Source organism: Coregonus lavaretus (assembly GCF_964263955.1).
Source record: "Coregonus lavaretus genome assembly, chromosome: 16".
Taxonomy (NCBI): Eukaryota; Metazoa; Chordata; class Actinopteri; order Salmoniformes; family Salmonidae; genus Coregonus; species Coregonus lavaretus.
In genome coordinates, this window is record NC_140003.1 from 16,197,439 (window position 1) to 16,266,812 (window position 69,374).

At 42.4% G+C, this 69,374-nt stretch overlaps 1 protein-coding gene across 2 annotated transcripts; it reads right to left on the bottom strand.

The window, feature by feature from the left end:
- Positions 1 to 33,501: 33,501 nt before the first annotated feature.
- On the bottom strand, positions 33,502 to 53,570 carry LOC311143497 (endoplasmic reticulum junction formation protein lunapark-A-like). 2 transcript variants are annotated; one of them, XM_084179322.1, is made up of 13 exons: positions 53,328 to 53,570; positions 52,243 to 52,346; positions 47,369 to 47,410; positions 46,572 to 46,759; positions 46,409 to 46,467; positions 46,279 to 46,319; positions 40,882 to 40,962; positions 40,706 to 40,757; positions 40,404 to 40,613; positions 37,846 to 37,951; positions 37,571 to 37,641; positions 37,061 to 37,234; positions 33,502 to 34,584 (listed from the first exon to the last, which is right to left on the bottom strand). In XM_084179322.1, exons 2-13 carry the CDS (start codon positions 52,267 to 52,269, stop codon positions 34,415 to 34,417), a joined length of 1,221 nt encoding a protein of 406 aa, XP_084035448.1. In that variant the 5' UTR covers positions 52,270 to 52,346; positions 53,328 to 53,570; the 3' UTR covers positions 33,502 to 34,414. The 2 variants fall into 2 exon arrangements, with proteins under 2 accessions (XP_084035448.1, XP_084035449.1); XM_084179323.1 differs by having other exon boundaries at positions 52,243 to 52,343; positions 53,328 to 53,413.
- Positions 53,571 to 69,374: the final 15,804 nt, after the last annotated feature.

A 69,374-nucleotide genomic window follows, 5' to 3' on the forward strand; every position in this document is an offset into this window, starting at 1 on the left:
AGACTTGCAGCTGTAATTGCTGCAAAAGGTGGCTCTACAAAGTAGTGACTTTGGGGGGGGTGAATAGTTATGCACGCTCAAGTTTTCTGTTTTTTTTGTCTTATTTCTTGTTTGTTTCACAAGAAAAAATATTTTGCATCTTCAAAGTGGTAGGCATGTGGTGTAAATCAAATGATACAAACCTCCAAAAAATCCATTTTAATTCCAGGTTGTAAGGCAACAAAATAGGAAGAATGCCAAGAGGGGTGAATACTCTCGCAAGCCACTGTATATACACTGATCATCAGTCCAGAGGATATTGTTGTGGCTGTACTGTAGGCCTTACAGGAGATAGGCTATGCATAGCCTATCACAAGAGCTCCAATAATTCCTGTTTCAGTGAGGTATTTAATATACTTTCAAGTGAAGGCTCTCCCCAGAGTATTACTCTCACAGCCCAATTAGAAGTTCCATCATCTATCATCAGCATTATTTATTCAGTAAAAGTAATTTCTAATTAATAACTGATGAGCATTATGGCCTCGAAGACTTTAAAGCTATTAATTATGGTTGGCAATAGGGACAATGTTTGTTAAGGACTACCTGGCAAGTATTCATAGCAATTACTAACAAGGCAGCACAGAGTTGATGTCCAAAAAGACAACAGCATTAAACTGTTTTCCCATTGAAGCTTTATTGTGTACATGAATGTTGTCTTGGGGCCGTCATACTGTAGCAATAAATGCAACAGTTGTTCAGAGCAGTACTCTACAGTATGTGCAGTCAGGAGCAAAGTTGCATTAGAGACCACCGTTTAAATGTTTAACAAGTTCAATCAATACTGTTGTGGATACAGCAGTCTACACATAGCACTGTGCTGGAACTATCTGTACCCTCTTTTCCACTGCGCCTGCTCTCCCCTCTTATGAATGCATTTTCCCAACACCAACCTCTTTTCAAATGTCAAGATGACAGCCATGGGTCGTCTTGGACACAAGATACTCAACAAGGTATTGGCTTTAGAATCCTGGAGTTAGTGGTTTCAATGGCTTGTGGCTATTTTTACAGTGGACATTGCTCCTGAAGCAGTTCAACCAGAGGTCAAGGACACAAGCAATAAACTCCAGTAGACATTTTACTGGTTTCTGATTACCAGAAATGTGTCCTTGTAGGTAACAGACCATATATTATAAAGAGTGAAATGGCTGCAGCATGTGCGGTTGTACTGTGCTTTCACACCATCAATCCAGCTCCGTTCTGAAACAGTGGCTCCAGTTGAGTATAGATATTGGTTTCGAGGGAAATGTATAGATCATGTATTATTTTGACTGACATTACACCATTAGGTATAACCAACCAGTGTTATATGCTAATTGAGTTTAGGTTGGTGCCAATGAAGAGACAACCTGGTATGGTCCTGTCTTTGTAGTCAATTAAAATTCCTTCTACCATCTGCAGCTTTACCAATAATATGAAGGTAAACTGATTACTTGTCAGAGATGCACACCCAGCTTCTCAGTGCAAAATAACCCTAAAACAACATAGACATGCTGGTAAAGTGATGCTCTAAAAGTTAGTGTTGTTGCACAGGTCTAAATGTTCAGAATCTAGATGGGAGGCTTGATTGAGAGGGGATACTTGCACTGACTTCCACACATGCCTCATTTTATTCAGGCTAGTGTTTAACTGATCATTTTGATGATGAATTACAATGATGTTGATTTAAACCTTGGGTCACAGCATAGGTTGTTTGAATATGAATAAAGATTATTGTTTGATTTTCATCTAGACACATTGTCAAAACAGAAAGGTTATGGAGAAGACAAAGGGAGTCAAACTTATGACAAAGAACCATGAAAAGCTGTAATTCTTTCATTTAGGAAATGAAAATCAGTGAAGCAGCTCTTTAATTTATCCATTGTTACAATTCAGCACAATTTCTGCACATTTGAGGCACTTTTTTGCATATCTTCATCTCATAAAATCTATCTGCAACAAACAGAGATGGATTGAGTCATGCATGGCTGTTTGAGCCATCCAGAGCTAAATGTAATAAATGTGCATGAATATCATGCTGAATTGCAGCATAGTGTCTTAATCTGTATGGCTGCTCTGTTTAATAGAACACCATATTAAGACTTCGTACCCATGACTGAAATCACAAAGCTGTTTCTTGAAATGTAAAATGTTTCGCCTGTCCTAATTCAAACTGAAGATCCTGAAAAATATTGTCAAGAGATTTGCATATAGCACTTTGACAAAAAAATAGAATTGTGAATTGTTGAAAAAAATAATTCATTGTCTCCATCCTAAATGTGAAATAATGGCACATCCGATTGGATTTCCCTTTCCTTAATTAATGGATTGTACATGTGGTTGTGTATAGTCCCCTGTAGCTCAGTTGGTAGAGCATGGCGTTTGCAACGCCAGGGTTGTGGGTTCGTTTCCCACGGGGGGCCAGTATGAAAATGTAGGCACTCACTAACTGTAAAGTCGCTCTGGATAAGAGCGTCTGCTAAATTACTAAAATGTAAATGTTGGCGTCTAATGACAGCAGTACAGTTCAGAGCACATTATGCCACTGTTAAGTACAGCATTGCAAAGGAGCACTTACCCATGGCAAGCAGCTATCCTAGCTCATCTGGAGGACAACAGTGTCCCCAAGGTCAGTGAGATGTGTGGAATAGAATAGACAGGACACTCCAAACCCCATAACCGTCTCTGACGGTTTTTAAAGCTATAACACACGCACACGCACACACACTGAAGGAAAGCTTATTTTTTGTTTCCATCTGGTAAAGCGGCTGTTGTGATTGATTTGTGGATTTACACCCTCTTTTTTTTCTATCCATTTAAGCGAAATAATGTATGGAAGCAATCTAGCGACAGACATTTTGGAAAATCTATTTGAAATCATTTCAGCTCAAGTCATGGCAGTTTGTCTTCTAAGGGGAGAGGAGCAAAGGATAATTGTCTGCAGTCTAGTAAAACACAGTATAACTGCCATCACACTTGAGTGAGCTTATAGCCAGCTAGTCCCAGGGCCTCTAGAAGATAGAGCAGTTAATGTCCCCTTTTATTTTAGAGGATATGTCACTTGTATCACAGATTTATACCATGATACAGCAATTTTGTCCAAACAGATGGATAATGGTGTCAACGGGAAAAAGCCCTGTTTTTATTGAGTTTAGCGTATATTGTTTAGATAGGGGCTTGTGTTGAATGGCTCTGCCAGCACTTTTTCTCTTAATCTCCCTAATCTTGCTGGTATTAGATTTGATCATTTTTGTTTGAAGGAGGAAAATGTGGCAGTAATGGCTTCCTAATAGCCAACACAGGGGATACAAATCCAGGGACCTGTTCTGCAGCGCTTCCATAAGCACCACTGATTTATAGAGGTCTTTATGACAGAAAGGAAAATGATCTGCTGCAGGTATAAATCAGGTGTGGAGTAGGAAATTGAACTTAGATATCATCTTGTCAGATGCTTAATGCTCTTCCTCCTGTCACATTCGATAGGGCCAATTTGGAGAATCCTGCAGAGGTAAAAAGAAGACAATTAACAATGACAGTGTGGTAATAGATGAAGCCATAAAATGAACCTGCTGCCTGCAGGATGCTTTGTATGATTTCCACATGAGGTAGTGCCAGGGGTGTGTATTAGTCCAGGCCAACCATTCTCCATTTCCCCTTCCAGAACCAGGAGAGCTTTGCTGTTAGATTCTGGAGCACAACAGGGGATGTATCCCTCTCAGAAAAGTCCCTTGGGTAGAAAAGTCTGGAAACTAGAATTTGTTTTACATTATTTTGTGTGTGTGCTACAATTATTACAATTATAGTACACATTCGGTAAATCGCTTTGGCTTCTCATCGATTTCCAATACAATGTTATTTTAGAGTCATTTTAAATTCAATCAATGTATCTGGGGTCTAGAATGTAATTCTATATCCATATAATGTGGGAGTTCTTACAGCTACAGTACCAACCTTAGCTGTTCTTTACAAATAAATCAAGAGAGAATGCTGTGCATCCCACAATCATCACCCATCAACTAATGATTGATATCTGAACACTTTCCACCAGTAATAGAGGCTTTAATAAGACCATCCTTATGGCCCCATACTCACATGTGTGTTGAACATGCAGGAAAACTTCTGTTAGGAAAATCTTTGTCATGCATTTGAATGGAAGCCCCTAAATATGGCTTTTAACCTTTATAATGTTACTGAATAGATAGGTTTGATATGAGTTGTTGGGGGTATAATTTAGAAGGGAGAGGCTCCATTTCTAAAAAGCCTGATCCTTGAATGTCATTGTATAAATTACTTGGCAGTAGTTTATTGGTTATGTGATGCACTCTATGACATGCATTCATGAATAAATGAAATGTGGGAAAAAAATTGAAGCGTGGCTTCCTAATTGTATTTTGTGGTTTGAAATGATAATTCGAATTTTTAAAAACTAATTTCTTAGAGGCTCATGACCTTTTGTCAAATGTATTCATGCCACTCAACTTTGTCAAGTGGCATTTAAAGTCCAAGTAGCCAAGAACTAATGGCCAGAAATCAACTGTTCAGAAACAATCTCCTATTATAAGCCATCAAGGCAAGCTCTTGTATAATCGTCTAATTTGATTTTAATGCTTCTCTGAAGGAGATGGCGCTCATATTACAGTGTAATGATGCTGTTGTCAAGAACCCATGGTGATCTCTAATATTCCGGGCATGTTAATTGCTTTTGTGACACGTCTTCTAGGCCTAAGTATTTTCACATTGTCTCAAACACACTCTTGGATGAAACCCCAAACAATCATTCATAGCTATATTTCTATATTCTATCTACTTTACTATGGACATAAACATAGTGTATCTTTCAAAGTAAATGTTGTATTATCATTTTGTGACATGGTATGGTATTTATTTTGTATTCAGTACAGTGGGTAGATGGATAACGATGAAGGTATTTTTTGAGCTGAGGAGAATTTTGAAGTGCTCACATTCAGGGGCAGCAAATGGAAAAGTGACAAGCCATGGTGCACTTGTCTATTTTACTTATTCTGTGCCTCTGTTTCATATTCTGCCTCAAATAGCGAGGTTATTTTCCTCCAGGGTTCAGGAGGCCACGCTCTTTCATTTCTTCAGAAAATTGTTTCGCAGGATTTCAATCTTTGGCTGCTAGATATGACAAAACACAATATCAAGAACACTTATGTTTCTTATCTGCCATTTTTTCAGGGTATAAATAAAAGATCAGTATAAATTTGAGTCAAGTGGGCCGGAATGCCCGTGTGAGAGATGAGTATGAAAAGAACCATGGACCTTGGGACAGCCCCGTTGTACATTTTGATTCGCGACACAGAATTACCTTGGCACTGAGGCCTTGTATGTCATTTGTCATCCTTGAAAATCAATTAGTGGCTCACTGATAACATGGAGCAGATGCAATCTTCCTCCTGTGGACAAATGGAGACACAAAGGTGTATCCCTTCATTTTCAAATCACGTCTATCTATTGCTTGGAGTTGCTTACATAACTTGTGAAAGAAGTTGCCCTGGAGGTCAGTTGCAGACTATTATTATTTTCAACCTGCTGATAGGCCATGTGACTTGTTAGGTGGTCTCAGTCATTCATTATACACTCAGAGGATGCCCATCAGGAGCATCCAGCAATTCAAATGTTAGTGGTAAGAGAAAGTAATACATCTTTTGTCATTTTTAGGTTGCATTATTCTCATATGCAAGGTTGTGTTTTTTTTAATGATTGTGTTTTGAAATAGTTTCAGGGGTAGATTTGTTCAAATCTCTATCTGTTCTCTGAAAGATGTATAACCTTGACTGTGTTTCTAATCACTCCATCTGTTCCTTCTGTGAAATCTTCCATAAAAGAGAAGGAAAACTATCACTGAAAGATTGAATGCTCTTAAATTGATGTGAATTCAAAACGCTCTACACAAACAATAATTTCAGTGACTGTGCAGTCAAAATGACAGATAAAATAAATGTTATTTGACAAAATGATGCAATACAGCAGGTAGATTCAGAAAAATCGTACACAAAATGAATGTTCAGTACATTAGAGTTGCAATATTTAACATGCTCACTGGTACCTTAGTGGCAATACACATACAGTATTTAAAAAGCATCTCTGTGGTGAAAAAAATATTCAAACACTGTCCTATTGATGTCCTATTCTTTTTCTGTTTGGCTCTTGTCAGAGGTCAACCTCAAGCAGCATGCAGTGGAATCAGGCGTTACTGTTCATGTCACATTGATGCATTACTAAACACAGAAGGTCATGTCTCTGTAAACATACATTATCAAAACCCAAAGAAAAACGTGTGATGTTGACCCCACCAACAGTTTACGCTGTATCTTCGGGGGAAAAGGTCGTGAAAAGGCAGAGGGCAACTTTGTAGCAGCGATGATTCTCTCCTTGCAAATGAAGAGGGTCAAGCAATCAAGATTGGCTGGGGTTGTGTGTCAACACCATTATCTTACGCTGTCTGAAATGATCAATGAGCTAAAATAAAATGATCACAAGCTAAAATAGGCTTGCTAATGAAAATTGACTGTTTTAACGTGTTCTTTTAAATGTCCCATGGTGATAGGTGAAGTGGAACAGAGGCAAGGTGGACAATAAACCAGCAAACTAACACACTTAATATCTCATTTCAACAAAGTGGGGACCATGGTTTCACCTATTTTTGTGTAAGATTGATGGAGTGACATGCAATATAAATTATCCAGATGACTATGGAGGCATTAATGAAAATGGGCATTTATATCTCCTCACTTCAAGATCTTACATGTTTGAGTGATAGTAAGTACAATCACTCAACCTTTATGAACCATAAGAAATTATCAATACAAGCATAAACCAATTGCTCATTAAATCAAAAAAAAAAAAAATTCAAACCTTTATTCAATATCATGGTCAAATTAAGAAATTGGCATTTTCACAAGCACATCAAGGCACCTGAGTACAGCAGTACATCTGTTTTCTCCTTTTAAGCAATACATGTATAAGTAATCACTTCTATGATTGTTCCATTACTATGTAAACATGCTTGGAGTACCGAAAATCACATTATATGGATGAACATCAACTCAAACTGCTTGGCTATGTATTATGTATAAAACTGCTAGTAAAGAACATGAAAGTATTGGACATTTACATTCGGAAAACAGGGTTATTTCGGTATAAGGTTATGTTTTACTATCATCATTAAATTCGCATTGCTACCATTCATCTATATTTTTCATAGCTGTCTATTTACCACCACAAACCAATGCTGGCATTAAGATTGCACTCAATGAGCTGTATAAGGCCATTAGTAAACAGGAACACGCTCATCCAGAGGCAGCGCTCCTAGTGGCCGGGGACTTTAATGCAGGGAAACTTAAATCCGTTCTACCTCATTTCTACCAGCATGTTAAATGTGCAACCAGAGGAAAAAAAAACTCTAGACCACCTTTACTCCACACACAGATACATATACAAAGCTCTCCCTCGCCCTCCATTTGACAAATCTGACCATAACTCTATCCTACTGATTCCTGCTTATAAGCAAAAACTAAAGAAGGAAGCACCAGTGACTCGGTTAATAAAAAAGTGGTCAGATGACGCAGATGCTAAGCTACAGGACTGTTTTGCTAGCACAGACTGGAACATGTTCCGGGATTCTTCAGATAGCATTGAGGAGTACACCACATCAGTCACTGGCTTCATCAATAAGTGCATCGATGACGTCATCCCCACAGTGACCGTACGTACCCCAACCAGAAGCAATGGATTACAGGCAACATCCGCACTGAGCAAAAGGGTAGAGCTGCCGCTTTCAAGGAGCGGGACTCTTACCCGGACGCTTATAAGAAATCCCGCTATGCCCTCCGACGAACCATCAAACAGGCAAAGAGTCAATACAGGACTAAGATTGAATCGTATTACACCGGCTCTGATGCTCGTCGGATGTGGCAGGGCTTTAAAACTATTACAGACTACAAAGGGAAGCACAGCCGCGAGCTGCCCAGTGACACAAGCCTACCAGACGAGCTAAACCACTTCTATGCTCGCTTCGAGGCAAGCAACACTGAAGCATACATGAGAGCACCAGCTGTTCCGGATGACTATGTGATCACGCTCTCCATAGCCGATGCGAGTAAGACTTCTAAGCAGGTCAACATTCACAAGGTCGCAGGGCCAGACGGATTACCAGGACGTGTATTCCGAGCATGTGCTGACCAACTGGCAAGTGTCTTCACTGACATTTTCAACATGTCCCTGACTGAGTCTGTAATACCAACATGTTTTAAGCAGACCACCATAGTCCCCGTGCCCAAGGACACTAAGATAACCTGCCTAAATTACTACCGACCCGTAGCACTCACGTCTGTAGCCATGAAGTGCATTGAAAGGCTGGTCATGGCTCACATCAACACCATTATCCCAGAAACCCTAGACCCACTCCAATTTGCATACCGCCCCAACAGATCCACAGATGATGCAATCTCTATTGCACTCCACACTGCCCTTTCCCACCTGGACAAGAGGAACACCAATGTGAGAATGCTATTCATTGACTACAGCTCAGCGTTCAACACCATAGTGCCCTCAAAGCTCATCACTAAGCTAAGGATCCTGGGACTAAACACCTGGATCCTGGACTTCCTGACGGGCCGCCCCCAGGTGGTAAGGGTAGGTAACAACACATCTGCCACGCTGATCCTCAACACGGGGGCCCCTCAGGGGTGCGTGCTCAGTCCCCTCCTGTACTCCCTGTTCACCCATGACTGCATGGCCAGGCACGACTCCAACACCATCATTAAGTTTGCCGACGACACAACAGTGGTAGGCCTGATCACCGACAACGATGAGACAGCCTATAGGGAGGAGGTCAGAGACCTGGCCGTGTGGTGCCAGGATAACAACCTCTCCCTCAACGTGACCAAGACAAAGGAGATGATTGTGAACTACAGGAAAAAAAGAGGACTGAGCACGCCCCCATTCTCATCGACGGGGCTGTAGTGGAACAGGTTGAGAGCTTCAAGTTCCTTGGTGTCCAAATCACCAACGAACTATCATGATCCAAACACACCAACACAGTCGTGAAGAGGGCACGACAAAGCCTATTCCCCCTCAAGACTGAAAAGATTTGGCATGGGTCCTCAGATCCTCAAAAAAAGTTATACAGCTGCACCATCGAGAGCATCCTGACTGGTTGCATCACCGCCTTGTATGGCAACTGCTCGGCCTCCGACCACAAGGCACTACAGAGGGTAGTGCGTACAGCCCAGTACATCACTGGGGCCAAGCTTCCTGCCATCCAGGACCTCTATACCGGGCGGTGTCAGAGGAAGGCCCTCAAAATTGTCAAAGACTCCAGCCACCCTAGTCATAGACTGTTCTCTCTGCTACCGCACGGCAAGCGGTACCGGAGCGCCAAGTCTAGGTCCAAAAGGCTTCTCAACAGCTTCTACCCCCAAGTCATAAGACTCCTGAACAGCTAATCATGGATACCTGGACTATTTGCACTGCCCCCCCACCCCCACCCCCACCCCACCCCATCTTTTTACGCTGCTGCTACTCTGTTAATTATTTATGCATAGTCACTTTAACTCTACCCACATGTACATATTACCTCAACTAGCCGGTGCCCCCACACATTGATTCTGCACCGGTACCCCCCTGTATATAGCCTCCCCACTGTTATTTTATTTTACTTCTGCTCTTTTTTTCTCAACACTTTTTTGTTGTTGTTGTTTTATTTTACTTTTTTATTAAAAAATAAATACATTGTTGGTCAAGGGCTGTAAGTAAGCATTTCACGGTAATGTCTACACCTGTTGTATTCGGCGCATCTGGCAAATAAAATTTGATTTGATTTGATTTGATTCTGACAATACAATAATCTATTTAAAAGCACACTGCTAAGAACATATTAATGTGTTGAACATTCTATTCAACCTTCGAAATCATATATATATATATAGGTAGAATCCTGGTAAATATCCTGGACACAAACTCAATCCTAGTCAGGATCCTGTACAGGACTTAATTCCTGAGTAGGATCTAAAGATCTCGTATCTTTGCAAGATTTGATTAGGATCCTGAATATGAATAGAATATCTGACAAGAGGATACTATTTGTGGCCAGGATCTTGCCTAGGTTCTAGCTCATAATTAGGATCCTTGCAATATCTTTAAAGACACCACAGGATGTTACAAGATCTTGGCGTTTTCTCTGGGACATCATTCACGCCCTTGGTCTTCTCTGGGGTAACTTCCAGTGTGCCATTTGACTTCTCTGGGGTGACTTCCTTGGCTTGTGGTGTTTCTGGCTCCTTGGCTTCTGGGGCTAATGGCACTTTTATTTCAGGGATGCTCTCTGTGACCAGAATCACTGGCTCCTGGATCTCCTTTTTAGCTGGGGGAGCAGGCTGCTTGGTCTCAACTGAAAATGAGATGATCAATATCAGCAGGTTTTACAGGCATTCAAGAAAAACTAAGCAACGAGGACATTGATGTGATTCTTCCATTGCATTTTTCAGGGCACTCACCATTATCCAAAGAAAAGTTTGAGTCAATACTTGCTCTAAAAGCTTTTCCCAAAGATTAAATACAATTAAATACATTTGGGGAGTAAATTGTGTGAATAGGGTGAGCAGAGACATACAGTTGAAGTCGGAAGTTTACATACACTTAGGTTGGAGTCATTCAAACTCGTTTTTCAACCACTGCACACATTTCTTGTTAACAAACTATAGTTTTGGCAAGTCGGTTAGGACATCTACTTTGTGCATGACACAAGTAATTTTTCCAACAATTGTTTACAGACAGATTATTTCACTTATAATTCATTGTATCACAATTCCAGTGGGTCAGAAGTTTACATACACTAAGTTGACTGTGCCTTTAAACAGCTTGGAAAATTCCAGAAAATGATGGCTTTAGAAGCTTCTAATAGGCTAATTGACATCATTTGAGTCAATTGGAGGTGTACCTGTGGATGTATTTCAAGGCCTACCTTCAAACTCAGTGCCTCTTTGCTTGACATCATGGGAAAATCAACTAAGACCTCAAAAAAACAATTGTAGACCTCCACAAGTCTGGTTCATCCTTGGGAGCAATTTCCAAACGCCTGAAGGTACCACGTTCATCTGTACAAACAATAGTACGCAAGTATAAACACCATGGGACCACGCAGCCGTCATACCTGTCTCCTAGAGATGAACGTACTTTGGTGCGAAAAGTGCAAATCAATCCCAGAACAACAGCAAAGGACCTTGTGAAGATGCTGGAGGAAACAGGTACAAAAGTATCTATATCCACAGTAAAACGAGTCCTATATCGACATAATCTGAAAGACCGCTCAGCAAGGAAGAAGCCACTGCTCCAAAACCGCCATAAAAAAGCCAGACTACAGTTTGCAACTGCACATGGGGACAAAGATCGTACTTTTTAGAGAAATGTCCTCTGGTCTGATGAAAACAAAAATAGAACTGTTTGGGGCTAATGTCACTTTTATTTCAGGGATGCTCTCTGTCACCAGAATCACTGGCTCCTGGATCTCATAATGACCATCATTATGTTTGGAGGAAAAAAGGTGCCGCTTGCAAGTCGAAGAACACCATCCCATCTGTGAAGCACGGGGGTGGCAGCATCATGCTGTGGGGGTGCTTTGCTGCAGGAGGGACTGGTGCACTTCACAAAATAGATGGCATCATGAGGAAGGAAAATTATGTGGATATATTGAAGCAACATCTCAAGACATCAGTCAGGAAGTTAAAGCTTGGTCGCAGATGGGTCTTCCCCAAGCATACTTCCAAAGTTGTGGCAAATTGGCTTAAGGACAACAAAGTCAAGGTATTGGAGTGGCCATCACAAAGCCCTGACCTCAAACCTATAGAACATTTATGGGCAGAACTGAAAAAGCGTGTGCGAACAAGAAGACCTACAAACCTGACTCAGTTACACCAGCTCTGTCAGGAGGAATGGGCCAAAATTCATCCAACTTATTATGGGAAGCTTGTGGAAGGCTACCCGAAACGTTTGACCCAAGTTAAACAATTTAAAGGCAATGCTACAAAATACTAATTGAGTGTATGTAAACTTCTGACCCACTGGGAATGTGAGTTAAGAAATAAAACCTGAAATAAATCATTCTCTCTATTATTATTTTGACATTTCACATTCTTAAAATAAAGTGGTGATCCTAACTGACCTAAAACAGGGAATTTTTACTAGGATTAAATGTCAGGAATATTGAAAAACTGAGTTTAAATGTATTTGGCTAAGGTGTATGTAAACTTCCGACTTCAACTGTACCTGTAACAGCATCAGTAGTACCAGGTGGTGTTGGAATTCGTGCTTCAGAAATCAGCAGTACATCTTGTCCAACACTGAACTCAGGGAGTTGGGGAGCCTGAGAGAATTGAGTTGTCACATTCGTTGTATAAAGGATCGGACCAAGGTGCAGCGTGGTATACGTACATGGTCGTTTATTATTATAAAACACCGACAAAATAACAAATTCCAACAGAACGTGAAGTTCAAGAGGCTAAACATCCAACAAGCCAAACAGAAACAAGATCCCACAACTAAGGTAGGCAACATGGCTACCTAAGTATGATCCCCAATCAGAGACAACGACCGACAGCTGCCTCTGATTGGGAACCACTCCCGGCCAACATAGAAATATATAAATTCGATTTCACACCCTGACCAACTCAACTAGAGATCTCAATGTCAGGGCATGACAGTACCCCCCCCCCCCACCCCAAAGGTGCGGACTCTGGACGCAAAAACCTGACTCATTAGGGGAGGGTCCGGGTGGGCATCTAGCCTCGGTGGCGGCTCCGGCTTCGGACGTGACGTAGGCAGTAAACTCTTCTCCCATCCTGCCTCCCCTTTGCACGCCCGGTCCGGTCTGGACCCCGGCGCGATGCTCCCCCTCTCAGTCCTCCCACAATGCACCAAGCCCTGTCTGGACCCTGGTGTGGGAGCCCTCGACCCTGGAGAGGGGCTGACGTCTGGTCCCGGCCCAGCAGTCCTCCCGCGATGCACCAAGTCCTGTCTGGACCCTGGTGTGGGAGCCCTTGACCCTGGAAAGGGGCTGACGTCTGGTCCCGGCCCAGCAGTCCTCCCGCGATGCACCAAGTCCTGTCTGGACCCTGGTGTGGGAGACCCCGACCCTGGAGAGGGGTTGACGTCTGGCTCCGGCTCTGACCCCGGTGAAGCGGATGGCTCCGGCATGGGGGAAGAGCAGACGACTGGACCTGGACTGGGCACCGGTGAAGCGGACTGCTCTGGCACTGGAGTGAAGCAGCTGACCGGAGCTGGACTAGGCACCGGTGGAGCGGACTACTCTGGCACTGGAGTGGAGCAGATAACCGGAGCTGGACTAGGCACCGGTGGAGCGGACTGCTCTGGCACTGGAGTGGAGCAGCTGACCGGAGCTGGACTTGGCACCGGTGGAGTGGACTGCTCTGGCACTGGAGTGGAGCAGCTGACCGGAGCTGGACTAGGCACCGGTGGAGTGGACTGCTCTGGCACTGGAGTGGAGCAGCTGACCGGAGCTGGACTAGGCACCGGTGGAGCGGACTGCTCTGGCACTGGAGTGGAGCAGCTGACCGGAACTGTACTAGGCACCGGTGGAGCGCTCTGGCACCGGACTGGAGACACGCACCACTGGTTTGGTGCGAGGAGCATGAACGGGCCATACTGGAGACACGCACCACTGGTTTGGTGCGAGGAGCCGGCACGGGCCGTACCGGGCTGGGGACACGCACCACAGGTCTGGTGCGAGGAGCAGGCACGGGCACGGGCCTTACCGGACTGGAGACACGCACCACTGGTTTGGTGCGAGGAGCAGGTACGGGCCGTACCAGGCTGGGGACACGCACCACTGGTTTGGTGCGAGGAGCAGGCACAGGCCGTACCAGGCTGGGGACACGCACCATTGGTTTGGTGCGAGGAGCAGGTACGGGCCTTACCGGGCTGGAGACACGCACCACAGGTTTGGTGCGAGGAGCAGGTACGGGCCGTACCGGACTGGAGACACGCACCACTGGTTTGGTGCGAGGAGCAGGCACGGGCCGTACCGGTCTGTGACGGCACACTGGCGGCACAGTGCGTAAAGCCGGCGCATAGCCTGGTGCCGGCACGGTCACACGCTTCTCAAAGCGAGTGCGGGGAGTTGGCTCTGCTAAACCTGGCTCCGCCAGCCTCTGCTCTAAGGCCAGAGCTCTCTGCTGCTGCCTCTCTCAGCTCCTCCTGTTGCCTGGCCAGCTCCTCTCTCCGTGCATCCACTGACTCCTTCTCCCTGTGGGCCTCATGCAGCGCCTCCTTCTGAAGGGAGAGCTCCAGCTCCCTCTTAACTAACAGCTCCCGTAAGGCGGTCTCCTCTCTCAGAGTACTGAGCTGCAGGTCTTGGAGGGCATCTATCATAGCGGCTTCTTCTATCGCTATCTCCCTCTCTACGATTCCAAGATGGCGAAGTAGTGCAGTCCTGTTTCTGTCGTGTGTCTGTAAATAGCCTGTAAATACCCTGTTTTTTTGTATTTTTCGTACATATTTCCCTATCAGACTTTTCATCCTTCTACAAAATATACTTTCCTGCAACCCGCCTCACTCAATGTGGAACGGATTCTATTTTTGACTTACCTTTATCTAGAATCTAGAATCTCCAGTTGAAACTAGCTAGCCAGCTAACTAGCTACTTGCTATTAGCCACAGCTAGCGGTGTTTCACCCAGAACATTGGATTTTTTTCCGCGGGATTAATTTTAATCACTGGACATTGATCACCGGATATTCGGCCAGTCTGCACAGCGCGTTATCGACCCAGAACATATCAGTTTTTCCGCCGGAATCACTGAATCACTGGACCTTTAACTCCGGATTCATCGCTACCAGCTGGCTACAACAAAACGGACGCTGTGGTCTGGCTAATCATCCTGAGCTAGGCCCATCTCCCGGCTATCTACCTCTCTGTCAACCGGACGGGACCACCTAGTGTTGACACGGAGCCCCGCCGATCCTACACGACTGGTCTGCCGACGAAATCGTCTGATGTGGTTACGACGTTAACCACGAAGATTCCATCCATCGGCTAGCCCTGGCCCGCTAGCACACGCTATCCGTGGCCTCTTACTCACTAAACTGAACTAGCTACTGAACTAGCTACTTGCTATTAGCCACAGCTAGCGGTGTTTCACCCAAAACATTGAATTTTTTTTCCGCGGGATTAATTTTAATCATTGGACATTGATCACCGGATATTCGGCCAGTCTGCACAGCGCGTTATCGACCCAGATCATATCAGTTTTTCCGCCGGAATCACTGAATCACTGGACCTTTAACTCCGGATTCATCGCTACCAGCTGGCTACAACAAAACGGACGCTGTGGTCTGGCTAATCATCCTGAGCTAGGCCCATCTCCCGGCTATCTACCTCTCTGTCAACCGGACGGGACCACCTAGTGTTGACACGAAGCCCCGCCGATCCTACACGACTGGTCTGCCGACGAAATCGTCTGATGTGGTTACGACGTTAACCACGAAGATTCCATCCATCTGCTAGCCCTGGCCCGCTAGCACACGCTATCCGTGGCCTCTTACTCACAAGTGCTTCACCACCGGACCTTATGATAACTCAGCTATACAGCTGATATCTGCTGGACTGTTCCTTTTTACGGTACTACATCCTGTTTATGTTTAGCCTCAGCCCAAACATGGTTAGTTTATTGTTGTTTCGGTTATTTCTAATTGTACTATATCACTGTAGACCCCCCAGCCTAGCTAAACCTGCCTTAGATAGCTCCTTTGTCCCTCCCCCCATACACTCAGAGACCGACTCAATTGATGCCTCTAGAGATACTATCTCTTTCATTGTTACCCAACGCTTAGGTTTACCTCCACTTTACTCATATCCTTCCATATCCTTGTCTGTACATAATGCCCTGAATCTTTTCTATAACACCCGGAAATCTGCCCCCTTTATTCTATGTACCCAACGCACTAGAAGACCAGTTCTTAAAGCCTTTAGCCGTATCCTTATTCTAGTCCTCCTCTGTTCCTCTGGTGATGTAGAGGCTAACCCAGGCCCTGCAGCCCTCAGTATCACTCCTACTCCCCAGGCGCTATCATTTGATGACTTCTGTAATCGCAAAAGTCTTGGTTTCTTGCACATAAATATCAGAAGTCTACTTCCTAAGTTTGAGTTATTCACTGCGTTAGCACACTCTGCCAACCCTGATGTTCTAGCAGTGTCTGAATCCTGGCTCAGGAAGGCCACCAAAAATTCTGAAATTTCCATCCCCAACTATAACATTTTCCGTCTAGATAGAACTGCCAAAGGGGGTGGAGTTGCAATCTACTGTAGAGATAGCCTGCAGAGCTCCATCATACTATCCAGGTCTGTGCCCAAACAGTTTGAGCTTCTACTTCTAAAAATCCACCTTTCCAGAAATAAGTCTCTCACTGTTGCCGCTTGCTACAGACCCCCCTCAGCCCCCAGCTGTGCCCTGGACACCATATGTGAATTGATTGCCCCCCATTTATCCTCAGAGTTTGTACTGCTTGGTGACCTAAATTGGGATATGCTTAATACCCCAGCCATCCTACAATCCAAGCTAGATGCCCTCAACCTCACGCAAATTATCAACGAACCTACCAGGTACAACCCTAAATCCGTAAACATGGGTACCCTCATAGATATCATCCTGACTAACATACCCTCTAAATACACCTCAGCTGTCTTCAACCAGGATCTCAGCGATCACTGCCTTATTGCCTGCGTCCGTAACGGGTCCGCGGTCAAACGACCACCCCTCATCACTGTCAAAACGCTCCCTAAAACACTTTAGCGAGGAGGCCTTCCTAATTGACCTGGCCCAGGTATCCTGGATGGATATAGATCTCATTCCGTCAGTAGAGGATGCCTGGTTGTTCCTTAAAAGTAATTTCCTCTCAATCTTAAATAAACATGCCCCATTCAAAAAATACAGAACTAAGAACCGATATAGCCCCTGGTTCTCCTCAGACTTGACTGCCCTTGACCAGCACAAAAACATCCTGTGGCGTACAGCATTAGCATCAAATAGCCCCCGCGATATGCAACTTTTCAGGGAAGTTAGGAACCAATATACACAAGCAGTCAGGAAAGCAAAGGCTAACTTTTTCAAACAGAAATTTGCATCCTGTAGCACTAACTCCAAAAAGTTTTGGGACACTGTAAAGTCCATGGAGAATAAGAGCACTTCCTCCCAGCTGCACACTGCACTGAGGCTAGGAAACACTATCACCACCGATAAATCTACAATAATCGAGAATTTCAACAAGCATTTTGCTACAGCTGGCCATGCTTTCCATCTGGCTACCACTAACCCGGCCACCAACTCTGCACCCTCTGCTGCAACTTGCCCATGCCCCCCCCGCTTCTCCTTCACACAAATTCAAGACAGCTGATGTTTTGAAAGCGCTGCAAAATCTGGACCCCTACAAATCAGCTGGGCTAGACAATCTGGACCCTTTCTTTCTAAAACTAGCCGCCGAAATTGTCGCAACCCCTATTACTAGTCTGTTCAACCTCTCTTTCATAACGTCTGAGATCCCCAGAGATTGGAAAGCTGCCGCGGTCATCCCCCTCTTCAAAGGGGGTGACACTCTAGATCCAAACTGCTACAGACCTATATCCATCCTGCCCTGCCTTTCGAAAGTATTTGAAAGCCAAGTTAACAAACAGATCATCGACCATTTCGAATACCACCGTACCTTCTCCGCTATGCAATCCGGTTTCCGAGCTGGTCACGGGTGCACTTCAGCCACGCTCAAGGTCCTAAACGATATTATAACCGCGATTGATAATAGACAGTACTGTGCAGCCGTCTTCATCGACCTGGCCAAGGCTTTCGACTCTGTCAACCACCGCATTCTTATTGGCAGACTAAATAGCCTTGGTTTCTCAAATGACTGCCTCGCCTGGTTCACCAACTACTTCTCAGATAGAGTTCAGTGTGTCAAATCGGAGGGCCTGTTGTCTGGACCTATGGCAGTCTCTATGGGGGTGCCACAGGGTTCAATTCTTGGGCCGACACTTTTCTCCGTGTATATCAATGATGTCGCTCTTGCTGCTGGTGACTCTCAGATCCACCTCTACGCAGACGACACCATTTTGTATACATCTGGCCCTTCATTGGACACTGTGTTAACAAACCTCCAAACGAGCTTCAATGCCATACAACAATCCTTCAGTAGCCTTCAACTGCTCTTAAACACTAGTAAAACTAAATGCATGCTTTTCAATCGAACGCTGCTAGCACCCGCCCACCCGACTAGAATCACCACTCTCGACGGGTCTGACCTAGAGTATGTGGACAACTACAAATATCTAGGTGTCTGGTTAGACTGTAAACTCAACTTCCAGACTCACATAAAGAATCTCCAATCCAAAGTTAAATCTAGAATCGGCTTCCTATTTCGCAACAAAGCCTCCTTCACTCATGCTGCCAAACATGCCCTCGTAAAACTGACTATCCTACCGATCCTTGACTTCGGCGATGTCATTTACAAAATAGCCTCCAACACTCTACTCAGCAAATTGGATGTAGTCTATCACAGTGCCATCCGTTTTGTCTCCAAAGCCCCATACACTACCCACCACTGTGACCTGTACGCTCTTGTTGGCTGGTCCTCACTACATGTTCGTCGTCAAACCCACTGGCTCCAGGCCATCTATAAATCACTGCTAGGCAAATCCCCGCCTTATCTTAGCTCATTGGTCACCATAGCAGCACCCACCCGTAGTCTGCGCTCCAGCAGGTATATCTCTCTGGTCATTCCCAAAGCCAACACCTCCTTTGGCCGCCATTCCTTCCAGTTCTCTGCTGCCAATGACTGGAACGAATTGCAAAAATCTCTGAAGCTGGAGACTCTTATCTCCCTCAATAAATTTAAGCATCAGTTGTCAGAGCACCTTACCGATCACTGCACCTGTACACAGCCCATCTGAAATTAGCCCACCCAACTACCTCATCCCTATATTGTTATTTATTTTGTTCTTTTGCACCCCAGTATCTCTATTTGCACATAATCTCTTGCACATCTAGCATTCCAGTGTTAATACTATTGTAATTATTCTGCACTATAGCCTATTTATTGCCTTACCTCCATAACTTGCTACATTTGCACACACTGTATATATATTTTCTGTTGTATTTCTGACTTTATGTTTTTTTTTTACCCCATATGTAACTCTGTGTTGTTTTTATTGCACTACTTTGCTTTATCTTGGCCAGGTCGCAGTTGTAAATGAGAACCTGTTCTCAACTGGCTTACCTGGTTAAATAAAGGTGAAATAAATAAAATAAAATAAAATCAGCCCTTCCAGGGCCTCCTGCTGCGTCGCCAACCACCCCGTGTGCCCCCCTCAATTTTTTTATTGGGGCTGCCTATCGGGCTTCCTTCGTTGTTTCTCCCTCGCTGCCTCCGTCTGCTCCCAAGGAAGGCGATCCATACCTGCCTGGATCTCTTCCCACGTCCATGATCCTTTTCCGTCTAATATCTCCTCCCATGTCCATGATGTCTGCTCCTCCTGTTCACGCTGCTTGGTCCGTTGGTGGTGGGATCTTCTGTCACGTTCGTTGTGTAAAGGATCGGACCAAGGTGCAGCGTGGTATGCGTACATAGTCGTTTATTTTAATAAACACCGACAAAATAACAAAATCCAACAGAATGTGAAATTCAAGAGGCTAAACATCAAACAAGCCAAACAGAAACAAGATCCCACAACTAAGGTAGGCAACATGGCTGCCTAAGTATGATCCCCAATCAGAGACAACGACCGACAGCTGCCTCTGATTGGGAGCCACACCCGGCCAACATAGAAATATATAAATTAGATCTCACACCCTGACCAACCCAACTAGAGATCTCAATGTCAGGGTGTGACATGAGTTTAAAACTTGGTCACATTATGAAATTGGCATTTCAGATCAAGCAAACAAATTATACTGAAAACGAATCATTATTCAAGTCAAAATGCTTAGCTAGCTGAACAAAGCTCTGTGTGTGATCTTGTATTTGACCTCCATGGCATCCTGCTCTCTGTCTGACTTCTCTGGGGTGGCTTCTGACTTTTATTTCTGGGCCACAGGGAGCTGCACTCTCTTTGGTTGGAGTCACAATCAAACTCCTGGGTTATCAAAATGTAAGACAAAAGAGCCCTATTTAAACAAAAAGGGTTATTGGGTTATGGGTTAACAGGTCAATACAATAGATCACAGTAATTATATATTGTTTAATCTTGAGGTGAGACATACCTGCAGCAGTGAGGCTTTCCTCAGCATCAGCAGTACATCTTTCTCCTTTTAAGCAATAAATATACATTGAGTGTACAAAACATGCTCTTTCCATGACATAGACTGACCAGGTGAATCCAGGTGAAAGCTATGATCCCTTATTGATGTCACCTGTTAACTCCACTTCAATAAGTGTAGAGGAAGGGGGGAGACAGATTAAAGAAGGATTTTTAAGCCTTGAGACAATTGAGACATGGATTGTGTATGTGTGCCATTCAGAGGGTGAATGGGCAAGACAAAAGATTGAAGTGCCTTTGAACAGGGTATGGTAGTAGGTGCCAGCGCACTGGTTTGAGTGTGTCAAGAACTGCAACGCTGCTAGGTTTTTCACGCTCAACAGTTTCCTGTGTGTATCAAGAATGGTCCACCACCCAAAGGACATCCAGCCAACTTGACACAACTGTGGGAAGCATTGGAGTCAACATGGGCCAGCCTCCCTGTGGAATGCTTTTAACATCTTGTAGAGTCCATGCCCCGATGGATTGAGACTGTTCTGAGGGCAAAAGGGGGGTGCAACTCAATATTAGTAAGTTGTTCGTAATGTTTTTTACACTCAGTGTATAGGTAAGCACTTCTATGACTGTGTAAACATATGGTTATCCACATTATGCATGGTACCCAAAACGTATTCCATACGTGTATAATAAACACCAGGGAAGCAACTTTAACTGGAGCAGTGGAAACAAGTTCTCTGGAGTGACGAATCTGGGTTTGGCGGATGCCAGGAGAACGCTACCTGCCACAATGCATAGTGCCAACTGTACAGTTTGGTGGAGGAGGAATAATGGTGTGGGGCTGTTTTTCATGGTTCAGGCTAGGACCCTTAGTTCCAGTAAAGGAAAATCTTAACACTACAGTATACAATGACATTCTAGACGTTTCTGTGCTTCCAACTTTGTGGCAACAGTTTGGGGAAGGCCCTTTCCTGTTTGAGCATGACAATGCCCCCGTGCACAAAGCGAGGTCCATAGCGAGGATTGTCGAGATCGTTGTTGAAGAACTTGACTGGCCTGCACAGAGCCCTGACCTCAACCCCATCGAACACCTTTGGGATGAATTGGAACGCTGACGAGCCAGGCCTAATCACTCAACATCAGTGCCTGACCTCACTAATGCTCTTGTGGCTGAATGGAAGCAAGTCCCTGCAGCAATGTTCCAACATCTAGTGGAAAGCCTTCCCAGAAGAGTGGAGGCTGTTTTAGCAGCAAAGGGGGGACCAACTCCATATTAATGGCCATGATTTGGGAATGAGATGTTCGACGAGCAGGTGTCCACATACTTTAGGTCATGTAGTGTAGCTGTAGAAGCGGGGCTGTCATCAGCGTCAGGGGCAGATGGTGTTGGTATGCGTGCTTCTGAGGACAGCAATACATATTTCTCCTTTGAAGCAATAAACAACGTTTTTGGCTAAAATGTACTGGTACTGGTTAAAGTTAATGATGTGGTTGACCTTAACAAGGGCCCTAGGACCAGTGGAAGCAAAATAGACCTATAACATCAAAGATCCACCACCATATTTTACAGTAGGTATGGGGTTATTTTCTGCATGTGCATCTTTCTTTCAACGCAAAACCTGGGCAAAAACTGGTTGAATCAACATTGTTTCCATGTCATTTCAACAACAACAATTCTATGTGATGACGTTGAATCAAAGTGGAAAACTGATTGGATTTACAAAAAGTAATCAACGTAAGGGAATTTCATATTTTTTTCACTCAACTCAACTAATCTAAATCCAATGACATGATGACATTTTTTGTTGGTTTCACGCTGAATTCAAGTTAGTTGACAACTCAACCAAATATAAATCAAAATTAGACGTTGAACTGACATCTGTGCCCAGTGGGAACCCACCACTGGTGTGTGTGGCCAAATAACTTTATTTTCTTGTCATCTGACCATAGCACCGGTTCCAATTAAAGTGCCAATGCTGTTTAGCAAACTCCAGGTTTATATTTGTTGGATGACATGACCTATTTGGCCACGCACACTAGTGCTCATCTTTATCAAGGGTGCCAATAATTATGGACCTGACTGTAGATACACTAACCAAGAAATAGCACAATGAATAACAGCTTTCTAAGTGGTTTCTAATTTGAGTTATTTAGTTGTTACTTTGTGCCCCGGTCTCCCCTGTTTCATAGGTTTCAAATTAAACAGGCCCCAGCTGCCTTTCTGCCCTTTTAAGAGTGTTAACCAATGATTCAACAGCTTTATATGGCCAAAATGGCTTCAAATTAAATACTTCTACAAAATAGTTATTTGTTAGGTGGTATAATAATAATTATAGCAGCTTTAGTGGCTTGCAAAAGTATTCACCCCCCTTGGCATTTTTCCTATTTTGTTGCCTTACAACCTGGAATTAAAATGGATTTTTGGGGGGTTTGTTTCATTTGATTTACACAACATGCCTACCACTTTGAAGATGCAAAATATGATTTATTGTGAAAAAAACAAGAAATAAGACAAGAAAACAGAAAACTTGAGCGTGCTTAACTATTCACCCCCCCCAAAGTCAATACTTTGTAGTGCCACCTTTTGCAGCAATTACAGCTGCATGTCTCTTGGGGTATGTTTCTATAAGCTTGGCACATTTAGCCACTGGGATTTTTGCCCATTCTTCAAGGCAAAACTGCTCCAGCTCCTTCAAGTTGGATGGGTTCCGCTGGTGTACAGCAATCTTTAAGTCATACCAAATATTCTCAATTGGATTGAGGTCTGGGCTTTGACTAGGCCATTTCAAGACATTTAAATGTTTCCCCTTAAACCACTCAAGTGTTGGTTTAGCAGTATGCTTAGGGTCATTGTCCTGCAGTCTCAAATCTCTGGAAGACTGAAACAGGTTTCCCTCAAGAATTTCCCTCTATTTAGCGCCATCCATCATTCCTTCAATTGTGACCAGTTTACCAGTCCCTGCCGATTAAAAACATCCCCACAGCATGATGCTGCCACCACCATGCTTCACGGTGGGGATGGTGTTCTCGCGGTGATGAGAGGTGTTGGGTTTGCGCCAGACATAGCGTTTTCCTTGATGGCCAAAAAGCTCAATTTTAGTCTCATCTGACCAGAGTACCTTCTTCCATATGTTTGGGGAGTCTCCCACATGGCTTTTGGCGAACACCAAATGTGTTTGCTTATTTTCTTCTTAAAGCAATTACTTTTTCATGGCCACTTTTCAGTAAAGCCCAGCTCTGTGGAGTGTATGGCTTAATGTGGTCCTATGGACAGATACTCCAATCTCCGCTGTGGAGCTTTGCAGCTCCTTTGGTCTCTTTGTTGCCTCTCTGATTAATGCCCTCCTTGTCTGGTCTGTGAGTTTTGGTGGGCGGCCCTCTCTTGGCAGGTTTGTTGTGGTGCCATATTCTTTCCATTTTTTAATAATGGATTTAATGGTGCTTGTGGGATGTTCAAAGTTTCTGATATTTTTTTTATAACCCAACCCTGATCTGTACTTCTCCACAACTTTGTCCCTGACCTGTTTGGAGAGCTCCTTGGTCTTCATGGTGCCGCTTGCTTGGTTGTGCCCCTTGCTTAGTGGTGTTGCAGACTCTGGGGCCTTTCAGAACAGGTGTATATATACTGAGATCATGTGACTCTTAGATTGCACACAGGTGGACTTTATTTAACTAATTATGTGACTTCTGAAGGTAATTGGTTGCACCATATCTTATTTAGGGGCTTCATAGCAAAGGGGGTGAATACATATGCACGCACCACTTTTCCGTTATTTATTTTTTAGAATTTTTTGAAATAAGTTATTTTTTTAATTTCACTTCACCAATTTTGACTATTTTGTGTATGTCCATTACATGCAATCCAAATAAAAATCAATTTAAATTACAGCTTGTAATGATCAAAATAGGAAAAACGCCAAGGGGGATGAATACTTTTGCAAGGCACTGTAATGTATGAAGGAAAATGGGCCCCTCAATGGCATTTTGAAATGGACCCCCAAAAGTCCGCCCCTGCAAGAGCTCTCGCTCCACTTTTCAAGTCTATTTCAAACATTTCACTCGCACTTTTGAAGCATTCTCAACTGATTAAGTTGGCTTTGATTTATTTTGATTTCTTCCCTGTTTGCTGCTTCTGGTGTAGTATGCCTAAATCAAAGCACACAGAACTCTTGTGCTAATGGGGTGTTCACGTGCTATGAAGACTGGGATGTTTCACTTGAACGTGTTCAGGTGCTATGAAGACTGGGATGTTTCACTTGAACAACCCTTTAAGTCGTAATTACAAGGGTCAAACAAATACATTTTTGACAATTACAAACTTATCAATGTGGAAAATGTAGCTAGTTTGACCATATTGTCAATGATAAGCAAGCTAGCTTATTAGCAACGTTAGCTAGCTCATCTAGCTAAAATGTTGTTTGTTTAAGAATTGTTCCAACTTCAAAAGCACTTCAACACAATTATGTCGGACTTACAACTCCACTTCCGACAACCATGTGAATGCCCCATGAGCTTAACAGTAAACTTATCTTGCTAACTCCTTGACCCCACTTTCTGAAATACCCCTCAGATCTGATGACTTTTTGTTTTTGGTAGTGTATTTTAAACCGGCAGATTTCCGTAAAATGTTCGGTCTGCGGGTTGAATATCCACACCATTTTATTTTGTCCTGGCAACTGATTGTTCTTTATGTGTAGGCTTAGGTCTACTGTTTTATGAACTGCATCACAAACAAAGTCACCTCACTGGAAAAATAAAGTTATTTTAATGTAAAGGCCCAGTGCAGTCAAAAACGTGATTTTCCTCTGTTTAGTATACATTTCCACACTATGAGGTTGGATTAATACTGTGAAATGGTGCAAATGATGATAATGCCCTGTTAATGTAAGAGCTGTTTGAAAAGACTGCCTGACATTTTGAGCCTGTTTAGGTGGGGTGGAGTTTTGGCCTGCCTGGTGACATCCCAGGCGATAAATGAGTTAATAGACCAATAAGAAAGAGAGTTCCAAACCTCTCTGCCAATAACAGCTAGTTTTCATTTTTCCCCCTCCCCACTCAGACCACTCCCAGAGAGTCCTAGCAGAATTCTTGCTTGAGAAATTTGCTCTTGGCTAAGAAGATATTTGTCTTTATTTTTGACTATTTTAATTGAAAACAATTACAATAAGGAACTTAATTGTTACAGAGAACTGATTTGATATTGAGATTTAAAAAACGGCTGCATTGGACCTTTAAATTAGATTTTGAATTAGATCTCCATGGCTGACATCCTTCTCTAGGTTTGCTTCCTGTGATGGTTCCTGACTTCTCTATGGTTATGGACAGAGAGCATCCTGCTTCTTCACAACTGAAAACGTGAGGATCAATATCACCAGGTTTTTACAGGCATTCAGCAATGAGGACATTTTCAAATATAGCAAATCAAAGAAATGTGAAAATATAATAACAATAATAATAATAATAATAATAATAGAACAATAATTGTGTGATCATCTAGATTTCAGATTAAGTTAAAACAATTAACAAGACAAAGGAGACCTATCCAACCCAAAGAGGTTATTGGGTTTACAGGTCAACACAATAGATCATCAGTATGAAAATGTATGCACTAACTGTAAGTCGCTCTGGATAAGAGCGTCTGCTAAATGACTAAAATGTAAAATGTAAAATCACAATAATTACAGTGCATTCGGAAAGTATTCAGACCCCTTCACTTTTTCCACATTTTGTTACATTACAGCCTTATTCTATAATGGATTAAATTGTTTTTTCCCCCCTCATCAATCTACACACAATACCCATAGTAACAAAGCAAAAACAGGTTTTTATAATTTTTTTGCGCATGTTTTAAAATAAAAAAAACTGAAATATCACATTTACATAAGTATTCAGACCCTTTACTAAGTACTTTGTTGAAGCACCTTTGGCAGCGATTACAGCCTCAAGTTTTCTTGAGTATGATGCTACAAGCTTGGCACACCTGTATTTGGGGAGTTTCTCCCATTCTTCTCTGCAGATCCTCTTAAGCTCTTTCAGGTTGGATGGGGAGCGTCACTGCACAGCTATTTTCAGGTCTCTCCAGAGATGTTAGATCGGGTTCAAGTCCGGGCTCTGGCTGGGCCACTCAAGGACATTCAGAGACTTGTCCCGAAGCCACTCATGCGTTGTCTTGGCTGTGTGCTTAGGGTCGTTGTCCTGTTGAAAGGGGAAACTTCGCCCCAGTCTGAGGTCCTGAGCACTCTGGAGCAGGTTTTCATCAAGGATCTCTCTGTACTTTGCTCCGTTCATCTTTCCCTCGATCCTGACTGGTCTCCCAGTCCCTGCTGCTGAAAAACATCTCCACAGCATGATGCTGCCACCACCATGCTTCACCGTCGGGATGGTATTGGCCAGGAGATGAGCGGTGCCTGGTTTCCTCCAGATGTGACGCTTGGCATTCAGGCCAAAGAGTTCAATCTTGGTTTAATCAGATCAGAGAATCTTGTTTCTCATGGTCTGAGAGTCATTTAGGTGCCTTTTGGCAAACTCCATGCGGGCTGTCATGTGCCTTTTACTGAGGAGTGGCTTCCGTCTGGCCACTCTACCATAAAGGCCTGATTGGTGGAGTGCTGCAGAGATGGTTGTCCTTCTGGAAGGTTCTCCCACCTCCACAGAGGAGCTCTGTCAGAGTGACCATCGGGTTCTTGATCACCTCCCTGACAAGGCCCTTCTCCCCCGATTGCTCAGTTTGGCCGGGCGGCCAGCTCTAGGAAGAGTCTTGGTGGTTCCAAACTTCTTCCATTTAAGAATGATGGAGGCCACCGTGTTCTTGGGGACCTTCAATGCTGCAGAAATGTTTTTGTACCCTTCCCCAGATCTGTGCCTCGACACAATCCTGTCTTGGAGCTCTACGGACAAGTCCTTCAACCTCATGGCTTGGTTTTTGCTCAGATGTGCACTGTCAACTGTGGGACCTTATAACGACAGGTGTGTGCCTTTCCAAATCATATCCAATCAATTGAATTTACCACAGGTGGACTCCAATCAAATTGTAGAAACATCTCAAGGATGATCGATGGAAACAGGATGCACTTGAGCTCAATTTCGAGTCTCATAGCAAAGGGTCTGAATACTTATGTAAATAAGGTATTTCAGTTTTTTATTTTTAATACATTTGCAAACATTTCTAAAAACCTGTTTTCGCTTTGTCATTATGGGATATTGTTTGTAGATTGATGATTTTTTAATTTAAAAAAAAATCAATTTAAGAATAAGGCTGTAACGTTCAAAATGTGGAAGAAGTGAAGGTGTCTGAATACTTTCTGAATGAACTGTATATGTACACTCTAAAAACAAAAGATTCCTGGAGTATCCTTTAGGGGTTCTTCAAATTGAAACTGTGGGGGAACCAATATAAGTTATTTGAAGAACCCTTTAAAAGGGTTCTTCAAAGAACCCCTTTTAATGGATCCTCAAATAACCTTTTAAAGAACCTTTTGGGGTTCATTTTTTAACTAACTCCCTCCCCTATTATTATTATTATTATTATTATTATTATTAATTATAATAATACACATAACAATAACACAATATTTTAGTGCTCAGTGTTTATTATGATTTTAGTGGCAAAGCAGAATAAATAAGTATCCTGAGTGGCGCAGTGGTCTAAGGCACTGCATCGCAGTGCTAACTGTGCCACTAGAGATCCTGGTTCGAATCCAGGCTCTGTCGCAGCCGGCCGCGACCGGGAGACTCATGGGCGGCGCACAATTGGTCCAGGGTAGGGGAGGGAATGGCCGGCAGGGATGTAGCTCAGTTGATAGAGCATGGCGTTTGCAATGCCAGGGTTGTGGGTTCGATTCCCACGGGGGGCCAGTATAAAAAAATATGTATTCACTAACTGTAAGTCGCTCTGGATAAGAGAGTCTGCTAAATGACAAAAAATAAAAAATCTAAATATGAGGTAAACTCCCAGCAGAGCCCAAGTATAATGGGTATATCCTCTTGCGTGTTGATGTTAATGTCTTGATGTTCTCTGTATCCATAGCCAGAATGATTTTGCAGTGCATGGTGATCGAACAGGTTTCCTGTTATATTCATCAGAGGTGTAGGGAGGGTGAAGTCTGTGAATCCCAAAAAAATGTAGTTATACAGATGAATAACAAAACATGCACAGGACAGTATTCATACCTTTGTTTTTGTGGTAAATGTGAATGAAAAAAACTGTTTTGATAATGGTTTTCATACACATACCTTGTCCATAATGTAGAGGCCTATGGGATTTTCTTTGAAGAATTAAGGGAGGAGGACGGTACATGTGAGCTGCATAACATACCAATACCAATTGACATACCTTTGTATGCCTCCTCGTCTGTATACCTGCAGACACAGACAAAAAAGTGAGCAGTTCAGTCATCTGCACCCAATACAGCTAGCCTTCAACATATTCTTATAGCCTACATATTCTTACCTCTTTGTTGATTGATATCCATTGAATTGTGTCCATTTTCTGTTTTACAAAGATTTGCACAAATATGAAAAGATAGATGGTATCCTCATAAAACAATATCAATTTAGATCATATAAGGGACTAACCTTACCTTAAATTGAGGAGATCTTTAAATTTTTCAGTTAAGTGCCTGCACCTGCTGTCGTTTCAAATTCAAATCCAAATGTTTCAGTTGGGCAGTTAGGTTCCTGCAAGAACCCCCACCAACTAAGGAGGTTCCTCGATAAACCCCACCTCCTATGGGGTTCTTGGAAGAACCTTTTGGTGGCAATTTTGTAAATTCTAAGGTTCTTCAAAGAACTTTGAGGATCTTAGAAGAACCCTTGTTGAACAGCTAATTAATTCTTAGTGTATTGTAGAGGCAATCTGGGATTGGTACATACATTTTGGGACTTTTAAATGAATGATGTTTTACTCCATTGTCGTATACAATACAATTGTAAACAAACTGTATAGCTCCAAAACATGGTTAAAGCTTAGCTATAATTTTGATCTCATGGATGGTCAGTCCTTGCATCCACAGCTCTGTCTATGAATTTGAGAGCCCCATCCTTTAGCTTTTTACCAAAACAAAAAGTGTTAGGGTGACCACTTTGTTGTTACTTGAATCCCAGATTGCCACCTTAATTTTCTGTATCTTGAACATTGTTAATTGAATAGGGTTAGCAGAGACATACCTGTACACTCTAAAAAAATGAGGGGTTCAACAAGGGTTCTTCTAAGATCCTCAAAGTTATTGTGCAAATCTTTGTAAAACAGAAAATGGACACAATTCAATGGATATCAATCAACAAAGAGGTAAGAATATGTATGCTATAAGAATATGTTGAAGGCTAGCTGTATTGGGTGCAGATGACTAAACTGCTCACTTTTGTGTCTGTGTCTGCAGCTATACAGATGAGGAGGCATACATACAGTCGTGGTAAAACGTTTTGAGAATGACACAAGTATTGGTCTTCACAAAGTTTGCTGCTTCAGTGTTTTTAGATATTTTTGTCAGATGTTACTATGGTATACTGAAGTATAATTACAAGCATTCCATAAGTGTCAAAGGCTTTTATTGACAATTACATTATGCAAAGAGTCAATATTTGCAGTGTTGACCCTTCTTTTTCAAGACCTCTGTAATCCGCCCTGGCATGCTGTCAATTAACTTCTGGGCCACATCCTGACTGATGGCAGCCCATTCTTGCATAATCAATGCTTGGAGTTTGTTAGAATTTGTGGGTTTTTGTTTGTCCACCCGCCTCTTGAGGATTGACCACAAGTTCTCAATGGGATTAAGGTCTGGGGACTTTCCTGGCCATGGACCCAAAATGTAGATGTTTTGTTCCCCGAGCCACTTAGTTATCACTTTTGCCTTATGGCAAGGTGCTCCATCATGCTGGAAAAGGCATTGTTCGTCACAAAACTGTTCTTGGATGGTTGGGAGAAGTTGCTCTCTGAGGATGTGTTGGTACCATTCTTTATTCATGGCTGTGTTCTTAGGCAAAATTGTGAGTGAGCCCACTCCCTTGGCTGAGAAGCAACTCCACACATGAATGGTCTCAGGATGCTTTACTGTTGGCATGACACAGGACTGATGGTAGCGCTCACCTTGTCTTCTCCGGACAAGCTTTTTTCCGGATGCCCCAAACAATCGGAAAGGGGATTCATCAGAGAAAATGACTTTACCCCAGTCCTCAGCAGTCCAATCCCTGTACCTTTTGCAGAATATCAGTCTGTCCCTGATGTTTTTCCTGGAGAGAAGTGGCTTCCTCGCTGCCCTTCTTGACACCAGGACATCCTCCAAAAGTTTTTGCCTCAGTGTGCGTGCAGATGCACTCACACCTGCCTGCTGCCATTCCTGAGCAAGCTCTGCACTGGTGGTGCCCCGATCCCGCAGCTGAATCAACTTTAGGAGACGGTCCTGGCGCTTGCTGGACTTTCTTGGGTGCCCTGAAGCCTTCTTCACAATAATTGAACCTCTCTCCTTGAAGTTGTTGATGATCCGATAAATGGTTGATTTAGGTGCAATCTTACTAGCAGCAATATCCTTGCCTGTGAAGTCCTTTTTGTGCAAAGCAATGATGACGGCACGTGTTTCCTTGCAGGTAACCATGGTTAACAGAGGAAGAACAATGATTTCAAGCACCAACCTCCTTTTAAAGCTAAAGTCTGTTATTCTATCTCAATCAGCATGACAGAGTGATCTCCAGCCTTGTCCTCGTCAACATTCTCACCTGTGTTAACGAGAGAATCACTGACATGATGTCAGCTGGTCCTTTTGTGGCAGGGCTGAAATGCAGTGGAAATGTTTTTGGGGGATTAAGTTCATTTTCATGGCAAAGAGGGACTTTGCAATTAATTGCAATTCATCTGATCACTCTTCATAACATTCTGGAGTATATGCAAATAGCCATCATAAAAACTTTTGACCATGACTGTAGATATGGGGGATTATGGGGGAAAATTTACCCCAAAAGGTTATTCAACAGGTTCTTTGAGGATCCATTAAAAGGGGTTCTTTGAAGAACTTATAGAGGTTCCCCCACAGTTTCAATTTGAAGAACCCCTAAAGGATCCTCCAGGAAGCTTTACTTTTTAGAGTGTAACAGCAGGGCTTTCAGCAGCATCAGAGGTGTTGGTGGATGCTTTAGAGGACAGCGGTACATCTTTATCCTCTTAAGCAATACATAAGTAAGCACTCCTGTGAGTGTACCTATTACTGTTTAAATGTGCATATTTCCATTGTGCATATTACTATTACTATCATACTTAATTCATATTGCTACCATTGTTCTGACAAAAAAAGGAATCCCTCTGTTAGACCTGTTATTCTGTCATTCTCACTCACAGCATTGATTTCATAACTCTAGCTGAAATGTGCTGAAACATTTTATTGGACGCCAATGGCATAAAGTTCCTAGCCTGGCTGATTAGATAGATACCAGACCACGTGGTACAACACAAGCTGTGTAACCATTGTGGTGTACCCCCACAGTTATAAAGCAAGGGGCAGCACTTGGGGGCTGGGTGTGTTTGAGAGAGAAACAGAAGAGAATCAACCAGTGTAACAGCAGACTCCATTATTGATGCATTGTGCCGGTAACTTCAAAGGAGCCCCCCCAGACGCTGAAGTCAGGAGGACTTCGACTTCTGGGATGGCTTCCTGTGATTCTGTGGTTGGAGTCACTGGCTCCTGGATCTCCTCTTCAGCTGCGGGAGCATGTTGCTTGTTCTCAACTGAACATCATTATCCCCAGGTTTTACAGACATTCAGCAATGAGGACACTTATGAGATTCTCTCATTGCTCACCATTATCCAGAGAAAAGTTCTAGTCAATACTTGATCTATAACCTTTTCACAATAATTATATTGCAATCTTTTCTGTACCTTGAACTTCGTGGATTGAAAAGGGTGAGCAGAGACATATACTACATGACCAAAAGTATGTGGACACCTGCTCATCGGAAATCTCATTCCAAAATCATGGGCATTAATATGGAGTAGGTCCCCCCTTTGCTGCAATAACAGCCTCCACTCTTCTGGGAAGGCTTTCCACTAGATGTTGGAACATTGCTGCAGGGACTTGCTTCCATTCAGCCACAAGAGCATTAGTGAGGTCAGGCACTGATGTTGAGTGATTAGGCCTGGCTCGTAGTCGGCATTCCAATCCATCCCAAAGGTGTTTGATGGGGTTGAGGTCAGGGCTCTGCGCAGGCCAGTCAAGTTCTTACACACCAATCTCGACAAACCTCGCTATGGACCTTGCTTTGAGCATGGGGGCATTGTCATGCTCAAACAAGAAAGGGCCTTCCCAAAACTGTTGCCACAAAGTTGGAAGCACAGAATCGCCTAGAATATCACTGTATGCTGTAGCATTAAGATGTCCCTTCACTGGAACTAAGGGGCCTAGCCTGAACCATGTAAAACAGCCCCAGACCATTATTCCTCCTCCACCAAACTTTACAGTTGGCACTATGCATTGGGGCAGGTAGCGTTCTCCTGGCATCCGCCAAACACACATTCGTCCGTTGGCCTGCCAAATGGTAAACCGTGATTCATCACTCCAGAGAACGCGTTTACACTGTTCCAATGGCAGCGAGCTTTACATCACTCCAGCCGACGCTTGGTATTGCGCATGGTGATCTTAAGCTTGTGTGCGGCTGCTCAGTCATGGAAACCCATTTCAAGAAGCTCCCGACAAACAGTTCTTGTTCTGACGATTTTTATGCGCTATGCGTTTCAGCGGTCCTATTCTGTGAGTTTGTGTGGCCTACCACTTCACAGCTGAGCAGTTGTTTCCACTTCACAATAACATCACTTACAGTTGACCGGGGTAGCTCTAGCAGGGCAGAAACTTGAAAAACTGACTTTTTGGAAAGGTGGCATCCTATGACGGTGCCTCGTTGAAAGTCACTGAGTTCTTCAGTAAGGCCATTCTACTGCCAATGTTTGTCTATGGAGATTACATGGCAGTGTGCTCGATTTTATACATCTGTCAGCAACGGGTGCGGCTGAAATAGCCGAATCCACTAATTTGTAGGTGAGTCCACATACTTTTGTATATATAGTGTACCTGTAGCAGCATCATCAGCTGTTAAGTGTTGGAATGGGTGCTTCAGAAATCAGCAGTACATCTTTCTCAATACTGAACTCAGGGAGCCTGAGAGAATGGAGTTTAAAACTTGGACTCCATAGCATAGTCAAATTTTGAAACTGGCATTTTCAAACGCATGCATTCCGACAATGACTCAAGTCTTTATTCATTTCAAAGTGGAAACATAAAACGCATCAAGGCACTCGGGTGCAGAGGACAGCAGTACATCATTGTTTCTACTTTTAAGCAATAAATATAAGCACTGCTATGATTGTACAATTACTGTGTAAACATGTAGTTAGCCTCATTGTACTAGGACTACCCAAAACCTATTCAATACTGTTAAAAAGGCACTGTACCGTATACTGTAGTATCTATAAATATCATTCGCCTATAAATATTTCATATCACACCAGACAGAACATTTTTTGCATTTCTGTAGACAACATGGACATACATTCAGTCAAAAAACAAACAAACTAAAACAATACACTGGCTTTACTTATATTAAAAAAGGAAGAAACTGTCATTCTACAGATGTGCAACTCAACTCAAACGGCTTAGTTAGATTTTGGCTCATCATCATCATGCATTTGCATGTCTATAGACAATATGGATATAGACGAGTCACAAAAACAATACAGTAGCAATGTGGGAAATTGCTGATCACTTATGTAAAATGCACTTTAAGAAAACATTCTATGGATGTGCATCAACGCAAAATGCTTAGCTAGCTGAACTAAGTGTGCTCTTGCTTTATGTATAGAAGTGCTAGCATAGCTCACGAAAGTATTGCAGACATGTAAAATCTGAAAACAGTGTTGCTGTTCATTATTATTCCAATCATTCAATTCATATTGGCATCATGACAACTGACAAGAAAATACCTTTAAGTTAATACCAAACCCTTTACCTGTTATTCTGCCATTCTTCCTCACAGCATTAATGTTAGTCTAACCATTATTAAGTTCCCTTTAAAAACAGAAAGAACCCCCCCCCTCCACACCAAAAAAGAATAACGCTCCAGCATAAATTAATGTGTTGAAATGACATTCTATTCGACCTCCATGGCTGACACATCCAGCTCCCCGTCTGACTTTACTGGGGTGAGTTCCACAGATTCTGAGGTTCCTGGCGCTTCCGTTTCTGAGGCACTATCTGTGGTCAGAGTCACCAGCTCCTGGATCTCCTCTTCAGCTGGGGGAGTAGGCTGCTTCTCCTCAACTAAAATTGAGAGGATCAATTCAATTTACAGGCATTCAAGAAAGTAAGCAATGAAGACAATTATGCGATTCTGCCAATCAGGGCCTAAAAATTAACACCCGTTAATGTGGGTAGATTTTGGCATTGGCGGGTAAGATGTATTTTTCACCAGCCACGTTGGCAGATGGTCAGGGCTGCACAGTGCGACCATTTCACTTGCGAGTAAAAATAGTCAAGTATGATCACATTTTAGCTAAATAAATGCTGCAGTAGCTGTTTTCAAAGTATTTCTGCCATTTTGTTTTATAGCTGGTAAATTAAATTGTACAAAATCAAAGGACTACAAATCCTACTATCACCTATCCCACCTCGCGCTACAACACTGCTTGGCTGTGGGCACATGACGAGCTGAGTGAAAGATACATTTTTAGTAGCGCTGTGCACAGCTATAAAAGTTGGTCTAATTTACTTGAAATAAAAGTCTACTTAAGTGAGACTTTGTCCTTGTGTTTCTTGGCCATTTACATTGTTTGTTCACAAGCTAGGTTATTTTTCAATGTTTGTGTTTCAACTGTTAGGGAAGAGAAGACAATGCGGCTACTAGTTGGACTCAACCTCACAAGCACAAACGTGACTTGAGTCGCATTACCACGGTAACCTCTCGCCCTTAAAGTGGCTGGTGAACATTTGTCTCATCTGTGATATTTTGATTAAAAGACTCCGGTGACAAAATGTAATTAAACAATATACCACATTACTCCTTACTAGTAACACATGTATTGCTTTAGAAACATTACAACGCATGTTCATCCGTTTGTGTTTTGTTGGTGTAATTTGTGAAAAATCAGTGGCAGGTAGATTTTTAAAGCCACTGACACAGTGTCTGGTGTTATACGCCCTGCTTTAAATGCTCATCATTATCTTGATATACACTACATGACCAAAAGTATGTGGACACCTGCTCATCGAACATCTCCTTCCAACATGATGAGCATTAATATGGAGTTGGTCCCCCCTTTGCTGCTATAACAGCCTCCATTCTTCTGAGAAGGCTTTCCACTAGATGTTGGAACATTGCTGCGGGGACTTGCTTCCATTCAGCCACAATAGCATTAGTGAGGTCGGGAAATTATGTTAGGCGATTAAGCTTGGCTCGCAGTTGGCGTTCCAATTCATCCCAAAGGTGTTCGATGGGGTTGAGGTCAGGGCTCTGTGCAGGCCAGTCAAGTTCTCCCACACCGATCTTGAAAACCGATTTCTGTATGGACCTCGCAGGGGTGCGTGCTCAGTCCCCTCTTGTACTCCCTGCTCACCCATGACTGCATGGCCAGGCACGACTCCAACCCAATCATTAAGTTTGCCGAAGACACAACGACAACGATGAGACAGCCTGTAGGGAGGAGGTCCGAGACCTGGCCGTGTGGTGCCAGGATAACAACCTCTTCCTCAACGTGAGCAAGACAAAGGAGATGATTGTGGACTACAGGAAGAAAAAGAGGACTGAGCACGCCCCCATTCTCATCGACGGGGCTGTAGTGGAACAGGTTGAGAGCTTCAGGTTCCTTGGTGTCCACATCACCAATAAACTATCATGGTCCAAACACACCAAGACAGTCGTGAATAGGGCACGACAAAGCCTATTGCCCCTCAGGAGACTGAAAAGATTTGGCATGGGTCCTCAGATCCTCAAAAAGTTATACAGCTGCACCATCGAGAGCATCCTGACTGGTTGCATCACCGCCTGGTATGGCAACTGCTCGGCCTCCGACCACAAGGCACTACAGAGGGTTGTGCGTACAGCCCAGTACATCACTGGGGCCAAGCTTCCTGCCATCCAGGACCTCGATACCAGGCGGTGTCAGAGGAAGGCCCTAAAAATTATCAAAGACTCCAGCCACCCTAGTCATAGACTGTTCTCTCTGCTACCGCACGGCAAGTGTTACCGATGCGCCAAGTCTAGGTCCAAAAGGCTTCTTAACAGCTTCTACCCCCAAGCCATAAGACTCCTGAACGGCTAATCATGGCTACACGGACTATTTGTATTGCCCCCCACCCCAACCACCTCTTTTACGCTGCTGCTACTCTGTTTATTATTTATGCATAGTCACTTTAACTCTACCCACATGTACATATTACCTCAATTACCTCGACTAACCGACTAGCACTTACAGTTAACCGGGGCAGCAATTTGACAAACTGACTTGTTGGAAAGGTGGCATCCTATGACGGTAACACTTTGAAAGTCACTGAGCTCTTCAGTAAGGCCATTCTACTGTCAATGTTTGTCTACGGAGATTGCACGGCTGTGTGCTAGATTTTAAACACCTGTCAGCAACGTGTGTTGCTGAAATAACCGAATCCTCTAATTTGAAGTGGTGTCCACATTATTTGTATATATAGTGTATCTTCTTGATCTAAGTAGCTGTGTGATCTATATATATATATATATATATATATTTTAAAATAATAATAATAGTAAGGTTGAGCAGAGACATACCTGCAGTAGCGGGGCGTTCATCAGCTTCAGGGGCAGGTGGTGTAGTTACAGGTCCTGGTTCTACGGGTGTTGGTGATGTTATGGGTGCCTCAGCACTGACCTCAGAGAGTCGGGGTGCTTGGGGTCTGGTCTTTCTCGCAGGATTCAGGACATAACAATATGCACATCTGAAGGCTGAAATGAGACACATAAACCAACATGCTCAAAGTGCACTGTCAACTGAATGATTGTCATATATTTCCATGTAGACACAGATTAATTTATATATGAAAATGAAACCAATGATATTCCAAAAAGAATTGCGTCAAAGATACGTAAACGCATCAGATCGATGGGTTACACTCGTTTGCATATTCAATCTAGATGGGCTCTTTTTGCTTACAGAGGCTGGTAGTGGCAGAGGCTTTTAAGAGCCTGATGATATACTGTGCTGCCAAATGCTAGAGGGCAAATGAAGGCGCAGTGTTTGATGGAGACTGACAGAGAGCGTCGTGTTTCTCTAAATCTTACCAACATATTCAAATTCCTCTTTTAATGCCATGCCGTTATGGGTGAGACACTGCTGGCATATGAGGGCATATCTGGAGGGGAGAAAATAATCTGTTTGAGAATGCATACATGCAATGAAATTAACAAGATAATTTTGCTGTTTTTATATTTAGCAATTGTCATCAATAGAAATACATTTAACTGTAAATTACTATAGCGCTTACATCTGCACAAATACATATTTCAAAAGCAAGTATTTGGTTGACAATCACTGTCAAGCAGAAGCTACATTTTACCTATTCTGAGGGCCATCGCCGACAAAGTACTCAATGACCCTGTCCATGGCGCCTCTATCCCGGGGGAGGACAGGTCTGGCCAGGGGTGGGCCTGGGGGGTGCATTCCTGTTATGCCAGACACACATGCACATTAGCTGCACATAGTCCGTGGTCTCGAATACAAATCATCACACACTGAGCCAGAGGAGAAGAAAACAGACACATCTACAGTTAGCTGCAGAGGCACATGATAAATGGTTGATATGGACAGGATTTAATAATGACTTGGAAATGGATCTCACTTGCAAAGCACGTGAACGAGAATCCCTGCTGTGTTGCTGAGCGGTAATTAATATAATCTAACATCAAGAGCAATCATAGGAAGATGACTGGTCATTTCTGGGAGACTTGGCAAAGTCTCAGCTTCCTGCTGCTTATTCATTTACCAACATATGGAAACTCTGTGGTGACTCTTTCTATCAAATTGCTTTTCACTTTCAATTTTCCACAAAAGTGCCTGATAGTATCAAGCCATATGAAACATTTGCAAGATGTGCCCATGCCAAACGCAATTTTACCTGGCATTAGAAAGGCATTTAGTAAGATTTCAGTACCAATGCCCAGAGAACAAATGCAGGCCTACCTAATTAATCATAGTTAAAGTCATCTTGGCTCTTGTACACCTCAGTTGGCTTTCCACATGGCAATTACACCATGTTGCTTTTTCTGGGAAAGCAAACAGTCTTTAACTGTTTGCACTCTTTTGCATTTCCTATGAAGTGTCCGAGGCCAGACCGCATGTTTACATAAGAGTAAATATACACTTAACATAAAACTGACAGTAGCTAGGTTTCCATCTAACTACATGCGCGTTTTCCCACCAGCTGTTTCCGTCAAATTGACTCGTTGCGGATAAAAGGCTGTGCATGATAACGTAGTGCACATAAAAATAACTTCTGCGGTTCAATTCCCATGTCCCTAATAAGAAATACAAATTTCAAATCACATTTTCAATTCTACTACTGGTCATCACAACAAACGTTGCGTTATATAGCGAATGTGCACTCTAGCCAACAGCTTGCAGATACAGTGCTACCTACATGAGATTATTATAGATAAGTGCAATCATTTTTATTTGTCAAAAGGATCGATCATCAGGTCACCAGAATAAGGCCCTTGATATTTTTTGGAAAGGAGCATCATCTCATCGCCTTGCACTTTCACCACCCTGTGACGTTCATAACTATACAGAACAAAAATAAAAACGCAACAATTAACGATTTTACTGAGTTACAGTTCATAAGGAAATCAGTCAATTTAAATCCTAATCTATGGATTTCACATGACAGGGCAGGGGTGCAACCATGGGTGGGCATAGGTCCACCCACTTGGGAGACAGGCCCACCCACTGGGGAGACAGGCCCAGCAAATCAGAATGATTTTTTTCCCCACAAAAGGGCTTTATTACAGACAGCAATACTCAGTTTCATCAGCTGCCTAGGTGGCTGGTCTCAGACGATCCCGCAGGTGAAGAAGTCGGATGTGGAGGTCCTGGGCTGGCATGGTTACACGTGGTCTGCAGTTGTGAGGCTTGTTGGACGTACTGCCAAATTCTCAAAAACAACTTTGGAGGCAGCGTATGGTAGAGAAATTAACATTAAATTCTCTGGCGGACATTCCTGCAGTCAGTATGCCAATTGCACGCTCCTTCAAAACTGTGGCATTGTGTTGTAACAAAACTGTACATTTTAGAGTGGCCTTTTATTGTCCACAGCACAAGGTGCACAGGTGTAATGATCATGCTGTTTAGTCAGCTTCTTGATATGCCACACCTGTCAGGTGGATGGATTATCTTGGCAAAGGGAAGTCTCACTAATAGGGATAAACAAAATGCTTTCCAGAGTCGTAGTGGGAGTACCACACAACATATCATCGCATGACTCCAAGTTTACGTCGATATGATGGTTATTATATCAATATGGGCATTAAAGCGTTTCCACCTCCTGCATAATTAATTTTAGACACAAAGAGATGTCACCTTCTCTTGCATGTTTTGTTTTGTCGACATTTGGAAAGTTACCTGACAAATCTGCTGTTTCCATCAGGCCTGTCATTACATTTTTTACCGGACATGTACTTTACTGGCATCAAAAGGTTGGATGGAAACCTGGTTACTGTCCAGATTATTTTGGAATCACCCTTGGTCAAAGGTTGGTTGTGAGAAATCTTGGTGAAAATACATAAACAATTACTGAATTGGAACTAAATTAATTCTGAAAATGGCCCTAAATCTCAGTCCAATTTCACACCTATCGACTTCGTTAACCATCCTCTCCTCTTCTCTGGAGCAAGCTTGACCTTCGGTTTGTTTTACGGCAAACCCTACCATAATGGATTCAAATACTACACTTAATTGGCCATCACTACCATATGTAAAACAAACTGTCACACCTGTAAAAAATAAATAAATAAATAAATAAAAAAGAGTCCCGTCCCTGAAGGACTGGTGAGACAGGGATGGGTAAATCACCTTAAATCGACCACATTATGATGTGGTCCCTGTGTGCAGCTAACTCACCCACTCCTGGAACAGGTGTGCCAGGGGTCATGGGCCTCTTCATCAAGCTCTGCTGAGCAGCCTCAGCAGACAGGATTCTCTCTGGGGGTCCTCCAGGAGCTGAGTGGAGGGGCGGCCCTGCGTGGGTGGCCCCTGGGGCCAGAGGAGGACGTGCTGCGGCAGGAGTCACTGCCACCGGGGGCCGAGGAGTAACATGACGCTGACGGAGTTCTAATGGAGGAAACAATGCAGGGATTATGTTTATCAATGGTAAGCAATGCAAACACATGAAAGGCCTTAATATATCTAGCCAACTATATTACCTTGGCCCGGTTTTGGAGTCACAGGAGTTCCACTTGGAATGGATTCTGGCACCTTCATATTGGAAACAAGATTAAGACGGATACTTTCAAGGTTAATTATAGCGGCAGGTAGCCTAGTGTTTAAGAGCGTTGGTATTCAAATAATTATTGGGCTCATAGGAAGATGGAATACTTACCTTTGTCTTAGAATCAGGATCAAATCTCTCCAGAATAATTTTTGCGGTTTTATATGTTTCAGTCTCCATCACCTCTAGAAGCTGTTGGACAAAAGCATTTCATATTTTCAATGTAAAAGGAAATTAAAAAAGGACAAATAAAGCACAAATGTAAAGTCAGGTTAATTCATTACACTAGTATGGGTTATTTCATCAGTCAAGAGTCATAGCATTGGTCTTCAGGCAAGCATTGGAGTATTGAAGCAAGCATTGGTCTTCCAGTAAACCCCCTTGACTATGGCGGTTTCTGTTCAAGTCGCTTATGTGTGATCTGTTAATTGACTAATGATGTTGATATGACATGTCACCATTCCATACATTTAATCCTGTTAAAATCCAATGACTAATGCGGACATCCATGATAACCAATGTCGTACCTTCCATATCATCATTAATCAAATTAAAAAGAGCAAGTGAACACACAATTAATTGATTTCTTGAAATAATTAACTGCTTTAAAACAGGTGGGTCCTACAACCCTCATCTATCCTGTCATGCATCTGCACAGATCAGGGCCCATAGCCACAAAGCATCTCAGAGAAAGGGAGATACCTAGTCAGTTGTACAACTGAATGCATTCAACTGAAAATGTGTCTTCCGCAATTAACCCAACCCCTCTGAATCAGAGAGTAGGAGTGCTGATCTAAGATCTGTCCATATAAATCAAATCAAATTTTATTTGTCACATACACCTGTTTAGTAGATGTTATTGTGGGTGTAGCGAAATGCTTGTGCTTCTAGCTCCGACAGTGCAGGAATATCTAACAAGTAATAGATACATTTCACAACATATACCCAATACACACAAATCTAAGTAAGGAATTTAATTAAGAATATATACATATACAGTGGGGAGAACAAGTATTTGATACACTACCGATTTTGCAGGTTTTCCTACCTACAAAGCATGTAGAGGTCTGTAATTTTTATCATAGGTACACTTCAACTGTGAGAGACGGAATCTAAAACAAAAATCCAGAAAATCACATGATTTTTAAGTGATTAATTTGCATGACATAAGTATTTGATCACCTACCAACTAGTAAGAATTCCGGCTCTCACAGACCTGTTAGTTTTTCTTTAAGAAGCCCTCCTGTTCTCCACTCATTACCTGCACCTGTTTGAACTCTTTACCTGTATAAAAGACACCTGTCCACACACTCAATCAAACAGACTCCAACCTCTCCACAATGGCCAAGACCAGAGAGCTGTGTAAGGACATCAGGGATAAAATTGTAGACCTGTACAAGGCTGGGATGGGCTACAGGACAATAGGCAAGCAGCTTGGTGAGAAGGCAACAACTGTTGGCGCAATTATTAGAAAATGGAAGAAGTTCAAGATGACGGTCAATCACCCTTGGTCTGGGGCTCCATGCAAGATCTCACCTCGTGGGGCATCAATGATCATGAGGAAGGTGAGGGATCAACCCAGAACTACACGGCAGGACCTGGTCAATGACCTGAAGAGAGCTGGGACCACAGTCTCAAAGAAAACCATTAGTAACACACTACGCCGTCATGGATTAAAATCCTGCAGTGCACGCAAGGTCCCCCTGCTCAAGCCAGCGCATGTCCAGGCCCGTCTGAAGTTTGCCAATGACCATCTGGATGATCCAGAGGAGGAATGGGAGAAGGTCATGTGGTCTGATGAGACAAAAATAGAGCTTTTTGGTCTAAACTCCACTCGCCGTGTTTGGAGGAAGAAGAAGGATGAGTACAACCCCAAGAAGACCATCCCAACCGTGAAGCATGGAGGTGGAAACATCATTCTTTGGGGATGCTTTTCTGCAAAGGGGACAGGACGACTGCACCGTATTGAGGGGAGGATGGATGGGGCCATGTATCGCGAGATCTTGGCCAACAACCTCCTTCCCTCAGTAAGAGCATTGAAGATGGGTCGTGGCTGGGTCTTCCAGCATGACAACGACCCGAAACACACAGCCAGGGCAACTAAGGAGTGGCTCCGTAAGAAGCATCTCAAGGTCCTGGAGTGGCCTAGCCAGTCTCCAGACCTGAACCCAATAGAACATCTTTGGAGGGAGCTGAAAGTCTGTATTGCCCAGCGACAGCCCCGAAACCTGAAGGATCTGGAGAAGGTCTGTATGTAGGAGTGGGCCAAAATCCCTGCTGCAGTGTGTGCAAACCTGGTCAAGACCTACAGGAAACGTATGATCTCTAATTGCAAACAAAGGTTTCTGTACCAAATATTAAGTTCTGCTTTTCTGACGTATCAAATACTTATGTCATGCAATAAAATGCAAATTAATTACTTAAAAATCATACAATGTGATTTTCTGGATTTTTGTTTTAGATTCCGTCTCTCACAGTTGAAGTGTACCTATGATAAAAATTACAGACCTCTACATACTTTGTAAGTAGGAAAACCTGCAAAATCGGCAGTGTATCAAATACTTGTTCTCCCCCCTGTATGGACAAGTAATCTTATTCATTATGATCTAAAAGTTAAAACTGATGCTAGATCAGCACTCCTACTCTGAGAAGCTTTGTGGATACAAGCCCAAGTCTTTACAATGCCTGGAAAAAATTTCAACATATCAATATGATGCGTTGGTGTATGAAGTCAGTAGTATTTTCATACGTTGCTTCTCCCGTCTTATGAAACTTTACAAGATGAGCTACCTACAAAAGTCAAAATGGCAGCCAGACCGACATTCCATCATCACTGCAATTTTGAAGGTTGAGAATAAAAGTGCCAGTAGTAAGCCTACATCCTTTAAAAAGGCCCAATGCAGCCATTTGTTTATCAATATCAAATAATTTCTAGGTACCAATTTAGTACCTTACTGTAATAGATTTCCATTAAAAAAAATTGGCAAAATTTGCTTTTTAGAAAAACTATTTCTCAAGCAAGAACTTTGTTAGGACTGTCTGGGACTGGTTTGAGTTGGGAGGGGGAAAACTGAAAACTAGCTGTTATTGGCAGAGAGGTTTAGAACTCTTGGTTATTGTTCTATTAAATAAATGTACCGCATGGTGATGTCACCATGGAAAGCAGAAACTCCCACCCATGCAAAACTGCTGATTAGAAGGTCCTGTGTAGACTGTATTTTCAACCAGCGACTCTCAGGAAATAAGATGTTTTTATTTTATTTTTAAAATCACACTTTTACAGTCTTAGTTTCATCAGCTGTTGTACAATATATGAAAAACTGAATTTTGACTGCATTGGGCCTTTAAAGATGGAATCCTTAATGGTAAAACGGCCACGTCAGTTCGCAAAATTACACCAAAGAAGTTACTGCAAACAATGATCACTGTTATGTACTGCATTTTTTGGGGGACCATGCTGCACGGCAACAAAACAATAGTATAGAGCAGCCAGGTGTTTGAGCAACTTCATTTCAGGGAAACACTAAATAATTAAGAATTACATGCACTACTTCCATAATGGAGTATGAAAATCCATCAGAAATAATTATTGAAAGTTAGACATGAAAGATGACAAGCAATTTCTCAGATCTAAACTCAGCAAAAAAAGAAACGTCCCTTTTTCAGGACCCTGTCTTTCAAAGATAATTTGTAAAAATCCAAGTAACTTCACAGATCTTCATTGTAAAGGGTTTAAACACTGTTTCCCATGCTTGTTCAATGAACCATAAACAATTAATGAACATGCACCTGTGGAACGGTCGTTAAGACACTAACAGCTTACAGACGGTGGGCAATTAAGGTCACAGTTATGAAAACTTAGGACACTAAAGAGGCCTTTCTACTAACTCTGAAAAACACCAAAAGAAAGATGCCCAGGTTCCCTGCTCATCTGCGTGAATGTGCCTAAGACAGCGCTACAGGGAGACAGGACGGACAGCTGATCGTCCTCACAGTGGCAGACCACATGTAACAACACCTGCACAGGATCGGTACATCCGAACATCACACCTGCGGGACAGGTACAGGATGGCAACAACAACTACCCGAGTTACACCAGGAATGCACAATCCCTCCATCAGTGCTCAGTCTGTCCGCAATAGGCTGAGAGAGGCTGGACTGAGGGCTAGTAGGCCTGTTGTAAGGCAGGTCCACACCAGACATCACCGGCAACAACGTCGCTTATGGGCACAAACCCACCATCGCTGGACCAGACAGGACTGGCAAAAAGTGCTCTTCGCTGACGAGCCGCGGTTGTGCTCACCAGGGGTGATGGTCGGATTCACGTTTATCGTCAAAGGAATGAGCGTTACACCGAGGCCTGTACTCTGGAGCGGGATCGATTTGGAGGTGGAGGGTCCATCATGGTCTGGGGCGGTGTGTCACAGCATTATCGGACTGAGCTTGTTGTCATTGCAGGCAATCTCAACACTGTGCGTTACAGGGAAGACATCCTCCTCCCTCATGTGGTACCCTTCCTGCAGGCTCATCCTAACATGACCCTCCAGCATGAGAATGCCACCTGCCATACTGCTCGTTCTGTGCGTGATGTCCTGCAAGACAGGAATGTCAGTGTTCTGCCATGGCCAGCGAAGAGCCCGTATCTCAATCCCATTGAGCATGTCTGGGACCTGTTGGATCGGAGGGTGAGGGCTAGGGCCATTCCCCCCAGAAATGTCCGGGAACTTGCAGGTGCCTTGGTGGAAGAGTGGGGTAACATCTCACAGCAAGAACTGGCAAATCTGGTGCAGTCCATGAGGAGGAGATGCACTGCAGTACTTAATGCAGCTGGTGGCCACACTAGATACTGACTGTTACTTTTGATTTTGACCCCCCCCTTTGTTCAGGGACACATTATTCAATTTCTGTTAGTCACATGTCTGCGTAACTTGTTCAGTTTATGTCTCAGTTGTTGAATCTTGTTATGTTCATACAAATATTTACACGTTAAGTTTGCTGAAAATAAACACAGTTGACAGTGAGAGGACGTTTCTTTTTTTGCTGAGTTTATTTCCTTCCAGCACTACATACCACTAATTTAAGAGACGTTAGCAGAGTGCTTAGCCAGGTAGTCTTTATGCCAATTAACAGCTGTCTGCATTGATTTTAGATTATTTATTAGGAGTAGCAATTATCTAAGTGAAGTGCTATAAAAGCTCAATAATAGCAAGACGCTGCATGAAGACTCCTGCAATGCTTAGATATGACACCTTGTAATAGTGTTCATCTCAATAGAGGTAAATGCCAGATTAAGCCCACTTAAAATAAGTTACAGAATGTAAAAATGGATGAGGATTTTTTTAAGTACAGACATTTCAGCTCTTTCATATGACACCTTCACAAATGATTAGGGGATGCACATTATTTTCACCCTTTTCAAGGTACAAGGGGTCAGCTATGGTGGATTCTAATAGCAGTCTAGACAATGTTCACCCAATCAAAAGCAACCCTCTGAAAAAGTGAACTTACTATTTTTCGTTTTTGTGATTTGAGGTCCTCCAATTTTTCATCTGAAACAAAAAACATTTGAGTGATTAAACCAAAAGCAGCATGTCATAATAATGATGAGGCAGAGGTAAATAAAGGTCAAAGCACATACTGTTTTTTTCTGTTCTTCTTTTAAAAAGAGCGAGCAGCCCCTTTCGAAGGAGCCATACACTATGGAAAGAACAATTAGAACCTCAATTGCAGGATCAGTAACAAACTATAAGTAGTCATAGCAATCTATTCCTTAAAAAGTATCATTAAAAATATGTACTTACAATAGTGGAAATACTACAAAAGGAAGGGCCAATATGACCTTTCCAATTGTCTGTTCAGGGAGGTACCAAAGATACACAATTATGCTGGCCATCAGGTAAAGAAGAGATGAGTACTGAAGCAGTCTCCACACCCATAACTTCAACTGTCTTTGATACAGTTCTCGACATTCCTCACAAGTCTGTATATCCTGTAAAAAACAATTATCATATTGCTCAAAAATAGAAAAACTGACAAATTGAATATAGCACAGCTCTCTCGCTCTAAAGCGACAAAAGAAGAATTTTGGTATTCCCCAATTATAATACTAATATCAGAACTTTTAGTTAGCCCAACATAACCCTATTGCTACAATTACATCAATTCAATAGCAGTGCTGGAACCTGGACTGTGGAGTAACATTTGGAAACATTACTTTTTCATCCTTCCTCTGGTAATCTTGAGCAAATACTATTTATTCAATGCAGGCTTAAGGTCAGACTGCATTACCAACTTATCTTTCCTTTTTATTTAGACGGAAACACCTTTAGTTCTCGGTGTTGATTAACCTCACCCCAAAAATATCAGTTGGTGGACAGCGTAGCGACCTATCCTCCGCTGGTGCTAGTAAACATGTGTCACTCCGCTAGACATTGGTTCCAGTGATCTAAACCTCAAGCGAGACAGGGTCTGTATAATATAACCAGGTCAATCTCTAGTCTAGAGCAAGATCCCAAAATACTCTTGATCAAACGCAATCTTGAGGGGGTGTAGCCTCTGACGCTACATTTTTTTCTCTCCAAAAAGCATAAACACATACCTTATCAATTCCTTCCAAAACCTCTACAGTTGATGGCTTAGTCTGTTCAAAGAAAAAGAAGTTAAATACAAATCAGAGATTGAAGACTTGCTTTAGTTCAGTTTTAAGAAAGCAGGGTACTATCCATAGCTTATGACCATTGAAGCATTGGCTTATTCTCTAGAATATTGAGGGCCCCCCGCATTATCTTCCAGTTTGCTTAAGTTCAAAGTACTGCATGTTCCCACCAAACGTTTCCATTCAGAACACAGCTTGTGTGAAAAATAGTACTGTCCATTCATCTAGATATCTGCAGATTGTTGCTTCTCTTGGAGAAATGCAAGAGAAGTATTATTATTATTATTATTATTATTATTATTATTATTATTATTATTATTATTATTATTGGGTCATTTTTAAAACCGCAAAAACAAACTTGTGATAAACAAAACGTTCATTCAAAAGCACTTGCATTTCCACTTGATATATAAAAGATGCTGTTCCTAAATTATAGGACATAGCTGGGGCCACTAATACAAAAACAATGCACTCACTGTTGTATGTCGCTAAACCGTCTATAGGCCTATAGTATTATCATTAAATCATTTAGTTTTGATAACAATGACTACAAAAGGAAAACCAGCCACGTGGCGGACACCGATGTCTCGCTTCCAGACAAGCTAAACACCTTCGCCTGCTTTGAGGAGAACACAGTGCCACCGACACGGACAGCTACCAAGGACTGTGGGCTCTCCTTCTCCGTGGCCGACGTGAGTAAGACATTTAAGCACGTTAACCCCCGCAAGGCTGCCGGCCCAGACGGCATCCCTAGCCGCGTCCTCAGAGCATGCGCAGACCAGCTGGCTGGTGTGTTTTCGGATATATTCAATCATTCCCTATCCCAGTCTGCTTTCCCCACATGCTTCAAGATGGCCACCATTGTACCTGTACCCAAGAAAGCAAATGTAACTGAACTAAATGACTATCGCCCCGTAGCACTCACTTGTCATCATGAAGGGACTAGTCAAGGATCCATTTTTTGGGGGGGGGTCATTTAGCAGACGCGTTGCTCTACCAACTGAGCTACACCTATCACCTCTACCTTACCTGTCACTCTAGACCCACTTCAATTTGCTTACCGCCCCAATAGATCCACAGACAACACAATCGCCATCACACTGCCCTATCCCATCTGGAGAAGAGGAATACCTATGTAAGAATGCTGTTCATTGACTATAGCTCAGCATTCAACACCATAGTACCCTCCAAGCTCATCATTAAGCTCGAGGCCCTGAGTCTGAACCCCGCCCTTTGCAAGTGGGTCCTGGACTTCCTAACGGGCCACCTCCAGGTGGTGAAGGTAGAAAACAACATCTCCACTTCACTGATCCTCAACACTGGGGCCCCACAAGGGTGTGTGCTCAGCCCCCTCCTGTACTCCCTGTTCACCCATGACTGCGTGGCCAAGCCCGCCTCCAACTCAATCATCAAGTTTGCAGATGACAACAGTAGTAGGCTTGATTACCAACAATGACGAGACAACCTACAGCAGGGTTCTTCAATTCCGGTCCTGGAGGGCCGAAACACTGTTTTTTATTTCTACCTGGTAGTTAATTGCACTCACCTGGTGTCCCAGGTCTGAATTAGCCCCTGATTAGAAGGAGAGGATGAAAAACAGAGGTGTTTCGGCCCTCCAGGACCGGAATTGAAGAACCCTGGCCTACAGGGAGCAGGTGAGGGCTCTGGGAGTGTGGTGCCAGGAAAATAACCTCTCACTCAACGTCAACAAAACAAAAGGAGATGATCGTGGACTTCAGGAAACAGCAGAGGGTGCATCCCCCTATCCACATCGACGGGACCGCAGTGGAGAAGGTGGAAAGCTTCAAGTTCCTTGGGGTACACAGCATTAACAAACTGAAATGGTCCACCCACGCAGACAGTGTGGTGAAGAAGGCGCAACAGAGCCTCTTCAACCTCAGGAGGCTGAAGACATTTGGCACGCCACCTAAAAACACTCAAACTTTTACAGATGCACAATTGAGAGCATCCTGTCGGGTTGTATCACCGCCTGGTACGGCAACTTCACCGCCCGCAACCGCAGGGCTCTCCAGAGGGTGGTGCTGTCTGCCGAACACATTACCGGGGGCAAACTACCCGCCCTCCAGTACACCTACAGCACCCAATGTCACAGGAAGGCCAAAAAGATCACCAAGGACATCAACCACCCGAGCCACTGCCTGTTCACCCCGCTATCATCCAGAAGGTGAGGTCAGTACAGGTGCATCAAAGCTGGGACCGATAGAATGAGAAACAGCTTCTATCTCAAGGCCATCAGACTGTTAAATAGCCATCAGTAGCACATTAGAGGCTGCTGCTGCCTATTGAAATCACTGGCCACTTTAAGAAATGGAACACTAGTCACTTTAATAATGTTTACATATCTTGCATTACTCATCTCATATGTATATACTGTATTCTATAATATTATACTGTATCTTAGTCCATGCCACTCTGTCATTGGTTGTCCATATATGTATTCTTAAATTCCATTCCTTACTTAGCTTTGTGTGTACAGTGAGGGAAAAAAGTATTTGATCCCCTGCTGATTTTGTACGTTTGCCCACTGACAAAGAAATGATCAGTCTATAATTTTAATGGTAGGTTTATTTGAACAGTGAGAGACAGAATAACAACAAAATCCAGAAAACCGCATGTCAAAAATGTTATAAATTGATTAGCATTTTTAATGAGGGAAATAAGTATTTGACCCCCTCTCAATCAGAAAGATTTCTGGCTCCCAGGTGTCTTTTATACAGGTAACGAATCCTAATCTCAGCTTGTTACCTGTATAAACACACCTGTCCACAGAAGCAATCAATCAATCAGATTCCAAACTCTCCACCATGGCCAAGACCAAAGAGCTCTCCAAGGATGTCAGGGACAAGATTGTAGACCTACTCAAGGCTGGAATGGGCTACAAGACCATCGCCAAGCAGCTTAGTGAGGTGACAACAGTTGGTGCGATTATTCGCAAATGGAAGAAACACAAAAGAACTGTCAATCTCCCTCGGCCTGGGGCTCCATGCAAGATCTCACCTCGTGGAGTTGCAATGATTATGAGAATGGTGAGGAATCAGCCCAGACCTACACGGGAGGACCTTGTCAATGATCTCAAAGCAGCTGGGACCATTGTCAACAAGAAAACAATTGGTAACACACTACGCCGTGAAGGACTGAAATCCTGCAGCGCCCACAAGGTTCCCCTGCTCAAGAAAGCACATATACAGGCCCGTCTGAAGTTTGCCAATGAACATCTGAATAATTCAGAGGAGAATTGGGTGAAAGTGTTGTGGTCCGATGAGATCAAAATCGAGCTCTTTGGCATCAACTCAACTCGCCGTGTTTCGAGGAGGAGGAATGCTGCCTATGACCCAAAGAACACCATCCCCACCATCAAACATAGAGGTGGAAACATTATGCTTTGGGGGTGTTTTTCTGCTAAGGGGACAGGACAACTTCACCGCATCAAAGGGACGATGGACGGGGCCATGTACCGTCAAACCTTGGGTGAGAACCTCCTTCCCTCAGCCAGGGCATTGAAAATGGGTCGTGGATGGGTATTCCAGCATGACAATGACCCAAAACACACTGCCAAGGCAACAAAGGAGTGGCTCAAGAAGAAGCACATTAAGGTCCTGGAGTGGCCTAGCCAATCTCCAGACCTTAATCCCATAAAAAATCTGTGGAGGGAGCTGAAGGTTCGAGTTGCCAAACGTCAGCCTCGAAACCTTAATGACTTGGAGAAGATCTGCAAAGAAGAGTGGGACAAAATCCCTCCTGAGATGTGTGCAAACCCGGTGGCCAACTACAAGAAACGTCTGACCTCTGTGATTGCCAACAAGGGTTTTGCCACCAAGTACTAAGTTGTTTTGCAGAGGGGTCAAATACTTATATCCCTCATTAAAATGCAAATCAATTTATAACATTACCATGTAGACTCACATGGTGAGTCTACATGGTAACCTGTAGACTCCTAAATTGACAGTGCAGTTTGTTTAGACAATTTTACAGCCAACTAGCTACTTCACATGCAGATATTGACTTTGGTATTATTGTGTGTAGCTACGTTTGCTACGTACCTAGCTAGCTAGCCCATAGAGCGTTGAGGCTTTTGTAGTAAACTTGCGCTGCAACAGATTTTCGCAACAATTTTCACATTGCTATCAACCTTTTAACAACAAAATTAAACATTTGTTCACAAAAAATCTTGTCCTCACATATTAGTGTTATTTAACACTGTAGATTATAGGAATGTGTTGTTTTGGGTGGATTTTTCCTTTAATATGTTATCTGAGTGAGAGTGACTAACAAAATCAATGGTGGCCCCTGGAGGTCTGGGCCCCTGGGCACATGTCCTGCGTGCCCGATCGGTATTCAGACATGATTACTACAAGTTTAGATAGCTGCCTAGACTAACTTCCCAATCTAAAAATTGTTAGCTGACATGGGTAATAGAGTGAACAACATAAGCGGGGAAAAAAGGCTGATGCACAACCAAATTTCGAAATTGCACCTTGTGTGTTCTACTACTCTAACTCTAAAACAGTAAGTTGAAACCCCGACTGAGTTCCTAAAAAATATTAATAATTTGTGCGTGTGTTCAATCTATACATATCAGTGGAGGCTACTGAAGGGAGGACGGCTCACAATAATGGCTGGAACGTTACGAATGGAATGGCATCAAACACATGGAAACCATATATTTGCTGTATTTTATACAAACCCACCTTCTCCACTCCAGCCATTAACACATGCCCATCCTCCCCAATTAAGGTGCCACCAATCTCCTGTGATACATATCATCAAGGGGAAAAGACAGATTATGCAATACATACCCTAAACCGGGATATTACAATCCCCATGTTGAGGACCAAATGAAGTCAGTCGTTTTAGAGCCCTCTGATTTTTGAATTGCCCCAGTGGAATATCTCTTCACCTGCTGACAAAAATGTACTGTTAGATAATCTCAGTCTACATTACTATCAAAACAAAATATAAGTAACCCATTCTTGTGCAAGGTAGCTAGCTATGATGATAATGCATTGGTGTGTCCAAATACTGAAACTGTAAATTCACTTGAGTGTGGGACTCAAGACCCATAACGTTACCAACTTTTGAAAGCATTATTCTTGATTGACATATGAGTTACATACGTTAGCTAGCTAACCCAAAAGTGTGTCCCATGACGCATGTGTTTACCAGTCCAGGATTTATCAAGAGTAACTTATGTTTTGAAACGAGCAAGCAACAGTTTGATGGGTGCCCAAAGGCGCAGTAACAGACCAATTTACTATTTTGGACTGTCTAGGCTCTCTAGCTAAGCCTCGAATAAACTCACTACTCCAGATGCACCGCACTGACTTTTGAAACTTCGCTCGACCACAGCGAGTTGCTGTGCAAAGCTAGCAACACATTACCTTGTTTAATTTATTATTATTATGCATTTCCTAAATTGGTTCACGATGCTATTCACATTGCCCATAAAAACAATAAAATACACACTGTGTCACCAAACGTGTGCATAAAATAGCTAGACCGCACACTCGCTGGAGGTGGCTAGGCACTAGTTAGCATGCACAAGCTAATTTAGATATCTAACTAGCTAACTAGGGCTAGGCTCATGGGCAGAAATTTGTTCAACATCAAGCGAGTTAACTCGCTAGCCAAATCGACCTTATTGCAGAGAAGGGGAAAAACTTGCTTGTTAGCTACTAAATTGACCAATACAAAAGTGTGTCAAGTTGCAGCGTTCTAACCATCGTTGTTCTAGCTAGCTAGTAGTAACTTTAGCTTCATGCAACTTCAAACTAGCAGTCGCTATTGCAGCTAGCCACTTCATCGTAAATGCGATTCAATATCAAGGAACACACTTTTTTTTCTGCTAGCACTGACGTTTACAACTAATTCTGAAGCAATTTACCTGCACAGTATTACTGTCCGAAGTTCATCTGTGACTGAAACAAAATTACCTCTATATTGTTGGTTATATATTAGGAGCGAAGAACAGGCGCGACCCACTTTTGACGTCAGAAGCCACGCATACGTGGGAAGTTCGCCCCTAACCGCAGATCCAGGGTCGGTTTATGTGGTTGGAAAAGAAAAATGCTGGCCTCTTGTCTCCACATAATACCGCATACCCGGTAACGTTACCCATGCTGGCTTCACCACGTGGCAGGGGACTTCGTGTCGGGTGATATAAAATATGAAGGAGGTTCTGTCGTTTGTTACTTTGTAGCAAACTCGTAATGGCTCCTACAAACTGTAACATGTTGCCATATGAGCATGTTGCTGTACTAAGTGCAAAGTAGTTGGACACAAAATTACTCACGCGACTTGTGAGAACACTATTGTCAGAAAAAGGTGGGCTAATTTGGCTACATAGGCTACCCCACACCTCCATTTCTAAACAATCATCCCGTAAAGATGCAAGATACATTTGAATAGTTAAAGAGTGAGTGACCCTAAAAAGTAAGGTATTCCTTTGAAAACTGCCTTTATGGTATCGATATGAGTCATAAACATAAAATGTTATTTGTCACATGCACCGAATACGACAGGTGTAGACCTTACAGTGAAATGCTTACCTACAAACCCATAACCAACAATGCAGTTTTAAGAGAAAAATACGTGTTAAGTAAAAAATAGATAACAAATAATTAAAGAGAAGCAGTAAAATAACAGTAGTGAGGCTATATACAGGGGGTACCGGTACAGAGTCAATGTGTGGGGGCACAAGTTAGTCGAGGTAATTGAGGTAATATGTACATGTAGGTAGAGTTAAAGTGACTATGCATATAAACAGAGAGTGGCAGCAGTGTCAAAATTGACTACAACGTATTATATTTTATATTATTAAATAGGATCATTTTGGTCATTAAGTCAATCAGTCTCTTCTAAAACGACTTTTGGAGCCTCACTGCATTACAATAAGTAAATGAAGGTTGGGTTTGGATTACAATTATGTCAACAAATCATGCAGCCTTTTGCCAAGATCCACGTGCAAATCAGCCCTCTGCCCACTTCACTTCCCTTCATTGAATACTTTTTTCTTCAATCATTTTGAAAAAATTGATACAAAATGATCCTCCATCGTTAAGACACTGGAAGAATCAAATGCATTATTATTTAAATATTGAAAAGGTGTGGGCAACAGAGAAAAACAGAATAGCGCAATTTGAAGCCATATGGCAGTCTTAAAAGCACTGGAGACAGATGTGGTGGGAACATGTGGGTCTGGGCAGGTGTGATGTCACTGATGTTTGTGTGCATCTGTCTGTTGTCTTTTGTCTGTATATGTAAAAAAAAATATATATATATATATATATATATATATATATATATATTCCATCGCCCTCAAACATGTTCATAGGATCACGAGCCCTATATGGATTGACCATGCCTCCACAGCCAAAGTTCTATGGTTTGTATGCTCTGCTGAAGGACCCTAGTATGCGGTTGGAATAAGTGCTTGGAGTTAGTTGGTCCCCAAGTATGCACCAGTAATGCTAGCTTGTTGTGCAACTACCGGTGGTGGTGAGTATTGTGGTGTAATGTTAATGTTTGGCCAACATACGTCACTACGTATGAGGCAGTGATGTCACAGGTCAGAGAGGAGCACAGGAGCTAGAAGGCGGAAGCCTAGGAATGTTTTAGCCAGCATGCGTGTTCTGTAAAAGCCTTTTATTGCTTTATATTAAACAGTATAAACGTACAGACAAGTATAACCAGAGACACTGGAATATAATGGCCTCTCTGGTATAACTTAGCTAACGACGTTAGATACATTTATTGCTCGTTATGTAGGTAGCTAGCTTTCAAAAACTCTACGCGACATTCGGCCTTCTCCCTACAGTTCTCATCCATTAGCTTCGCCCACAACTGCCTCATGTGAACTACAATCCTGACGCTGTGTTTTAACGTTTAGAAATGTCAACAATCATCGCTTGTGATGCGGCTTTCGGCCCTTATCTTTCATTAGCGAGAAATAATCCTTTGAATAAAAAAGATACACTTACCGTAGCAGTTTTGCACAGGTCCATACAGCTATGGGTGACTCCAACCGATGAAACTACACTTCCGCTCAGTGTTGCCAACTCCTCAGTAAGGAAAGTAGCTATTGGCTTTCCTAAAAGTTGCTAGAAGTCGCTAAATGACGTCATCACCTAATTGCATAATTGGCCATGTGCATGTAATTGTGATGGACGCTGTAGGAGAGAGAAATAACGTTGTGGGAGAGACAAAACGTGAGTAAAAAAGACCCTACATTTACATCCCGCCCTGAATGTAAGCCAGGGCGGGATCAGCCAGCTGCGGCTTCCCACATGCGCGATTCATTTGCAGTCTGGATGTGGAGGGGTGAACATCTCCTGCTCTTACTGCAGCGGAGGACTGGGCCGCCTGTGAGTGCACCCGCTGCTTGTTGAGAAGAGTAAGAATAATACGTGCTTTCATGTCAGAGTCTCCAAAAGTCTCCAGACACCAGAAAAAGTCGCTAGATTTGTCGCTAGTCGCTTTTTTGAAAATGTGTCGCTAGAGGGGTCTGAAAACTCGCTAAATATAGCGACAAAGTTGCTAAGTTGGCAACACTGCTTCCGCTACACTTCCCCTGTTACGCTTACACACAGGTGTTCGGAGCATGCTAGATAGCTAATTAGCATAGGTGGTCGCCTCTTGTCTTCCATCTGTTTTCTGTAAACAAGCGCTGTAACATGGAGATATGGCGGTGTGGGAACACCAGTGGTGGAAAAAGTACCCAACTGTCATACTTGAGAAAAAGTAATGATACCTTAATAGAAAATGACTCAAGTAAAATAAAAAGTTACCCAGTAAAATACTACTTGATTAAAGTCTAAAAGTATTTGGTTTTAAATAAACTTAAGTATCAAAAGTAAATGCAATTGCTAAAATATACTTCAGTATCAAAAGTAAAAGTATAAATCATTTCAAAATTCTTATATTAAGCAAACCAAACAGCACCATTTTCTAGTTTTTGTAAAATTTACGGATAGCCAGGGGCACACTCCAACACTCAGACATAATTTACAAACGAAACATTTGTGTTTAGTGAGTCCGCCAGATCAGAGGCAGTAGGGATGACCAGGGATGTTCTCTTGATAAGTTCATGAATTTGACCATTTTCCTCTGCTGCTAAGCATTGAAAATATAACCAGTACTTTGTGGTGTCAGGGAAAATGTATGGAGTAAATATAAAAGTTGTCAAAATTATATAAAGTAAAGTACAGATACCCCCCATAACTACTTAAGTAGTACTTAACCAAAAGTATGTGGACACTTCTGGGAAGGCTTCCATTCAGCCACAAGAGCATTAGTGAGGTTGGGCACTGATGTTGGGCAATTAGGCCTGCCTCGCAGTTGGCATTCCAATGAATCCCAAAGGTGTTCGATGGGGTTGAGGTCAGGGCTCTGTGCAGGCCAGTCAAGTTTTTCCACACCGATCTCGAAACAAACCATTTCGCTTTGTGCACGGGGGCATTGTTATGCTGAAACAGGAAAGGGCCTTCCCCAAACTGTTGTCACAAAGTTGGAAGCACAGAATCGTCTAGAGTGACATTGTATGCTGTAGCATTAAGATTTCCCTTCACTGGAACTAAAGGGCCTAGCGCGAACCATGAAAAACAGCCCCAAACCATTATTACTCCTCCATCAAACTTTACAGTTGGCACTATGCACTGGGGCAGGTAGCGTTCTCCTGGCATCCGCCAAACCCAGATTCTTCCGTCGGACTGCCAGATGGTGAAGTATGATTCATCACTCCAGAGAACGCGTTTCCACTGCTCCAGAGTCCAATGGCGGCGAGCTTTACACCACTCTAGCCGACGCTTGGCATTGCGCATGTTGATCTTAGGCTTGTGTGCGGCTGCTCAGCCATGGAAAACCATTTTACGCACTTCGCGCTTCATCACTCAGCAGTCCCGTTCTGTGAGCTTGTGAGGCCTACCACTTCGCGGCTGAGCCGTTGTCACTCCTAGACGTTTCCACTTCACAATAACAGCACTTACAGTTGACCGGGGCAGCTTTAGCAGGGCAGAAATTCGACAAACTGACTTGTTGGAAAGGTGGTATCCTATGACGGTGCCACGTTGAAAGTCACTGAGCTCTTCAGTAAGGCTATTCTACTGCCAGTGTTTGTCTATGGAGATTGCATGGCTGTGTGCTCGATTTTATACACCTATCAGCAACGGGTGTGGCTGAAATAGCTGAATCCACTAATTTGAAGGGATGTCCACATACTTTTGTATATATAGTGTATTTTTACTTAAGTACTTTACACCACTGGGGAACACTAACCCTTACCCTATCAAGGTGTGTATTAACCTTTTGTTTCTTGAAAATTATTTATCTCTGCTATGAAAGATAAGGTCTTATGCTTCCAAAACTGTACCGCATGCGATGAATGTTAATGTTCAGACAGAGCGTTGGGGATCTAACAAAACTCCCCCCTACAGAAGACGCCTTCGTCCAATGACTCTTATGTGTTATGGAATGGAACTGAGAGTCATGATCAGGGGCTAGTAGGTAGCTATCTTTTGATAAAGCAAAGCAAGCTAGCTAACGTTAGCTAGTGAGGCAGGCTAGCTAAAGTTTTAGCTAACGTTAGCATAGCTAGCTAGCTACCTCATTACAACTTAGTTAGGTCGTAGCTCATACAAGTTTATTGTGTATTGTCTAGATCAGTGGTTCTCAATCCTGGTCCTAAGGACCCAAAGGGGGGCACATTTTAGTTTCTGCCCTAGCACTACACACCTGATTCAAATAATCAAAGCCTGATGATGAGTTTATGATTTGAATCAGGTGTGTAGTGCTAGGGCAAAAACTAAAATGTGCACCCTTTTGGTTCCCCATGACCAGGATTGAGAACTACTGGTCTAGATACTGCTGGTTATGTAATGTTATCATTTGATAATGCTAGCGAGGCAGAATAGCTAGCTACAGGCTAGCTAACATTAGCTAGCTAGCTAACGTTAGCCTACAATTTGGATTTGCAAATTAGTTCATAGCTCACACAAGTGTATTCTGTATTGTCTACTCTAGGGCAAAACAAAAAAATTGATGCAGCTATGGCGGTAGCTAACCAATGTCTGCGTGTGACTCAGTGAACTAGGAGCAACAAACAGTAATGGCGTCACTGGCCTGAATCTAATCCAATCTGGAGCTACTGTCATTCTACAGCAGGGATCATCAACTAGATTCAGCCGCGGGCCGTTTTTTCCTTGAGCGGATGGTCTGGGGGCCGGAGCTTGATTTGTAGATGGCAAATTGACCGCAAGAAGCCCAAATAGATATGTTTGACTAAAACAATCATTTCAAACCTTGCTTACAATTGTATACGAACACATGTTTCTCTCTATTATGCGTGGGAATACTTGGGAACAGAGTTCTTAAATTAAAATAAATTGGAGCTGGTTTCCTGGTGTTTTTAGTGTATTATGTCCAACAATAAAAATTACAAAATATATTTTATTTTTGCTCACGGCGCAACTAGAGAACATTACCAACCCCTACGCTCCGTGTTTTCCACTGACTGCCCCTCCACCACAGAAGGCACTGAGCTAGGCTGAAACACCTGCATTTTGGAGCTGCCTTACTCAAGAAAGCAGAAAAGAGACCATGTTTGTATGCGGCTTTGTTAACTCAATTAATTTTTTTATTTTTTTACATTGTTTGCAAACTGATATGTGACACGTATTAATGCCAAAATAACATGCAAAACCTGTTAGCTAAACAGGTGGGGCAGAGCCCATCATGCAGACATACCCTTGCTGTAAGCATTCCTAGAACTGGAACAGGGAGGACACTTGAATCAGGATGGTGACATTTGACCTGGTCAAAGGTCAAAACAGTTTCGATTTTTTTCTAAATTCCTAACCTATCCTTGTGGAACCAGCCTGATCGCTGCATTTACCATTCTATTTTCACTTCACATATCTGAAGTGAAATAGAAAGGTGAATGCAGCGATCAGGTTGGTTCCACCAATGCTAATCATAACCACCACTGATAATGTAATCAGTGCTCTGTGTTTGTGTGTGACCAACCAGCATCTTTGATGAGGGGCCAGGGGCTAATCTATGCTGCCATGCCCATCAATGGGGTGTTGGCAAAGACCTTACCTCCAACCTCACCTTTTGCCTGCTCACCAACGGTTGTCGATGGGGAGACTAGAATTAGGTATGTTTAGTCTGACTTGTTCAAACTTCAACATAGTATATGTTTGTGTGTCAGATATCACGTATCCTAACTGCCATTGGTAATAGAACAGTATGTTTTCACAGATGCATCTAATGTGCCAGCACTTGGAGACTTGCAAGATGATGTGATGAAGTCAAGACTGACAGATGGGCTTGATATTGATGTCTCTGAAAGGAGACCTGGCACTCAGCATTAAAATGTTACTAGACACAACTTTTACTTGTATTGTCTTTTTTAAAATTATTATTGAATGATATCAGTCAATATGGGGAGGGAGAAACCCTGTGTATTCTACACCAGGATCAGGGAACTCCTGTTGTATACGGGACACCACACAGGAAGGTATGACCACTCTGACATGTTTGCCAAGGTAGCCCCATTACCACCAGACTAAATGCCGATAGGCACAGTATCTGCATCGGCTGGGAATGTAAGGTGCACATTGTTATATTAGCAGAACACTGCTTCTATGGTATTATGTAAAGGGTTGTTTATTCTACAAAAGTTGTCAAAACACTTACACTTACACTACATGGACACCCCTTCAAATTAGTGGATTTGGCTATTTCAGCCACACCCGTTGCTGACAGGTGTATAAAATCGAGCACACACCTATCACCATGATTTTTGAATGACTACCTCATCTTAGTCAAGCAGTGAATTTCACCGATTCAACCACAAAGACCAGGGAGATTTTCCAATGCCTCGCAAAGAAGGGCAACTATTGGTAGATGGTTAAAAAAAAAGCAGACATTGAATATCCCTTTGAACATGGAGAAGTTATTAATTACACTTTGGATGGTGTATCAATACATCCAGTCACTATAAAGATACAAGCATCCTTCCTAACTCAGTTGCCGAAGAGGAAAGAAACCGCTCAGGGATTTCACCATGAGGCCAATGGTGACTTTAAAACAGTTACAGAGCTTAATGGCTGTGATAGGAAAAAACTGAGGATGGATAAAAAACATTGTAGTTACTCCACAATACTAACCTAATTGACAGAGTGAAAATAAGGAAAAATGTACAGAATACATGATTCCTGTTTGCAACAAGGCACTAATGTAATATTGCAAAGCAATTTACTTTGTGTCCTGAATACATTTACATTTACATTTTAGTCATTTAGCAGACGCTCTTATCCAGAGCGACTTACAGTTAGTGAATACATATTTTTTTATACTGGCCACCCGTGGGAATCGAACCCACAACCCTGGCGTTGCAAACACCATGCTCTATCAACTGAGCTACATCCCTGCCGGCCATTCCCTCCCCTACCCTGGACGACGCTGGGCCAATTGTGCGCCGCCCATGAGTCTCCCGGTCGCGGCCGGCTGCGACAGAGCCTGGATTCAAACCAGGATCTCTAGTGGCACAGTTAGCACTGCGATGCAGTGCCTTAGACCACTGCGCCCCTCAGGAATATAAAGTGTTATGTTTGAGGCAAATACAATACATTACTGAGTACCACTCTCCACATTTTCAAGCATAGAGGTGGCTGCATCATGTTATGGGTATGCTTGTAATCGTTAAGGAATGGGGAGTTTTCAGGATAAAAAATAAACTGAATGGAGCTAAGCAAAGGCAAAATCCTAGAGGAAAACCTGGTTCAGTCTGCTTTCCACCAGACACTGGGAGATGAATTCACCTTTCAGTAGGACATCAACCTAAAACACAAGGCCAAATCTACACTAGAGTTGCTTACCAAGAAGACAGTGAACGTTCCTGAGTGGCCGAGTTGCAGTTTTGACTTAAATCTGCTTTAAATTCTATGGCAAGACTTGAAAATGGTTGTCTAGCAATGATCAACAACCAATTTGACATAGCTTGAAGAATGGGCAAATATTGTACAATCCAGGTGTGCAAAGCTCTTAGAGACTTACCCAGAAAGACTCACAGCTGTAATCGCAGCCAAAGGTGATTCTAACATGTATTGACTCAGGAGTGTGAATACTTATGTAAATTAGATATTTCTGTATTTCATTTTCAATAAGTTTGCAAAAATGTCTAAAAACATGTTTTCACTTTGTGATTATGGGGTATTGTGTGTAGATGGGTGAGAAAAATAAAATATTTAATCAATTTTTAATTCAGGCTGTAACACAACAAAATGTGGAATAAGTCAAGGGGTATGAATACTTTCTGAAGGCACTGTAAGTGGACACACGTGGCATTTCTGCAACTTTCCCAAAAACAACTTTATATCGGAGTTGTGCTTGTCATAGAGATAGATAGAGGACTCATCATGGATATAACCCGTTTTATCATGAACATTGCCGTTGAGGGCTTCCATCATTTTAATGTAGTCAATTGTAGAAATTCAGGCGGATGTTAGAGGGCCCTTTTACTGAAGAATGTGTTTGTTTCATATGATTGTTTTACTTTTCATGTTTTGTGTTTGCTTTTCATGTATTGTGTAATTGATGTGTATATACTGTATATTGCATTTGTTGTTTTTTGATGTGTTCATGCAGGGCTCATCTGCAAAAGAGACCGTGGTCTCTTCATGACTCCCTGGCTAAATAAAGATTAAATAAATAAAAAACTGGGTGAGGATTCCTATGAGTTGAGAGCAACCAGCCAATGAAGAAGATGAAAATGTACTACTTTAAAATGGAGATAGCCTTAATGGCACTCCCCATGCTGTCGCAGACACTATAATGGCACAGATACAAAGGTGAGTCCTCTATCTATTTCTATGGCGGCATGTTGTTCACATGCATATCTGTCCTCTCATTGGCTAGAATGGTCCCACATGATCTCACCTCCTCCCACCTGCCTTCCATCTTTGAGGACATGTATTTCCATTGTTAGAGCGGTATCTTGTCAATATAATAGACAATCTTTGTCTTAACCACTAGGCTACCTACCTGTCTATTTCAAATATTCCCTCATTGATTGGGACAGGTGGGTGTCCATTCCAAAGTGCCGCATGTCATGATGACATTAACCTGTCTCGATCAATGAGAGAAGATTTGAAAACGGCAAGATGGCGGCGTACACATTGTTGGATTACTTCATGTATCAATTAAATGATTGACAATAGCCATAACTTTCAATCCATAACTATTGTATAGCCTATATTGTTGAGATGCTAGCTGTTGCCATTGGCGTCGGCTAACAGGGATCCTAATCAAATCAATAACAACTAAAAATACCAGTCCGTTTCAGCACTGGTCAGCTCCTTTCACTTCACCTCAGATACTTGTATTCAAGCAATAGTGAATGCAATGCATATTTGTTCCTGCTATTGTCATTGTAATCATGCATGTCACAAGTGACACTCATTGCACTATGAGTTTTCTTAAAGGGGAAATCCGCAGTCGAAACAATAACAAAGCGTTTCCCCACCACTGTTTCGGTAAAAAGCTGAGGGATGGAGCTGGAGAAATGTAACCAATCTCAAATTCATAGACCAAGCTATGGGTGCAAGGACTGATCTTCCATGATATCAAAATTATTTGTTTATGTTTTGAGGCTATACAGTGTTTGTTTACATTTACTTTGTTTACAAACATTGGAGTAAAATACACTTATATTTAGGGTTCTGATGGGGTTCGACAGTTGAACTAAGCTCATGGAGGCATTTATAAATTATATTCTTCAAGAATCAATGGGTACATATCATTAATTAATAAATCCAAAAATGGATGTAGCAACTGCAGTTTGCCCCTTTAAGACAGAGCACAGAGTAGTTGCTGTTGCTTTCATTCATAGCAGAAGAAGGTATAGGCATAATGGTGATGTAGTATCAATGGTTATAACATCTGTAGAAGAGACAGAAATGCCAATGGGGAGGTGTTGCTGTATATATTCAGAATCATATTCCTGTAAATCCTAGAGAGGAGCTCATGTCAAATGCTGTTGAAGTAATATGGCTACAGGTTCACCTGCCTCACCCAAAACATATTCTTATAGGAAGTTGCTATAGACAACCGAGTGCTATCTTGATTATATGTCTGAAATGCTTGATAGTGTATGTAATATCAACAGAGCGGTATATTTTCTGGGTGACCTAAATATTGACTGTTCTTTTGTCAAGCTGTCCACTCAAGAAGAAGCTTCAAACTGTAACCAGTGCCTGCAATCTGGTTCAGGTTATCAGTCAGCCTAGCAGGGTATTTACAAACAGCACAGGAACTAAATCATCTACGTGTATTGATCACATCTTTACAAATGCTGCAGAAATCTGCTCTAAAGCAGTATCCACACACATCGGATGGATTTATCATAATACAGTGGCCATATCTAAACAAAACCAAAGTTCCAAAGGCTGGGCCTAAAATAGTGTATATGAGATCATACAAGAGGTTTTGTAGTGATTCTTATGTTGAAGATGTAAATAATATTTGCTGGTCTGTTGTGTGTAATGAGAAGCAACCAGACGCCGCACTTGACGCTTTATGAAATTGCTTCTTCCAGTTATTGATAGGCATACACCCATTAAGAAACTGACTGTTAAAATGGCTAAATCCCTGTGGATTGATGAGGGATTGAAAAACGGTATAGTTGATAGGGACAAGGCAAAAGGAATGGCAAGTAAGTCTGGCTGCACAGCCGATTGGTAAACGTACTGTAAATGGAGAAATCATGTGAATAAACTAAACAAAAAGAAGAAGGAACTGTACTATGAAACAAAGGTAAATTATATAAAGGATGATAGTAAAAATCTTTGGAGTACCTTAAATTAAATTGTGGGACAAAAGTAGGGCCGGGACAATACCAATCTCGCAATATTTTTTTCCATGGCATAAATGAAAACACGAAGCAGAGCTGACTCTTTGTCCTTAAAAAATCTGCTGTAATAAATATATTGTGTGCTATAGCTTTGAAAATAAATACATGTGACTCTGGATGACAACATAATGATGTTTGTTCCCAACATTAGGGCTGTTTTCCTAAAGACGTGAAATCCGCTTCGTGTTTTGTTTCCTTGCCACGATACTAACAAGTATCGCAATACTGGTATTGGCCCAGCCCAAGCAAAAATGCAAACTCAGCTCCATCCTTCCTTGAATCAGATGGCTCATTCATCACAAAACCCTCTGATATTGCCAACTACTTTAATTACTTTTTCATTGGCAAGATTAGCAAGCTTAGGCATGACATGCCAACAACAAACTCTGATCCTTCATATCCATGCATAACTGACCAAATAATGAAAGACGAGCAATGTATCTTTGAATTATGTCAAGTGAATGTGAAAGAGGCGAAAAAGGTATTGCTGTATATCAATAATGACAAACCACCTGTACTGACAACAACTTGGATGGAAAGTTACTGAGAATGGTGTTCCGCTACCCAAGAATAGCAAAGCACCCTTAACTGGTTCAAATCAACCTGCTACCAACCCTTAACTTTTAACCCTCAACTTTTTTAACCCTCAACTTTGGAAAAAAATGGTGTCTGACCTGATACAATACTATTTCACAGTAAACAATTAAACAACAGACTTTCAGCATGCAGGGCCGTCTCCAGGCATAAGTGACATAAGCAGTGGTAAATAATGTATTGAGTCATTTTGGAGTCACTTTTATTGTAAATAAGAATATAATATGTTTCTAAACACTTCTACATTAATGTGGATGCTACCATGATTATGGATAATCCTGAATGAATCATGAATAATGATGAGTGAGAAAGTTACAGACGCACAAATATCATACCCCCAAAACATGCTAATCTCTCACCATTGCAATAACAGGGGAGGTTAGCATTTATGGGGTGGTATGGTATTTCTGCATCTGTAACTTTCTCACTCATCATTATTCAGGATTCATTCAGGATTATCAGTAATCATGGTAGCATCCACATTAATGTAGAAGTGTTCAGAAACATATTATGTTCTTATTTACAATAAAAGTGACTTCAAAATGACTCAATACATTATTTACCATTAATTTCTATCGGCACAAAATAATCTGAAACAAACAAAAAATGGCAAATGCATCCAAGAAGTTTCTAGAGTCACAAGCCTGATGTAGTCATTGCGTGCTAGGAATATGTGACCAAATACTAAACTTTTGACTACTTTAATACACATACAGTTGAAGTCTGAGGTTTACATACACCTTAGCCAAATACATTTAAACTCAGTTTTTCAAAATTCCTGACATTTAATCCTAGTAAAAATGCCCTGTCTTAGGTCAGTTAGGATCACCACTTTATTTTAAGAATGTGAAATGTCAGAATAATAGTAGAGAGAATGATTTATTTCAGCTTTTATTTCTTTCATCACATTCCCAGTGGGTCAGAAGTGTACATACACTCTTAGTATTTAGTAGCATTGCCTTTAAATTGTTTAACTTGGGTCAAACGTTTCGGGTAGCCTTCCACAAGCTTCCCACAATAAGTTGGGTGAATTTTGGCCCATTCCTCCCGACAGAGCTGGTGTAACTGAGTCAGGTTTGTAGGCCTCCTTGCTCGCATTCACGCTTTTTCAGTTCTGCCCACACATTTTCTATAGGATTGAGGTCAGGGCTTTGTGATGGCCACTCCAATATCTTGACTTTGTTGTCCTTAAGCCATTTTGCCACAACTTTGGAAGTATGCTTGGGGTCATTGTCCATTTGGAAGACCCATTTGCGACCAAGCTTTAATTTCCTGACTGATGTCTTGAGATGTTGCTTCAATATATCCACACATTTTCCTTTCTCATGATGCCATCTATTTTGTGAAGTGCACCAGTCCCTCCTGCAGCAAAGCACCCCCACAGCATGATGCTTCCACCCCCGTGCTTCACGGTTGGGATGGTGTTCTTTGGCTTGCAAGCATCCCCCTTTTTCCTCCAAACAAAACGATGGTCATTATGGCTAAACAGTTCTATTTTTGTTTCATCAGACCAGAGGACATTTCTCCAAAAAGTACAATCTTTGTCTCCATGTGCAGTTGCAAACCGTAGTCTGGCTTTTTTTATGGCGGTTTTGGAGCAGTGGCTTCTTCCTTGCTGAGCGGCCTTTCAGGTTATGTCGATATAGGACTCGTTTTACTGTGGATATAGATACTTTTGTACCTGTTTCCTCCAGCATCTTCACAAGGTCCTTTGCTGTTGTTCTGGGATTGATTTGCACTTTTCGCACCAAAGTACGTTCATCTCTAGGAGACAGAACGCGTCTCCTTCCTGAGCGATATGACGGCTGCGTGGTCCCATGGTGTTTATACTTGCGTACTATTGTTTGTACAAATTAACATGGTACCTTCAGGTGTTTGGAAATTGCTCCCAAGGATGAACCAGAATTTTTTTCTGAGGTCTTGGCTGATTTCTTTTGATTTTCCCATGATGTCAAGCAAAGAGACACTGAGTTTGAAGGTAGACCTTGAAATACATCCACAGGTACACCTCCAATTGACTCAAATTATGTCAATTAGCCTATCAGAAGCTTCTAAAGCCATGGCATAATTTTCAGGAATTTTTCAAGCTGTTTAAAGGCACAGTCAACACTAAGTAAACAATTGCTGGAAAAATTACTTGTGTCATGCACAAAGTAGTTATCCTAACCGACTTGCCAAAACTATAGTTTGTTAACAAGAAATGTGTGGAGTGGTTGAAAAACAAGTTTTAATGACTCGTACCTAAGTGTATGTAAACTTCCCACTTCAACTCTATAAGTACATTTGTCCCAATATGTTTTGTCTCCTAAAATGGGGGGACTATGTACAAAAAGTGCTGTAATTTCTGAAAGGTTCACCCGATATGGATGACAATACGCTCAAATTAAAGCTGACGGTCTGCACTTTAACCTCATGGTCATAGTATCATTTAAAATCTAAAGTGCTGGAGTACAGAGCCAAAACCACCAAAAATGTGTCACAGTCCCAATACTTTTGTAGCTCACTGTATATATACAGTATACTGTATATATATGTTTTAGGAACTCAGTTGGGGTCTCAACTTACTGTTGAGAGTTAGAATAATAGAATACACAAGGTGCAAGTTTTAAATTTGGTTGTGCATCAGCAGTTTTTATCTTGTTTTGTCAGTCACTGACAGTCATTCAACTAGCCATGTCAGCTAACATTTTTTAGATTGGTAAATTAGTCTAGCCAGTTATCTAAACTTGTAGTAATCATGGCCAAATACCGACCGGGCACGCAGGACAGGTGCCCATGGGCCCTGACCTCCAGGGGGCCCGCCATTTATTTTGTTAGCTTTAAAACTGCAAACATTTCTCTCCACTCCATGGCAAAATGTGTAGAATTACAGGAAATTAGCTTTAAAGCTGCCAAAATGTGTCTTTGTCCCATGGCAAAATGAGTAGAACTGCAGAACACTTGCTTTAAAACTGCAAATATGTCTCTCTGCCCCATGGTAAAATGAGTAGAATTGCATGACATTGTTAGAAAATTGCAAAATGTTCTCTCTGCTCAATGGCTAAGTGTGTAGAACTGCAGAAAACTTGCTTAAAAACTGCAAAATCTTCTCGACTACACTACATGGCAAAATGTGTAGATTTGCAGGCTATATACTTTAAAACGTACATGTTTCTCTCCAAGTCAAGTGGGGGGCCACAAAAAATAAATAAATCACTTGGTAGGGAGGCCCCCTAACCAAATATGGCTTAGGGTCGCCAAAACTGATGATTAGCTGAAAGAAATTGATAAGAAGAAGATTGTGGGAGATTTTTGTTAGACTTCAGTGCAGCTTTTGACGTTATCTATCTTAATCTGCTGCTGAAAAAGCTTGTGTGTTATAGCTCAGACACACCGGTAGTATTGTCAAATGTTTGCCTGCCAACAGTACTTAGCACCTCTGAACAGAGTGTCTGCAGTCAATCACTTTTGTGTTCACACAACAAAGACCTTGAAGTCGACAGCCACTCAGCCTTGTTCAAATACTCCAAATCAAAAGGTGGCAGTAGTGTTGTTTGGCAATGCATGTCCGTGTGTGTTGCTTTATGGTCTAGTAAATGTTAGCTTACTAGCTGCGCTAATGTTGCTATTGTCGTAGAAAGCCCTTGTTGATACTAGCCAGATGGACATAGCTAGATGACTAGCTAGCAAGATGACAAATAAACTATTTAATTCACTCTCCATAATAGCTTACAACCCATAGATACATATTTTAGCTAGCTGGCTAACGTTAGCTAAATGGTTAGCATGAGTCTCTAGCTAGCTAGCTGTTGTGCTAGCTAGGTAAAGTAAAGACAGTGCATTGACTCTCGGCAGCCAGCTACAGGCAGCTGCTTCATGGAAATGAATCCATTGTGATTTAATGATAATGTTATTAGCCACAGTGGCCAGATAGATAGCTTGGTAAAGCATTTAGTGTTGTGTGCATTGTACTGCACTTAGCTACCACCCCATTTGTTTCATATGAAGTGTGTGTGACTGCCTTGCTCAGTTAGTAAGCTAACATTAGTTAGCTAGCTACCAAACTAATAAGCTAGTGCACATATCAAACCTAACAAAAAAATCATTTTTAAAGCACAAAACTGCTTAGTTAGATGTAAAAGATGTAAAGACTTGTTCTAGAAACAAAATATGTATTGTGCAGCTTTATTGTTTTAGTTAGAATAATTCTGACAAAAAGGGTAGATTAAACCGGAAAAGTGCCCTATATTTTACTTTTTCTTGTCACTCCTGTCGGCTCCCCCACGAGGAGGTTGGTGCTCTCTGATTGGCTCAAAATCAACTTGTAGCCCACTGCCGAGCATTGCGATTTTACGTGTTTCATCAGCACCAGGTCGGTACACAGCAGGTATGTCTTTCATTCTAGCAAGCCCCCTACTGTGATAAGTACCTATTGGCTGTCTATCAGCA

Bases quoted from the DNA above. Each gene is read 5' to 3' on its own strand.
- LOC311143497 (XM_084179322.1), bottom strand. From the start codon at position 52,269: ATGGGGATTGTAATATCCCGGTTTAGG. The intron at 46,760-47,368 runs GTATGTGTTTAT...TGTTTTTTACAG, and splicing joins TTTTGGAAGGAATTGATAAG to GATATACAGACTTGTGAGGA. The intron at 46,468-46,571 runs GTAAGTACATAT...TTCTTTCCATAG, and splicing joins TTTGTAGTATTTCCACTATT to TGTATGGCTCCTTCGAAAGG.